The sequence below is a fragment of the Benincasa hispida genome, chromosome 7 (assembly GCF_027475165.1).
Source record: "Benincasa hispida cultivar pf3 chromosome 7, pf3_genome.v1.1, whole genome shotgun sequence".
Taxonomy (NCBI): domain Eukaryota; kingdom Viridiplantae; phylum Streptophyta; class Magnoliopsida; order Cucurbitales; family Cucurbitaceae; genus Benincasa; species Benincasa hispida.
Window position 1 is genome coordinate 44,062,347 of NC_143484.1, and position 72,089 is coordinate 44,134,435.

Consider the following 72,089-nt stretch of genomic DNA (forward strand, 5'->3'; position numbering starts at 1 on the left):
AAAAGTACTATGAAGTGCAATTTTAAATTAAATTTTAATAGTGAAATTTAATTAATTATAATTCTTATTATTTCAAACTAGTTATGTAGTGAAAATTAAAGTTAAAAGTCTAAATCTTGAAACCTACAGAGCAAATTGAATTAAAACTCAAACATCAAGGGTAAAGTTGTAACACATTGAAAATTAAGGACTAAATAGAAGTCGAGCTCAAAACTTAAAAACTAAGATCCCTTTAGTAACATTTTTTAAAAAAATAAAAATAAAAATAAGTTTATAAACACTCCTTCTACCTCCAACTTTCTTCATTTTCTATCCATATTTTATAATTGATTTAAAAAAATCAAGCCGAATTTTGAAAACTAAAAGAAGTAGTTTTAAAAACTAATTCTTGTATTTAAAATTTGGTTAGGAATTCAACTATTGTACTTACAAAAATGCAAGTCATTGTAAGAAATGAAAATGAAATATACCTAATTGTCAAAAACCAAAACAAAAAACGAAATGGTTTCCAAACGAGACTAAATGTATAACATTTTGAAATTTAGAAACTAAATAAAAAGTAAGTTGAAAACCTAGAGATCAAAAATATATTTTTCTCGGTTAAATATTAGTGTGCATTTCTTCTGCCATTTTACAAGCCACTACGAGAAATTTGGTTATTATCGATGAAATTTTTTCCAATGCCAGAAAAAGCATCGGACCATCTCATTCTCCTTGACGATATAGGCATCAGGAGCAAAACCCAATCTCGACAGAAAGTTCACTAGCGTTGGGATAATCAATTTCTACCGACGGTCCACAAACCAACCGTCGGGGTAATAGACATATCCCGACAATGCCCAAGATCATCGGGATATGTTTAATTTTTTTTAAAGAAAAATGAGAAAACTACACTTTAATGTTCTCTCAACGGACGAAGGAAAACTGTCAGGGAAAATTTAAAAATATTATGAAAAATTGTAAAACTATCCCGCTGGTAATCGAGCGACCGTCAGACATTCTTACCTATGCTAACGGTTGACAATCTACCATCGGGATATGACATTTAAATTAAAAAAATATATGAGAAATTGTAAAGTTTTCCTAGCGATGTATAAGAACACCGTCAGGATTAGTTTGAATTTGCCCGACGGTATTCGAGCGACCGTCGAGCGTTTGTAACTAAAGCCGACGGTGGACGATCCACCGTTAGGATATAGGTATTTAAATAAAAAAAAATTATGGAAAATTGTAAAGTTATCCTGACGGTGTATCAGAACACCGTCGGGAGTTCCTAATTAAGCCGACAGTTTTTGGTTGACCCGGATATAAGTTTGCCCGACGGTTTACCAAACAATTGTCAGGAAAAGTTCGTTAAAAACTCTCACACTGCCCACAATTTTCTTCTTCCTTCTTTCATTTTTTTTTTTCTCTTCGTTCTTTCTTCTCCACTTGCTATTCAATCTTAAAAACTCAACCACCCACAAAGTCGAGATTTTAACTGTTTAGTCGCCGTCTGTTCGCCGTCTGATTTTGGTACCATATTTTTTTCATTTTTTTTCTTTTTTAGTTTTTATTTTCCTCAATACCTTGTAGTACAAGTAAAGATGTTTGGCACATGGTTTCAATGTGGAGAATTGTTTAGGAGATGGAAGAAGTATTTCTTAGATTTGTATCATTTATATTTGGATTTAGAAAGAAAAAAAATGAGTGATACAAATTTGAAAATCATATTTGGGTTTGGAAAAATATGGGTTACTTAAGTTTAAACTCTTGTAATTTATGTTTGCCTAAGTAAGTTATAATTTAGTTTAAAAGTAAGTGCTATAAGTTAGATTTCATGAGCGATTTTTGAGTTTAGGATGTCAGGTGTGGGTTCGAATCCGTAGAGAGGCCATCAATTTATGTAATTTATGTTTGGCTAAGCAAGTTCTTTTTTGTTTTGATTTTGTTCTTTTCTTCCATTTTAATGATTGATTTATATCAATTGTTTTACGAAAGATTTAGTATGTTGATTTGATTTATGAATTTAAAATATTTTGTAGGAAGGATGTAGGTTTATGTTTTTTCTTCTTTAAGGAGGGATGTGGTTGATGGGTGGTTTATGTGAATGAATTTGAATGTGAATATTTTATGTCAATTATTTTACAAGATTTGAAGTGTAATTGAGGGATGAAAATGTGTGATAGAGTCTAATCTCTAGCTTGTGGCAGCACTAAATTCGATGGAGTGTTCGATTGGATTACAAGGGATTGTCAATCCCTTAAAGGAAAACTTTATTTTCAAGGATGGTATGGAAAATTCACCCAAAAAAACACGAATAATAAATAAATGAAATGAAATCAAAAGTTAGAAACTGGAACCATGTGTTCTAATATAACTAATTATCTAAATCATACAGATTTAACTTATCGCATATATTATTAAGAATGGATAAAGAGTGAATTAAGATTAGGAACAAGTTATTCTATTGAGCATGCAGAAGAAGTATATCGATTCCTTGAAGTTGCAAAACTTCATGTTAATAACTCGAGAAAAACAAGATGTCCATGCAGAAAATGTTTGAATGCAAGGTGGGAGCCAATAGATGGAGTTGAACGACATTTATTCATTAATGGAATTTTTCCATCGTATCATCAATGGGTACATCATGGAGACCCAGTCGACTTGTCTGGGAGATACGAGAGTCACACATCTCAATTGACACATGATGATTGATTAAGTACGACAAAGATGAATGTTAAAGATGAAGAAAATGAAAATTTGAATATTATAAATGATCTACAGTGTCCAATTGCCGATATAAATGAAGAAGAAAACGAGGATGAGATGCACATCAATTCCCAGGAAAGAGATAACAAGTCAAGCTTATTTGAAGACTTAATAAATGAAGCACGCAACCAGTTACCCTGGTTGTACAAATTTCTCTTCATTATTGTTCTTAGTGAAGTTCATGCATATTAAAGTTCTTAGCGATTGGACTAACAAGTCGTTTGATTTGTTACTTGAATTGTTAAAAGAAGCATTTTCTGTTGGAGCATCTATACCTAGTTCATTTTATGAAGCTAAAAGAAAATTACGTGACTTAGGACTAAGTTATGAGTTTATTTATACTTGCAAATACGATAGCATCCTATATTGGAAAGAATTGTCGATTTGCAACAGTGTCCAGTACGTGGTGAATCTCGCTATAAAGTTGAATCTGGAAAAAGTAAAAAGATCCCACATAAAATTTTACGACATTTTCCTTTGATACCAAGATTGAAGCGATTATTTTCATCTAAACATATTGCACCTGAAATGAGGTGGCATAAAGATAAATGTGTTGAAACTAGTGGAGTGTTGTGACATCCAGCTGATGTTGAAGGGTGGAAGCATTTTGATCGTGAGTTTCCTCAGTTTTCTTCAGACCCATGAAATGTTCGTTTAGGACTAGCTTCAGATGGCTTCAATCCATTCGGGAATATGAGTACTTCGTATAGTATGTGGCCAATTATGCACATTCCTTACAATTTGCCACCTTGGAAATGCATGAAAAAGACAAATTTCATTGTCTCCCTTACCCGGTCTAAAATATCTTGTTAAAGAAATTGATATTTACTTATAAGCATTAATTGAAGAGTTAAAGGAGTTATGGAATGATGGTGTGCACACTTATGATTGTGTTAGCAATGAATACTTTCAACTACGTGTGTGCTTATTGTGGACTATTAATGACTTCCCTACGTATGGTGACCTATCCGGATGGAGTACCAAAGATTACCAAGCATGCCCTATTTATAATGAGGATACATCATTATTGAGGCTAAGAGGAAAACAATGTTTTATGGGGCATCGACGTTATCTTCTAGATAATCACAATTGGCACAAGCGCAAACAATATGATTGAAAAGTGGAACGTAGACCTCCCCCAATTTTCATGGATGGGGAAGATATCTTACGAGAGGTGAATTTGTTAAACTTTCCCGTGCTTAGCAAACATCTAAAGAAATATGATAAAAAAACGGAAGCGAAGTTTAAATTGGAATAAAAAATATATTTTTCCAACTTTCATATTGGTCGAAACTTTTATTGAGACATAAATTGAATGTTATGCATATTGAAAAGAATATTTGTGATAATTTGGTAGGCATATTATTAAATATTGAGGGAAGAATAAGGATACAACTAATGCTTGTTTGGATTTAGAAGATCTAAATATACGAAAAGAACTACACCTACAAAAGGTAGGAGATAAAGTTGTAAAGCCACACGCTGCATATACATTGACTACTAATGACAAGGTTGCATTCTATAAGTATATGAAATTAGTCAAATTTCCTAATGAGTTTGTATCAAATATATCAAGATGTGTGAGTGAGAAAGATGGAAAGCTATGGGGGCTAAAAACTCATGACTCGCATGTTCTGCTTCAGAGGCTTCTTCCAATTAGTATTCGAACATACTTAAAAAAAGATGTGTCCACTGTTGTCGCTGAGTTATGCAAATTTTTCTATGATTTATGTGCAAAAATAATATCTATAGGGTATTTGGATCGATTACAAGAGACATTATAATCATGCTTTGTAAGTTAGAAAAATATTTCCACCAACATTTTTTGATGTAATGGTGCACCTAACAGTCTATTTGCCCTATGAAACAAAAGTTGCAGATCCAGTTAGTTATAGTTGGATGTACTCTCGAAAGAAGCTTACAGACATTGAAACAATATGTAAGAAACAAAGCACGTCCTGAGGGTTCTATAGCAGAAGCATATATAATGAATGAATTGTTGGTATTTTATTCTTTGTACATAACTGGAATTGAGACGAGGTTCAATGGAGATGAAGAAATGATGATACGCTACCAGAGGATGAGATATATAGTGAATTTTCAATGTTCAAACAAAATGCGCGATCATTAGGAACACCAAGAGTAAAGACATTATCGAGAGAAGAGATATGCAATGCACATTGGTACATCTTGAACAATTGCATGGAAATAAAATCTGATCGAAAGTATATTTTGAACATTCTATTGTAATTGATTATTTTGATACAACGTGTGAAAAATAAAATTGAGACATGTCTCTTACTTATAGGCAATATTTGAGACATGTCTCTTACTTATAGGCAGTATTTATGTATTTAATTTCTAAGAAAGTATTATTAATATCTTCTATATAAATTGTTTTACAAAAAGGACCCGACGGTCAAACAATGGACCTAGTGGATTTATTTAAGCAAACACATAGTAAGAGGGACCATTCATTTGTTAATCAGGCCGCTAATGATGCATATGTAAGTTTTTATTCCACAATGTAACTTTATTTATATACAATTGTCATACAATAATTAATCCTAATTATTGATGTAGAGTCAAATGGTCGAGCTGAGAGAAGCCTTCACCCAAGAAGGGGTCTGAACCAATATCAGAAGAAAAAATATCGGAGCAGGTGTTGGACACAGGAGTGAGCCTTGGTAGGACATCAAAGGGTAAAAAAATGAGAAAAAAAAGTAAATCATCGTCCAGTGCATCCTCATCAAAAGTTATAGAGGAGCAAAAATAAACATGTTTTAATTTACGAATAGTAATAGTAACTCGTGAAATTCAAACATGTTGTCTATATATTATTTACTATTGTAGACATTTACTTGATTGTGGCAATTTTTATATTAGTTTGAATGATATTTGTAAGATTCAAACAGGTAAGTTGGTTTGTTTAAGTAAATGTATATATAAGTTTAAGTAAATGTAAATATGTCTTGGTTTGTTTCAATTCTTATGAGTTGGTTGGGTTTAAGTTGAGTTTTAAGTTTTATATTAGGTTTGAAGTTAAAGTGTGTTTTATTTGAACAGGTATGACATTTGAAAAAAAATATTTAAATAAAGAATTAAAAAAAAAGTTAATTCTGATGGTTAAATATAATCCCGACGATACAAGCGGTCGGGAAAAACCATAATTTAATTTTTTTAATCTTTTTGCGACGCTAATAAACAAACTCCTATGGTCCTCGGGGCCAAAAAAAGTCACTAAATCCCAATGATGGAAACACACCGTCCGCATAAGTCATTTATCCGGACGATCCTAATTTTTGAAGACCGTCGGGATAAAAAAATTCGCCCGACGATGAGAAGACACTATCGGGATAATTGAATATCTCTCAATGGTGACATTAATTTGTCACCATTGGGATATAATTATTTATCCTGATGGTGTCTTCTCACCGACGGGCAAATTTTTTTATCCGACGGTCTTTATAAATTACGACCATCAGAACTTACGAATTATCCCGACGGTATTGTTTAGGGTTGGCATAAAAGCCCTATTCTCCATCCGTCGAGATTACTTTTTTTCCCTACGACACGACTGTTATACCGTCGGAAAAGGTTACGCCGACGAGACTTTGCCCACGGTCCGACCTCCATCGAAAAAAGTTTGGTCGACGCTGTTTTCGACTAATTCTGACTGTTTGCAGCATCGAAAAAGGTCTAAATTATTGTAGTGAGCCAACGTACACTGTACCATTGATTAATTTTTATAGAACAATAGACCACATACCTACGCCTAAAATCCATGAGTCATCTTTTGGAAATTTGAGATTTTTTTTTTAGTATACTTATTTGTATTAATTTATTAATTCATAAAGAGTAGTTTCCTTCCTATTCTTCTAGGAAATTTTGTTGTATTTTTCTTTTTCTTTTATACGTAAAATAATGTGATACATTCGGTGTCAATTTTTCATTGGCTGTTTTTGTTTGGTTAAAATATTGTTGATTTTTAAATAATTTAAAATAATTGAGATTTCCAACTTTATTTTTATAAATATTAGTGACGTATAGTTTTGAAATTGAAATTCTAATCAGATTTTATTGAAGTGTTCAACATTTGTTTCTCATCCTTACATTCTCACTAACTGTATGTTTTTTGTCCTTCAATTTCATTATTTACTATGTAAAATCAGGGGTTAATTAGATTAAATATTGTATAGTTTTAAGAAGAAATTAGAAAAAATCAGTTGTTGTGAAAATATTTTGGAAAACAAGTTATTTTTCTTTTGTCATTTATATGAGGGTGACATCTTTTCGAGATATACAATTCAATCAAACATACTATTCGTTCTTCTCAAATGTTTTTTACAACAACCTAACTTAATTTTTTAAATTACAATATTCATATAATTCATTCATAAAAATGGAAAGTATTCTTTGATTTAAGGAGAAATGTAAAAAAATAAATAAGATTTAGAAATCAGTTTCTCTATGTATAATTATTGATAGAGCCACAAAATCTACAAGTTCCTAACCAGATCAAAAGATCAAACTTTGTAGAATAAAAAAGATAAAATTTAAAAACGTCAAATTAACTGCAAAATTCTAACTAATATAAATAACGTTGAAGTATTAACCTAATTAAAACTATAGTAACTCATCAGCTCTCAAGCTTATGAGTTAAGTGACGATTTAGATTTGATACGTTAGATATTATATTAAATCTACCTTAACTAATTAGCTCAAAATTTTGAGTCAATCGATTATTTAAGATAGTATCAGAACATATTGGTTCAAGAGATCTTGTGTTTGGTCTCCTACATTGTTATTTCTTCCTTAATAATATATATTAGAATTAAATTTACCTCCATCACTAGTTTAAGTTAATATTATATGGATTAATTTTCCAATTTTTAAAAAATGAAAATATTTTTTAAATAAAAGTGAAGCTTTTAGTGGTAATAATTGTCCAATTATTAGTAATTAATTGAGTAGTACCCACTCGTGCATTTGTTTGTGATATTAATTCCAATGTTCCACTGAGATTATTATTTAAATATATATTTATAATCCGACCAAAATTGTTTGGTTTTGTCGTATTTAATTAATGTATTTAATATGCTGTTCCAATAACTTTTATTTTAATCTACAATAATCCATACTATCTACATAAAATCCATGCCATTCAATGGCATATTTGATTAGTGGACATAACACAAAATCATTATTTATTTTTTTAATCGAACATGGTTTTTTATTTAATTCTTTTTCTTTCTACTAGGTGAGAAATAAAAATCCAACCTCTAATTTTAAAATCATAGTATAAATTTTATATTAATCAAGTTATACTTGTATTAATATATACGTTTCTTTTCAATTGATTATCAAAACGTATAGTTAGAAAAATTAAATGAAGCTAACATCATATAATCCAATTGAGACATTACAGAATAGACTAAACTTCTCTTAATATCTTTTTGAACAAGAGCTAAAGTAGCTCCAAATAGTATTGTTATTATACCTATCAAAGCTATTAGATTCATGATGTAAGGTATTATTATAAAAAGCGGAAGAAGCCGAGCGACAAGAAAAATTCCCGCTGCTACCATCGTAGCAGCATGTATAAGAGCCGACATGGGGGTAGGACCCTCCATAGCATCAGGTAACCATACATAAAGAGAAAATTGAACAGATTTAGCAACCACACCTGCAAATAATAGGACAACGCACAAAGTAACAAATAATAAATTCACCTCATTATTATCAATCAAGTTATTGAAGATTTTAAATAAATCCCAAAATTCAAAACTCCCCATTGTCCAATAAAGACCTAAAATTCCTAATAATAAACCAAAAACGCGATTAGTTACAAATGTCTTTTGACAAGCATTCATCGCAGTAGGTTGAGTGAACCAAAAACCTATTAATAAATAAGAACACATTCCAACTCATTCCCAAAAAAGGTGTTAATATCATATTAATGTGTTTTAAAAAATATCAAACCTTTTTGTCTTTTTTAAATCATTAATATATATTAAAATATGCATGCACTCAATTTGATGTGAATGGTTGTGTTAGTTAGAAGTACTGCTTTAATTTTTAATTTTTTTAGCTTCCTTTTCTTTTTTTTTAATCTTCCTTTTTGTCCATCATAATAATTTAATAAATCATATCTTTCTTGTATTAAATATCTCCATGCTATTCTCTCTCGCATATTATTTTATAAATGGTAATTTTAATGTTGAATTACATTAAATTTTATTTATTTTCACTATTAGATAAGACATTTGTTAAAATTTCGTCAGTATAACATAATTTAACTACAATTAGTATGTATCTCTTTCTTTTGAAGTTGAAGGAGAAAATACATTAAATTTTAATATCAAATAGAAACAGAAACGATGACTTCAAATTAATTTGAAATAATATTTTTGGGAATCATTCAAAATTTAAAGTTTAGGTAGAAAACCTATTTGTTTATTCACAATTTACCCAATGTCTAACCCAAAAAATAAATAAAAATTTAATGTTATAAGTTATTAAAGACTAGTAATTGCATTTTGAAAAAGAGTAAAAGAAATGAGTATGATTGGTAGTATAATTCAAAATAAAACCAATTATAGTCCACTCTTCAATCGAAATAATGTTTTAAAATTTCTGAGAATTTTGAAATTTATCACAATTTAATCTCTATTATGGACTTTAAAAATTAACAATTAAACGTAACAATCTAATTTCTATCATGAAATAATCATCATAGGTAAGTGTTAATTAACTTTTATTATATAATAATTTTAGTCTTTATGATTTATAAATAAATTTAATATTCAGTTAGTTTAACGATTTACATGTCAAACAAATTTTATTAAATGTTAAAAGTATTTTTCATGATAAAAGCTTAATTATTACAAATTGTAAACTATAATGAACACTCAATCAATACTTACTAAATCTTAGAGACAAAATTGTTAATAATATATATATATATATTACTCAACTAAAATTTAAGGACTAATTTTTTAATTTTTAAGATGGACTATGTTTAACCTAAAATTTAAACTTAAATATAAAATTCTATAAATTTTTTATTAAAAAAGGGAAATTTTAGAGAGAGAAAGGGAGAGGCATGGTACATTTTCAATAATTAAAAAACTGCCCACCGACTTTTTGGCAATTGAATTGGCCATGCACATTTCTCTCTCTTTCACACACGCGTGACACTTTTATATATATATTACATTTTTTATTCATCACATAATCTGAATATTTTCATATATAGAAAAAAATATCATACTATTTATAAAAATAGTAAAAAAAATATTGACATTAATAAACTTTTATCGGTGTCTATCACATAGTATTAATGATAATCTTCTATCATTGATACACACTGATAGACTTCTATGAACCTCAATCAAAGAAGATTAAAATTTTACTTTTTTATGTAAATAGTTTTCCTATTTTTCTATTTTTGAAAATCCTTATTAAGAATATTAGGTTTAATGATTTAAAAAATATTTTTTCTCTAAACTTTTTTAAAGTATCACGTTAGTCCTTCAATTTTTTTTTTTTTTTTTTTTTTTTAAGAATGTAGTCTATATATTTTTTATTTTATAACAATTTAGTCCTTAAAATTTAGTATATAAATTTCTTAGCCATTGTATAATAAAATTTGTAATAATTGAGTCATAATATGAAAAGTATTACTAAGATTTGATAGATTTTTTATTTTTCTATATATGAAGATTATATTAAAAAATTGATTAGAGACCAAAATTATGTTATTATGAACTACAAACACTAGGTTGTTACATAAAAAGATAATTTTGATAGAAATTTTAGTGTAGAAATTGTTACCAAAACTTAAAAAATAAGAAATGAAGTACAAAGTGAGACTAAATTGTACATATTTCACAAGTGGCACAAACTAAAAACTTCAAGGATTTAGTAGGTTCCTTTTTTTCAAAAAAAAAAAAAAAACAAAATATTAAAAACTTGAAACCTAGAATTATTAAGAAATGAGAGACAGTAATATCCAATCAATTAGAACTATATTAGACTCAGAAATAATGATGATGATGATGATTAACTGTTTGATATGTTGGTATAAATTAACATAATATTTGGGAAGATGATTTGCCTAACCTATGCTTAGGTCATTAATTTAATTTAACATTCTCTCCCAAAAGCCTACCTCACCTCAACTAACCCCAATCACTTTTTAATTCATTTATCTTTTTTTATGTTTCTTTTACATTTTTATTTTTATTTATTTTTAAAGTTTTTTGTCATTTCATTGAATATAAAATTTATAGCTAAATTACCCCAAAAAATTGAACGATATCCTTTATTTTAGAATTAGTATCATTCTTGTAAAAGTTGTAATATTACATTTGACCTTTCATTAATGTTTAAAAATTGTTATTGGAATAAAAATATTTAAAAATGTTGAACGAAAATTAGAATTTAAAATAGAGTGTGACGACGACTTAGGACGTAAAAAACTGAAATATGAATACTGTCAAACAAATCCATTCAAGGCTTCAATTCTCATCTAAAACTTTGATGATTTTTTACTTCATTAATATAGTCTCGAAATAGTTATTTATGATATTATATCTTTTGAAAGAATAATTAAGGATATATAATTTTTTTAAATTAAGAGTTGTTTTTTTTCTAAAAAAATGATAATTTCCATTTTTACTTTTAGCCTAAATTCCATCTCTCTTGCCCAAAATAACTTCTTTTTAACTACAACAATATGAAAATATTAAAACTATATTAATTGTTTCAAACATGTCTTAGTAACAAAGCACTTTGGGAAAGAAAGAAAGCAAGCAATAATTACATACTTTTCAAACCTTTTTTTTCCCTTTATGAAATAACAGTACATTGAATAAATTGATACTAGCTACCATTAGTGCCTAGTTGCCTACACCACAAATATACTTTCATCAATCAATTAAGGCTCATATTTAATAATATAAAAAAAAAAACTACAAACATCACGACTAATTCTGACGGCTTAGAGGTTGTTCACTTCCTTAACGACAAGTTCCTTTTATATTGAGTGATTCAATGGGTAGTATTTTTAGGAATAATAACAAAGTGTATCACATCATTTAAAAAAATTGCAAATATACAAGTTCATCAACGATAGGCTTCTATCGTTGATAGACTCCCAAGTCTACCGGCGATAGACTTCTATCGTTGATAGACTCTTACCAGTGATATGATCTATTACCGATAGACTCCTATCAATAATATGGTCTATCACTGATAGACTATTTAAATTTGGTCATATTTGTAATTTTTTTTATATTATACTATATCTGCTAATACTTTGGATCTAATGTCTATATTTGCAACTGTCCCTTAAATCAATCTATGATGTTTGAGTTGGGATCAATCTGTAACTTTATGGTTCACTCCCTTGCGTTGCGAGAAAGAGGGTAGAAGAGCACACTTTCTCTTCTTTCTTTTTTTTTCTTACCTAGAGTGGTTTGTTTTATTAGTGTCTGTTGATGTAATTCTTTAAATTAATTGTGTTGTTAAAAGAAAAATAAGACTCACTCAATAGTCGAATTATGTTACAATAGAAAAAATTCCATTCAATAACTATTTTTTTTAGGATGATAAAATATGTATAGAAAAGGTCAAATTTTCAACTTTTATATGCATATTAATTTTTGTTAAGCTAAACTCGCTGACACACTATCTACTTAATATGATAGATAACTATTTATTTATCATGAGTTATTTAATAAAACAATTTACTTTTCAAAAAAACAAATGATTAATGAATGAGGTTAGCTGATATTTTCAGTGGACTAGCATCTGTAAAAGAACCAAGAGGCATTTGAATAATTTAATCACTATATAATTAATCACCTTTTATTTGAACATATACTACTCCTAAGTCATTGTCCTATTATGGTCTTATTTTAGAGAGAATGTGTGTGTATTGATTTATATTGTTAATTTTTTTTTTTCAAAAAAGCATATATTGTAAATTAAGTATCATAGAATTAGGTATTATTAGTTGCATTAATTTGTTAAATAAACTAAAGAAAGATAAGAAGAGAAAAGGCAAGATAAGATAAGGTTGGTTTTCTACCTATAATTCTCTTTAATTAATATGTGTAGTATCTTAACAATTTTTAGAAAATAGTTTTGTATTTTTTAGCATAAAAAACTATTGAAATATGTTTGAATCTTTAATTTTGGAAAAAATTCATTTGTGCATTAATATTCTTTTTTTAGTCTTAAGATTTTAATTGATATAATTGTTAGTATAGAGTTTTAATTCGCCTGATAATTTTTTTCCTACCGTCTTTTAAATTTGTTTCTCTTCTCCTTTATCTTATTATGAACAAATTTTTAAAAATAATTGTAATATTCAATTTTATTTGCTATTAGTTCTTTTAAGTCTTATATATTATAACACCTCGAGTTAGAGGAGAATTTGAATGGATCAATATCATACTTGAATGAGAGGAATCCTAAGAACATGAAATTATGATTACGAAAGGCTTAAAAAATTGAAAGTTACTATCTATACCAACAACGTGCACGTTCTTTTTCAGTGGCTCAATCATAGAACTTCATAGTTAAGCGTGCTTAGCTTGGAGCAATTATGTGTTGGGTGACCTCTCGAGAATCTTCCTAGGATATATGTAAGTGAGGACTGAGGACAAAGTATACTGATAGGACCCCTTGATACGAGCACAAACGCATGTGTTGAGTAATGCCGAGTATCGTCCTTAGTGAATTAGATTGATTATTCTTTTATCTATTCAAAGATTCTTCCAATTTTATTTAGGGTCTGACTCATGATGTAAGATAATGAAACTAACTAAGAAAGCAATAAAAGTGATTGAAGAATTATCAGTTAAGAGATATTTTAGAGAATAGATTTCATCAAAGACATTATTAAACACAATTAGTTGACTCTTGAAGTAATTAACACAACACCTAGATTTAGAAGTCTTTTATTTGGATTGCAACTTTTGAAAACAATCTTTTCTCTTACTTAAACCCTAATAACTAATTACTTGAAATTAGATGATTAAACAAAGCATTAAGACACTTCATCAATAATCTCTACCGTTATTCGAATACTTTCAGTGTGTTCAAACGATAGTCTAGCATGCATGATCTAATCTAAAATCTACTTGTTCAAGCAAGATTCAAATTATAAAATCATCGAATGTCGATTAAACATTCAAAAGCATTAAGAGCAATCATGCTAGAAAAAAAAATATAAATTAACATTCAAGAATCAAAGTGTTCAATAATTTAAACCTAATAATTCATCTCTCCCTAAAACTATGAGAAGTTTAGCCTAACATGACTTCCATAGACAGAACCAAATCAATAATGCTAGAATATAGAAAAGAATCCAATACATGAGAGGGAAAGAAGAAGTTATTCGGCTTCCAATTGCATTCTCGGGATGGATTTGGCTTTCGAACAATCTTTGATCTATCCGGCATCAAGAAAACTCAATACCCTGCTCTAAATCCTCTCTTTAGGCCTCAAACACTCCAAAATTTGATGTGTTAACGGGTCAAAAATCCTAAGTTAAATAGGAAAAGTTTTCCAAAAATGCAGATTTTTTTCCTAAAATAACCTAGTTTGCAACGCTAACCTGACTTTACCACAGCGTAAGGTTATGCCTTTCACCTTTTCATGATGCACAAGCAGATGACAGTGAGAATCTTTTAATGGCACACAAAAGATGATGGGCGGAAGAAATTTGCCTTTCAACATATAACTCAGGTTTGACTTCTTTCGAAACTTTTATCTCTTTTTGACTCGTTTTAACATTAATTCTTCATCTCAAACATAAACCCTAAAATTACTAGCATCAAATCTAGCAAAATTACATTAAAAAATTATCCTAAATAAAAGGTAAATAATAATTGTAGGTGTGTTTCACCCATGTTAATTTGTGGAGACAACTTTTGCTCTTAAAAGCATTTAAGACAAGTAAGGTCATAAAGATGGAAGAAAATACAAGGCCATTGAATGTCGAATCCTAGGCTTGAAATCCCACATATATATATATATTATGTTACTTTAATATTTATAGCAGGATTTTAATATCATTCTTTTCCCCTCTTTTAATTGAAAATATCAAAATGTGAAGATTTGGTTTCTTTTTTTTAATTATTTCAAATTTCTAACCTCTTTAACATATAATAAATTAAACATTATTTTTATATGAATGTTAAATTTAGATCAATTCAAGTAATTTCATTTAGTACATAATTAAGCTAATTAATATATATATATATATATATATCTGAAATAAATAAATAAATAAATTTGAATACATGATGAACTAAAAAAATAATGTAAGCTTCTAGATTATCTATTAAGTAATGATTTATTATTATTATCATTATTATTTATATAAATTTGACGTGTAATACTCCTTTTATACATGCTGACAAAAGGTAATTAAGTTTATTAATAAAACAAAAGTGATCATAATTTCAACAACCCATTGTTTTTTGTTTGATTGTTCTTTTATTTTTCTTTCTTTCTTTCTTTATTCTTTTTTTAGTGCAACGATCCATTACTTATATATATATATATATATGAAACTCCTATTATTTCTCCATTTTGTGTCAAAATCACTCGCTAAAAAAATTTGTATTAAAACCCACTTACATTTAGATTTACACTGCAGATTTAGGATCAAGCTTTAAAATGTCAGATGTCTACCAAAAAAAAAAAAAAACCAAGTCCAAAAAGTTCATAAGAAAATATCGATAAAATATCAATATTGATAAGTATTTTTGATATATATGCTTTTTAAACTAATTTAAATATTTATTATTTAAATTATATTCTTATTAATGACATTTTGTTTTCTCTTTTTTATATTTTATGGATTTTTTATCATAAAAATATTAATTCATTTTGCATGTTAATATGGAACCTATAAAAAATATAAAAATATTGATTGAAATATGAACATTATACTTAGAATTAAGAGGGATGAAATTAGTGTTTGAATAGTCATGTGGCATATCTGAGAACAAAAGTCAAGGTGTATGCCCATAGATACATATAGATTGAAGTGAAGAAAGGAAGGTCACCTTTCTGCCTAAATATCTTTTCATGCAAAGAAATATAGAAAAGTTGACACTTTATCTTTCTTCCTATTATATATATATACATAGGCTAATGTTACAAAAACGCACTTGGCCTAAAATCTCAAACAACAATACTTGAGTGCAAGGGCGTATTTAATATGATAAAAAATTCCCTTCAATTTTATGCTCTTTATATGTATATAATTGATGTAGTACCAATATCAATCTCTAGTCTAGTGATAAATCTAGCTTCAAGTTTTCTTTAGTTGGATGCAGTAGGGACTACACAAGAGATAGATACAACTCGTCTACATAAAAGATAGCATACTTAATTTGGATCTCAAATATAGACTACTACCTAAGAGGAAAAAAGAAAAAGAAGAAAACATTTAACCACAATCACCATCACATCCTAAAATACAAATAGAGCACAATCATATCTCTTGAAATGGAATACAATACAACAAACCCCACTCCCTTACTCTCTCACTTTCTCTCAAGGGAAGACAAATAAAGCAAATAATTGAAACAAACACAAGACAATTCCTCCTCAATTTCTCAATAAACTCCAAAACATTATTTCTCAAATAAATAAAAATAATAATAATAATTCAAAGGACCCTACCATTACTGAATTTACATTACATCTCCCTTTTTTCTATCTTTTCTTTTTTAATCTTACATCCTTTTTCTTTACATCTTTTTCAAAGCTTAACCCAAATAAATCCCCATATATTAATTTCTTCCATCTTATACCTCAAATAAAACCCAAATCCCCAACTTCTTCAAAGGTCCCATTCTTATTTTCCACCCCAAATAAATAAATAAAGAAATAAACCATGTTCCTTAAACAACCCTCTTCTCTTCTCTTTTTTCTCTTTTTTCTCTTCTTCTCCGCCGCCGCCGGTAGATCTTCTCCGACAAAGTTCCAATACCTTAATGTTAAAGCTACCAAATTGGACTTTAATGACGATCAGATTCTTCATACCCTTAATTTCTCCCACGCCCGCCGGCAAGTGTCCGGTCACAAATCCGACAATAATACATTTAAACTCAACCTTCTCCACCGGGATAAACTTTCCCACGTCCATGGCCATCGTCATGGCTTTAATGAACGCATCAAAAGAGACGCTATTAGAGTCGCCACCCTCGTCCGCCGCCTCTCTCACGGCGGCGGCGCCGTCCAAGATAACAAATACAAGGTGGCCGATTTTGCCACGGATGTCATTTCAGGCAAGGAAAATTTTGATTTTTTTTTTTAAATACCCTTTAAAATCCAATGATTGTATTCTTGAAATTTTTCTTATAACTGTTATTATTGTTTTGGGTCAAATGATTTGGATTTGGAATTAGGAATGGAAGAGGGGAGTGGAGAATATTTTGTTCGGATCGGAGTTGGGAGTCCGCCGAGGAGTCAGTATATGGTGATTGATTCCGGTAGTGATATTGTGTGGGTCCAATGTAAACCTTGTAGCCGATGCTACCAACAATCCGACCCGGTTTTCGACCCGGCCGACTCCTCCTCCTTCGCCGGTGTATCTTGCGACTCCATCGTTTGCGACCGTCTCGAGAACACCGGCTGTAATGCTGGACGATGTCGATATGAGGTGTCGTATGGAGACGGGTCTTACACCAAAGGCACTCTCGCTCTCGAAACTCTCACCGTCGGCGAAGTAAGCACTGCAACTCAAAAATTAAGTCGTTACAATAAATTTAATTATTTGTTCATATTTATATTTTTAACTTCATTCCTAATCTTAAAACTAAATTAGAATAACAATCGATTAATGTATTTCAAACATGTCGATAAGAGAAGTTATTATTAATTAACATCGATACTAATAATAAAATTAAATTGAAAATTTGGTCAAAATTAAAATTTAATCTCTATAATTTTAAAAGTGAGTTATTAATTCTTTAGTTTGATTAAAGAAGAAAAATATTTCATCAACAGTCCCTATATTTTAATAAAATCTTCATAAATTATATGTAAGGTATGAACTCTGACTAAATTCTAATTAAAAATTATAAGAATTGAATAAAGGTCACATTTCTAATTTAAGCAAATAATAATATTTTTGAAACTGTCTAATAAAATTTATAGATAATTAAGTTTGCACTAAATGAATGAATAAATATATATATTGATTCTGTGTTGAATATATTACTATAAACTATAGTATGTCTTCCACATAAAATATTTTTTGAAGTCTAAAAAGCTCTAAAATCCTTCTGGAAAAATGAAAATTAGAGGTCTAATTCAATCTTTGGTCTTTCTGACGTAATCAGAAAATTATACATAAAGTTGTTACATGTTTCTTTTAATCCAAACAGTAATTTCTATTCTCAATATTTTCACATACCCACAAATTTTGAGGGGAAGTTTAACCGTGAGAATTTTAAGTTTGTGCTTGAAAATCATTTAAATAAAGATTTGTGTTAAAAGAAGTACGTGAATTTATAAAGTTCTCGTAAATTCTAATCTTTTAATTTTGTATTTAATACGTCCTTTAATCTTTTTAAAATTAAAATGTAAGTCCTGGTTTTGTGTTTAATAAACCTCTAAAATATTTTTAAAATAAATTTATTATTTAAAAGTTCTCTAAACTCTTTAATTTTATGTCTAATAGATAAGTGAATTTTAAAAAATGTCAAATAGGTAAATGACTTATTAGATACAATTAGGGTTAAGCTTTGGTCGGTCAGAATCTGTTTTTTGACCAAACCGTCACCAACCGACTATGATCAGTTTAATAAATACTCCAACCAACCTTGACTGTTGAGGAATAAAAATTGGTCGGTCGGTTTCGTCGTTTTATTCTTTAAACTTTTTTAAACTTGTCGATTTGGAATTTTTCCAAACCAACACCAACCAACTTTGATTCAATCAATCAGCTCGATTTTTCGATCTATCATGCTCATCCCTAGATATAATAGTGAAAACCTAAGGCCGTATGGTAACCATTAGGACTATTGAATTCAAAAATGAAAGTTTAGTGATCACAAAATTGAACTTTAGATACTTCTATATTCAACACTTGTGAAAAAATAAATTAACATGACTCAACTGTCATAAATTCCTATTATCAACCTTGAAGTTAGATGTTTGATCTTCTATCCTACATGTTATAAAAATAAGAGTTGAAAACTAAATAGATACGAACTTAAAAGATTGTTGGATTAAGTACCAAGTAATTTAATCTTACATTTTTTTTTATTTAATATTTTATAATTCATTCATATTCTCTCAATAAGGTGATGATTCGTGACGTGGCAATCGGATGCGGTCATACAAACCAAGGCATGTTTATAGGGGCTGCCGGGTTACTCGGACTCGGTGGCGGCTCAATGTCATTCATCGGCCAACTCGGTGGTCAAACCGGCGGCGCATTCAGCTACTGTTTAGTGAGCCGAGGCACCGGCTCGACCGGAACATTGGAATTCGGCCGTGGAGCATTGCCAGTTGGCGCCACGTGGATCTCCCTAATTCGAAACCCACGCGCCCCAAGCTTTTACTACATTGGACTCGCCGGAATCGGAGTTGGCGGCGTCCGAGTTTCGGTACCGGAAGAAACTTTTCAACTCACCGAGTACGGTACAAACGGCGTCGTAATGGACACTGGCACCGCCGTGACGCGTCTACCAACGGCAGCCTACGTGGCGTTGCGTGATTCGTTCACAGCTCAAACTAGCAACCTCCCACGAGCGCCTGGTGTTTCGATCTTCGACACGTGTTACGATCTCAACGGGTTCGAATCCGTACGAGTGCCAACGGTGTCGTTTTACTTCTCCGATGGACCGGTACTGACGTTGCCAGCGAAGAATTTTTTGATTCCGGTGGACGGCGGCGGAACTTTTTGCCTGGCTTTTGCTCCTTCGCCGTCGGGACTTTCCATAATCGGAAACATCCAGCAAGAAGGAATTCAAATTTCATTCGATGGGGCCAATGGGTTTGTTGGATTCGGCCCAAATGTTTGCTAAATGTGCAAATAAATCTCAATTAATCACATTATCATTTTTGTTTCAAAGCTATTAGATAAATCAGATGTAAATAAAAATAATGTTTATTTTACATTAGTATATACTATATAGTTTCTATGTGGCTAAACCAAAAAAAAAAAAACCAAGTATAGTTTCTAAGATTGTAGTATTTTTCTTATTTCCAATGTATTAGAAAGTACGGTACTTGATCAATAAGTTATTATCGTCTCTTTTAAGTTCTATATACAGTTGTAGATGATCGCCTTTCATCAAATTTGATTTATATTTATCTTTATTTAATGGTATTGAATCACTAGATAAAGATACATCAAACTAAGTTTTGCCACTGAAGTCGGAAGTTCGATTCTCATGTTATAATTGTTGTATAAAAATTAAGTATTTAACAAAAGTTAGACAAAGATACCTATATAAAAAAAATATAGATATACCATCGATAAAATATTGATATTTTTTTAGATAAAAAAGATGTTTAAATTAATAGTTAAGTTGTTTTTACTTCATAAGTGTCACTTATGAAATTTCACTATTAATATTTATATTCATATTAAAATTAATGGATGAGTTTTTTTTTATATATAAATTTTATGAGCAATTATAAAATATTTATCGAAAGATATTGATTAATTTTATGCATCAATGTCGAACGGTGTAATTTACGATTGATATATAGACGATGAATATTTTAAATTTTTTATTAGAAATAAATATTATGTGATTGTATGTGTGATGTTATGGTAGATGTGTTTGGTAGTGTCACAAGAGCTACAGTGGCCCATTTGAATGATGAGATATATTGAAGCACAATTATAGGATGGACATGTGAAGGAATCACGAGGCTGAAATTTTATATTTTGGTTCACTATTTGTATTAACGACAAGAAATTTAAAATTTAAACAAAAACAAAAAACAAATGTATACATATCTTACTTGTTTACCAATAAATTTGTTATGAATGACGACACTATTCATGTTTTTATGTCGTTTTGTTGTAAATTTACATATACTTTTATGTATGAGATATTTTCTTTTTAAGACTTAAAAGGGTAGTTTAGTTAGTTTTCTGCTTTTTGTTTTTTTAAAATTAAGTCTATACATTTTTCTATTTGCTTTCTACTTTTAGTTTTTACAAATGATTTTAAAAAATCAAGTCAAATTTTAAAAATTCAAAAAAGTAGTTTTTAAAAATTCAATTTTGTTTTTAAAATTGGGTTAAGAATTCAACTATTGAACTTAAGAAAAATGTAAATCATTATAAAAAAAAAAAAAAGGGAGGAAATAGGTTTAACTTTTAAAAATAAAAATAAAAAAACCAAATGGTTACTAAAAGGGTCTTAGTGATCAAGTTCTACTATTGTAGATGTCAAGCACAAACACGCTTCATATTTGTTAGGAGAGAGAGATCCATGACATATAAGTGATAACAATAATCTCTATCGATATATGAATGATTCCAAAAGTAAAGCTATAAAAGGGATTAACTTGAACCGACAAGCGGTTTTAGTCGATTTAAGCGATTTTTTTTCCTACACCTCTAAGAGAAGCAAATAAGAAAGAGAGAAATAAGAGGCATAGAAACAATAGACAGAGGAATTTTAGGTTTTGTCAATTGACAAATGTATTTGTCCCAAAGGACAAACAATGTTTGAGAAGGGTTCTTGGGTGGTGTGTTGTATTTAATAACTCTGTGAGTTTCTTTTTTTATCTTTTTGACTTTGTGTGTGTGATAATTTTAAAAGCTTCCAAATTCATAATATGCACATTCAAATTTCAACTAATGTGCCCTAGGGTTGGCAACGGGGTCGGGGCGGGGCGGGGGGCGTCTCCAGTCCCGACCCCGTAGGGGAAATTGTCCCCCATCCTCGCCCCCGTCCCTGCCATTTGAAGGCGGGGACGGGAGCGGGGATTCCCCATCGGGGAAACGGGGTCCCCTCAGGGCCCCATTCATGACAGACTTCAACGGAGGGAAGGGATGAGCGAGGGCGAAGGCAAGGGCGAGAGCGCGAGCGCGAGGGATGGCGGGAGCGAGAGCGAGAGCGATGCAGAGAGCGAGAGAAGAGGGATGTAGAGAGCGAGAGGAAAGGGATGTTTTGTTGCAGATTGCAGAGAGCGAGAGGGGATAGGGGAGCGGATAAAAATATATATATAAATTCGGGGTCGGGGTCGGGGCGGGAATACTGTCCCCATCCCGCCCCGTCCCCAGACGGGGCCCCGAATAAATTCTCCGGTTTAACCCCATCCCCGATCAAATCGGAGAATCCCTGCCTTATCGGATTTTTTTGCCAACCCTAATGTACCCTCAATTTGAAAGCCAAAAAAAGAGACTTTTTCATATATACTTCAACTTTTTGTTTTTATTTTTATTTTATTTTTTCATCATAGAAACTAACTGCAAGAAAATTTTAAAGGTCTCCCTCATCAGAGAATGTGAATGAGAAATGAGAATATATATATATATATATATAATTATAAATATTACTTTTACCCATTTAGTTTTTTTTTTTTTTTCTAGTTTGTGATACACTTTTTACTAATATTATCAAGATTCATGTAACATTCTAAAACTTTAAAGAAAAAAGATATTTTACTTAAAATTTGATGGGGAATTCAAATATTTCCTTAAGGAACATGGAAATCATTGTATGCCCAAAATTAAAGTTGCAAATCTCAATAATTTTAGATTATTTAAATTTTATCCCTATATCTAATTTAACCAACCAACAAATGAATAAAATGACACTGGATCTATATTTATTTAGATGTTAATTGCATTATATTATAGTTAATGAAAAATTCAATAGGATGACTTGTCACTCAAAATACAGATGTTAAACGAAAAACACTCATAAGCACTATAACGACAAAATACCAACAATAAGAAAACAAGTAAAAGCACACAGGAATTGGTTCCCGATTCGACGATAAACTATCTACGTCTGGGGCAGTGTGCCTGAGAAAGATAATTTACATATATTAAAGAGTTAAGTAATTACAACATATTACTTATCTATAATAGTTCAACTACCATAGTGACTCACGTAGAGCCCAACTCATAAGTCACTTAAGCTACTCAAGATGTGAGACTCCCCCTCAAAAGAACTTAGGCTCCCCCAAAGTATGATAATATTAGTGTTGAACACTTCAACTTTCGACAGTATGTGAGACTTTTCTCACTTGATTATCTTCCTTGTAACTTAGTGAACTCCCTTCACTGAGGAATTTTAAGTCCTTCCTAAGGTGGAGAAATGCTTCTCGAGTATGAAGTCTTAGGCTCCCCTTAAAACAGAGGATCCCTTCTCTTCAACAATGCCTTAGGCTCCCCCTAAGGCAAGTAGAATCTTCACATTCTTCAAATGACTTATCCAAATGATACGCACAACATATTAAAGTGGGTAAAGATCAACAAAATCCACGATACAGAAAATGACCATAAAGAACAAACCGGTTGCCAGGACAATTCACAATGATGCACTATTTGATCACAAAGAATTACACCATATATATATATATATATATATATATATATATATATATATATATATATATAATTAACAAATGTGACAACCCTCAAAGAAGATCAAAATTCGCCTTAAAAAGACCATGGCCAATAAGGAAAGAATGTCCAGAAAATATCCTTTTTAAAAGATAAGATGCGCCATAAAAGGGAAATACTGACCAATATAATTCTGTAGAGATTTCCAAAATTAGGAAATAGAAATATTCTGCATATAAATTCAAGTTTAGGAAAATAAAAAAAAAAAAATTCTACAATAATTAGACATGTTTGAGGAAGATGAAATATAGAGACAATCAGCAAATCTTCAATAGTTAATAACGTGTATTAATTTACGTAATTATAATTAATCTTTCAATAATGTATGCCATAACCAATTAACGTATGATCATTTACAAATTAAAGATTGTCTTTAGAAGAGAGGTGTGAAACTTTTGCATACGCATATAAGCTTGTTTAGTCCATCAATTGTATGTCTATTTGGTTCCAGATCTTAAAAAACTAATATGTCCTTGAATCTCCAACTTTACATCCAATAGTTATCGACCTATATGATAGATTTATAATCCATGGCATATTAGATATAAAATTGAAAGCTTAAAGAATCTCATCAAACATAAAATTCAATTTGATATCTATTAGATCAATTAATTTTTTTAAAATTTTGTATGTCATATACTGAGCAAAAATTGGAATATTTATATACTTATTAAATATTTTTAAAATTATGAGACTTATTAAAAAAAAATTAAAAAATCAAAGTCCTAGCAAACATTTTTTAAAGTTCAAATACTAAATGAATACAAATATGAGAGTTTATAGACTAAACTTATAGTTTAATCTTATGTTATGGACTTCTATATCATTCAAATATCACAATGTACTTATAAAACTTAATTTTCTATTGTAAATGACTACGTCCAATCAATATTTATATATATCTGAAAATTGCAGAGTAAAAAATTTTAATTAGTGACTTATCATTTAAACTATGCTTGATGAAATCTTATTTATTCAAAATCAATGAAACTATTCTTTTGGCAAATATTATAAATTGAACTAAAAAGGATGGTATGACTTTCAATGAACACCCATTTTCAAAAGTGTTTAATTTTAATTAGGAGTGTACATGAGTTAAGTTGGATTGAATTGAAAATATTTTTAAAACCGACCCTAAAATTCGGGTTAGTTGGATTGACAATCCAAATGATCCAAATAAAGTCTCCAACCCAACCCTTAAAATTCGAGTTGGGTTGGATTGTCCGGTTATAACTTATTTTTCTTTTTAATTAGAAATATGTAAATTTATATAAAACACATGACTAATAATTAAAATCTCATAAAATTCAAATGCTAATTACCAAATATCTATGATATTTGTTACAAACTTTAAACAAAGACAAATATCATAACAATTTTAAAAGAAAAACATTAACAATTCACAAATTGATCAATACAAAGTAATCAAACTTTAAATATATTATTAATATATATAAAATTCGGATAGGAATGGGTTAACCCATTTTTTTTAGCCAACTCGATCCAACACAACCTAACAAAAATAGAAAAAAGTTGAACCCAACTCAAAGTCCAGATTGATCGAGTTGTCGAGTTATTTGAACACCTCTAATTTTAACTCCAAATGTGTATGTATACTTAAAAAAATAAAAATTTCCATTAAAGATAAAGATTGTGTATGAATAATTATATTTTACAAAAGATGGAAATAACACACTAGGTCATAGATCTCTCACTTTATTCCATGCTATTCTATGTCAAAAAGTTCAATTAAACTCACCCTTGAATTGAATTTGATTGAAGAATTAAAATATTTTTTATTCAAATAAAAGAGAACGCTTTTGTTGGATTTCCCTTGAATTAAAGAAAGTTCACTCGAAAAGAAAGATGAGAAAAATAAATAATTGAGAAGCAATTTTTCTATAAAATCAATTTTTTTTTAACTACTCTAAATATCTACAACATATTCCCAAATGAATGGAAAAAAAAATTAAAAAATTGACAAATGCCTTTCCAACCCATGAAAACTGATTCTAAGCTAAGACCAAAACAAAACAAAACTAAATGAACGATAAACAAGTAATCAAGGTCCCATTTGATAATCATTTTGTTTTTTATTTTTGTTTTTTAAAATTAAGCTTATGGACACTACTTTCATCTCCAGATTTCTTCCTTTGTTATCTACTTTTCACCAATGGTATAAAAAACCAAGCCAAATTTTTAAAACTAAATAAAATAGTTTTCAAAAAGTTGTTTTTATTTTTGAAATTTGGCTAATAATTCAACTATTGTACTTGAGAGAGATACAAATCATGGTAAAAAAATATAGATGAAGTGGACTTAAATTTAAAAAACAAAAACTAAAAACCAAATGATTACCAAACGAGACCCAAATTATCTATAACTAACCAAGTCCCGGTTTGGTAGCCATTTGGTTTTTTATCTTTTGTTTTTAATTTTTAAAAATAAGTTTATAAACACCAATTACACTAATAAATTTCTTACTTTGTTATCCATTTTTTACCAATATTTTCAAAAACTAAATTAAGTTTTGAAAACCAGAAAACATAGTTTTTTTTGGAAACTTGTTTTTGGAATAGGTTTAATTTATAAAAATCAAATGGTTAACAAACGGGACCCAACAAATTAAAACGGACTCTGAGCTAGGACTAAAACAAAACTAGGCTACAAACGAATGATAGACAAGCAAGCAAATCACCTCTAACTAATATTTTCTAAATAAAAATGTCTTGATAACCGCCGAGCTTTCTCAACGTCGTTTCGTCGTCACATATTATGTTATCTTTAGATAACCTGCAAGCCAAGAAAGAAATTGTGAATCATCAACAAAAGAATGTGAAGAAGATGAAAGATGTAAAGATTACCACTAAATTTCATGGTTGTTCTTACAGTATCCATCTAACGAAATTCATCATGGTACGGATAATAATCCATCTCATCTTCACTAAAAACAGAGCTGTAGAACACAAATGGGTTGTCGATCATGTCGTTCAAAGTCAGGAGTCCATCATTATCACTATCTGCCTGCAATTCATGACATCAATAATCCGTTCAAGGCCTTCAAAATGATTGAAATCATTCATCGCGTGATCCTAAGAATCTAGAATGTGTGAAGATTAATAGAAGATGATAATCCTATCGAGCCTTCCATGGATATATTTCCCGATCCCTCGTTAAGTTACGCCGGTGATATATCTCGATTGGTTGAATGTAAATTAAGAACACCTTACATTGAAGCATTACTAGAAACCAAACTTTTGTCATGTACAATTTCCATCCATCCCAAACTATGCAATCTAGTAAAAGATCAACTCATTCACACGATGACACAAGTCCAATAACAAGTTGAGAGTAATCCAGCAGAATTCTTTCTTATTCCCAAAAATATAAACACTCTTTCGGTGGAAAACAGCGCAATCATAGAAAATTTTGTGAATTGTTTAACCCTTATGGACTGTAAGACATTTAAGACACAACAATGAAAGCAGCAGCCATGTTTTATCAACCAAAAGTACCAGAGAGATGATGTATTCTGCTTGTTGTTTTGCATAGTAAGCCTCTGGTGGATGGATTTTTCCAATTATAGGCAACAGTTCTGTTGTTGAAAGGTATCTGTAATGAAGCAGAACAATATAATGTTTAGAGAATGAATCATTTACAGTAAAAAGGCATACATGGGAACAATGTTTTACTTTTACCCATCAGAGTTTTTGTCAAGATTGGAGAACATCTTTTTTGCCCGTGCCTCCAGTTCATCGTCATCCCAATTCAATGAACTGTAATCTTCATCGACTCTTCTTACTAAGTCAAAAATTCTAGGGAAAAACTCACTGAAGTTGAGCTTTCCATCTTTGTCGTTATCTCTTTCCCTGATAGATAAGATTATAAAGTGGTGAGCAGAATGATCTAGTAAGTTATAAGACTATCAATTCTAAGTTGAAATACAACATAAGGTTTTGAGACCGAGAAGATTGGAACAAGCATTAGAATCTTGTACATTTAAGGCCTTTTTTGCTGTTTTTTCTTCACATAACACCTTCCTTATGTTTAATTTAACCATCTTGGTAATAAGCTTTTTTTTAGTTGAATTACACAACAGTTGAGTACAAATACAAACTGCACAAAGCCAAATTCAAGCATGAACCAAAGGCTTTTGAAACTGCACAAAGCCATAAAGGTATCTATCTACCTTACTACATCTGCACATAACCATAGAAGCAGCTTTGGGCTCTTGCTGTCAGCAGGATGCAAGAAGCTGAAAACAAGTAGATCACAGAATGGTATAAGTATCGACAATCGAGTAATGGAAATTGACAAAAGATGAACTCTTTATCTTAGCATTGTCAAACGATGAGTGAGGTTAGGACAAAAGAGAGATGGTGAAACATTTGAAGCTTACTCATTAAATTCATTTATGTCCAAAACCCCATCCCCATCTGCATCTGATGCATTGAAGTGCTCCTCATTCCACCAGCCAATATCGTAGCCGAAAGAGTCATTACCTGATGAACAGTTTGGAAACTATCAGAAGAATATGTAACATAAACAACACCGCTGGAATCTTTAGAAACTTTCTACGAGAAGAAGCCATTTAGGGGTGTTTACAAAACCAAGCCTATAATAAGCATGGATTGCTTGTTCTAAACTACGAAATTGTTATATTCTTATAGTCAACATAATCAAAGTAACGAAAGTTTAAGCTTATGAATCCTATCTTTATCTTATATGGTAAAGTTTTAGACGTCATAAACTCACAAATCAAATACAGGGTATGCACTTTATGAACCCACATCAAAATACTATAACTTAAGTCATCAACTCATCAATCAAACAAATTTTATTACATTTTCTCAAAAAAAAAAAAAAAAAAAAAAAAAAATACCAACCATATGAAACACACAAACCATAAACTACACGATCTCAGGTTTAAGCTATTTCTTTGTAAAATACTACACAAACTCAAATGTATCAACTCCAAACTTCATAAACTGTCTTAGCCAAAAGTTCCTTTAGGAGTTACGTAAGAGAGCTCATAAATTATGTCATAAAAGCATATATACAAAGAATAACTATATTTCTCTTAGCCAAAAAGGTAATTTCCTGCTTCAAAAACTGGTGAAGTAAATCATTAATATCATTGTCAACCTGCACATAACTCAACAGATTACTTGCCCACGATCAAAAGATCAGACGATGCCAATTACTTGAGCTAAGCTCACTTTGGCCACTACCCACTTGATGTTGAACTAAAAGAAATCATAAATGCCATTGGGAAACAAACATATCATATCAGATAGAATAGTATAAAGTACAAAAGATACTAAAATACAAACTCATTAAACAAGAACGCATTAATTTGCAGAGGTCCCCTAAGTCAAAGTGAAATCAAATTGACAAGTGGGTAGAAAGAAGAAAATGATTTACCGGCAGCTAGAACCCAAGTGGGGGGTTCGTACTCGGCAAAGGAAACAAACCCATCACGATTGTCATCATGAGATTGAAATTCCTTTTCAGTCCGATGCAGAGCTTCGTTCATGGCCTGCTGCAAGTTCCAGCGAGTCAATTCCTCCGCAGAAACAAACCCATCAGAAGGATCGACATCGATTTTGGGGAAAAGCCAGAACAATCTTTCGGTGACGTTGAACCTGTCCTCGTCGTTAATGAACTCTTCCCACTCGGGATGGGAATCGGCGGCGGCGGAATGTTGGAGGGAATGCTTCTGCCATTCGTCGTCCTCGCGGCGGAGCTGGATGTCGGCGATGAGAGGGTCAAAGGGGATGTAGTGGTCGTGTTGCTGGCGGTGGAGGAGGGGATTGAAGGTGAAATTGGAGCGGAGGCGGAGGCGGCGGTGGCGGAGGCGGAGGCGTCTTGTTGGGGTGTGAGAGATTAGGATTAGAAGAAGGGAAAAGATTGATATGTAGATTAAAATTGCGAGTTTCCCCATTTTTGGGAAAATTCAGAGTTTGGAGTTTGATCAACGAAGGTTATGGGATGAGTGTGATTTTGATAATAGTTTTGAGTTTGAATTTAATTAAAGATAAGAAGAGATTATTAACTTAAAATCATTTGATCAGTTAATCTAAAACCATAATGGGAGATGATAAACCAGGAATTATCACTATGAGCCTATTTTTATTTATTTATTATCATTATTATTTTGTTAAATTACAAATTTAGTTCACAACTCTATTTTTCACATTTTCACATCATCCAAAATTGACATTTCTCTATCACACCCATAATAAACATGTTAACTTATTTAAGATTTTTAAAACGGGACTTTGATTCGAAAATTGACATTTCTATTATATTTTTAATTTTTTTTAAAATTTTTTAAAATTGTCATCGATATCAACGTTTCTAAAAAATTAAGATCTCAACATTTTCACGAGATCGATATTTTAGACTATTAATCATTAAATTAAGTTTATTTATTTTTCTAATTACTAAAAATAATCTATTTTTCCACTCTCGAGAGTGTTTGAAGTGAGATTGAGCAAGTAGTTGTAGTCCAACTCTTATTCCTCTTTTCGTCATTTTTTATTATTATAATTATTGATTTGTTCTCGTTTATTTTCGTCGTTTTCTTCTTCTTAATTATAGTTAACATTAAAACTATATATCTTTTTAAAATAACTATTAAAACTATATATTACGATAAGCAACACCATTTAAAAACGAATAATTTAAAATAAATGTTTTAGTGAAAATAACTATTCAATTAGAAATTTTCCAAATTAATTAATTAATTTTTTTAAAAAATAAGTAAACAAAAGTGATTTTTTTTTAAGAATACAATCGTGGTGAAATTTTCGGGAGAATTTTCACCTTAATCTTAAAGAGTAAAATATTCGTCATTGCTTTTAAAATTATTTTATTTTGTCAACTTCAACATGACTCAACTAGTATAAGATTATACTCTCGACTATAATCTCTCTTTCTCTAATCATTGTGAAACTTTGGCCATTTTTTTTATACACTTTTAAGTTTAACTTTTATTTGGTCTCTAAATTTTTAAACTTCTTTACTTTTACCTTTGAGTATATAAGACTTGTTTTTAGTCCTTAGTGTTAATCTTCAATTGATTAGTTTAAAATAACTCTGGTATGGAATTTTCAATTAGTTTTACTAATATTAGAAAATTAATAAAAATCAATTCAATTGTTTTAAATTAATTAAATAAAAAATTAACACAAAATGCTACCATCAAACACATTATTATAAATTTAAAGATAAAAGTATAAAATGTCCAAATTAGATACAGAAATATAATGTTTTGAAACTTTAGGAACTTAATTGGAGGTAAAAATGTAACATTTACAAATCTAAAAACCAAACAAATTTTTAAAAAGAAAAAAAACAATACCCTCTTAAAATCTATATTATCCAATACGAAAATCCCGATTATTCCTAAACAAAACCCAATCATCTTGATTTTCTACCACAATTTCTCTTAATTGATTTTTATTTTTATTTTTTTTTGCTAAAAAATAAAACATTACCCATTTTTTGTAATCTCGTTTTTATGAATTTGGCAAGATTAATTCACATCACGAACGCCACAATGAGTAGAATTTGGATTTGGGTTTGGTCCTCTCTCGTTTTCTGCTATGCAACTGCTTTACAGTTCCCCATTTCCCCGCTTTCATCACCATTCGCAGTTATTTGGTTTACAAATAAAGAAATCAAGAGAAACCCATCAAATTCCATTTTCCCCACTTCCTTTCTGCTGCTTCTTTCATGGATTTCTTGTTCATCTGGTCATAAAGATTTGCAGATTCTGTGTCTTTTTGAGACCGATAAAAGGTTTCTCTGAAGTTCCTGTCTTTCTCAGCTGTCTTATTTACCGTAAGTAGTTGTTGCGCATGGGACCTAAGACCCCATCAGAGTCCCTTTTTTGAAAGTTTAGTACAACCCATCATCGTTGCTTATTATTTCTCCACCTACCTTGTGAAATTCTACTAAATCAGGGCCCCATTTCAATCCTATCTTTGTTATTTTGCATTTGAATCCCTCCCTTTTCTTATTTGAATTCGTCCTACTTTTAGGAATCAACTTGCTTCATTTTTTCTTCAACTTTCTCTGGGTATGTTTCTAAGGCTGATAGGAAGTAGAAAAACTAAGTGAAAGTTTTGATCCTCACCCATTTAGGGTCTCTTTGTAATTCTGCGACTAGATTTGGCCTTTTTGATTTTTAATTGTTTGTGGCTGTGGATTATGGTGGTGAAAACTGTGCAGGGTTGGTAATAATTCAGCATTTTCGTGTAACATGTGTTTACTATAATTGATATTTGAAAAGTAAGGAGGGAGGACTTTGAGGGTTTTTTCATCAATCAATGGGTTGAAAAACCAGGCGCCTCTCTCTATCGTTTCTGATTATTCTTCATTGATGGAGTTGTTAGGGTAGTTTTACTTGGCTCTTCTTTTAATTCGAAAGTTGTAAAAGCACATGGGTTTCATTTTCCTTTTCTTTTTGATACCTAGAATCTATGCTCTGAAGGATTGAAACTTTTCATCTCAACTTTGCATCTTTTTCTCTTTCTACTGATTCCAAATCTTATCTCACAATGAAATATAAGTAAAGATTTTACTATCTGAGCAGTAGAAGAAGACAGAGCATAAGGAGGTAGTTGGCTTTTGGCTGCTGTTGTTTTAGGTTCATAGAAGTAGAAATCATTTTTGTAGAGGTGTGAATTTTATGGTTTGGACTGGTATAAGCTGTTCTTGTCAATGGTACGATGATAATTGAGTTTTTGTTTGCTCGTTAGTTTAGTATTGGAATTGGTAACGTAGGTATTCTTCTATCCTGCGAGGAATTATGGATTCATCTTTGTTTGGTATTTGTTGTCCTTTTCAGATTTCACCATCAGGGGATGAAATTCTCATTCGCATTGATTTGCCCTCCCATTATATCTTTTGCTTTCTTTTGAAAATTGATGTGTTCTCTCCCTTTACAATGGATTTTCAGAATTTTCTCATGCAGGCAGTCATTCTCCAGTTAACTCTGATGTTCTTTTTATTCATTGATAGGTCATCTTCACCTGAATCTAACTTTTGAGCTGTGGAGCAAATCGCTTTGGAAATCTTCACATGTTTTATCTGAGTTCCATCATTATTATTATAGGTGAATCCGGATTCAACTGAACAGCATTTTATTTATCCATTTTTAAAGCCCTATTTCCTAAAGCATTCTCTCTTGCCATGGATTTTAGATCATAGAAGACCTTCATAGATTTGCTTGTTCTTTCTTTTGAAAAATAAACACAAGGCTAGATGACAGTGGATGAAAAGAGTAAGAGCTCGATTTGGAGTCGAGAACAAGACAAAGCATTTGAGAATGCTCTAGCTACTTATCCAGAGGATGCTTCAGATCGTTGGGAGAAAATTGTGGCTGCCATACCTGGAAAAACTCTGAAAGAGATTAAAGATCATTACGAGCTGTTGGTTGATGATGTTAATCAAATTGAATCTGGATTCGTTCCTTTGCCCTCCTATAGTTTTTCTTCTTATGGGTCTACAAGTCATGCTAGTGAAGAGGGAACTGGAAAGAAGGGAGACTACCATGGGATTGACAATAGTGAATCTCATAACGGAAGTAAAGCTTCAAGATCAGACCAAGAGCGTAGAAAGGGAACCGCATGGACAGAGGATGAGCACAGGTAAACTTGTGATCTTTGAGTGTATTTTCTAACCCCTATTGACAAATGGATTTTCTCTAGTGTCTAAGGCGAGGTAAGTAAACTTTTTCTTAATTAATGATAAAAAATAGTCATCGTTTTGGTTTTATACATAGCATGCCTGAATATGCTGTTAATTCAGCTCTCTCATTCTTCATTATCCTATATGTGTTGATGTAATCTCAAATCATGAATCACCATTTATTGCTTCCATTTATTCTTTTTACATACCTTTTGTAAAGTTAGTCAACAATTTTGGTAAATCTGTACTCTGCTCTGAGTTGTGACTGGCTTTCCTTTTATGGGTGCACATTAGCTTTTTGTCATCAGAACTGATTAATAGCTATAATCTTAATCTCTCTGTAGTCAACAAATGAGAACTGTTTCCCTCTTTGGACATTGTTATAGTGCTTACTGACATCATTATGGGAATCCATTGTGTCTGATGTTTAGGAGGTCATATTCTCTTTTACCATTAAATAGAGGTGACAATTCTGGTTTGTAACCTCTTATTATCATATTTCAGTTTCAAAGACATGAATTTCTGCTCAAATGTTGAGTTACTCTCCTGTTCTATTACATTTTTTACAATTACTTATTGCATTAAAATAATCATTTTAATGTCTTGCTGATTGTTACCCTTTTTTTGATATGGCAATATTAGAGTTATGGTTTCTTATTAAAAAGAAAAAAAAACTGAACAATTCTTTGTTGATAAAGGTAGTCGTTTAAGCGATGAATATGGTTAATATAGGTATGTGCTCAATAAAAGGACAATCACACGACTGATTTTTAACATTCTATTACTGTGTTGATTTATTTTTTCTGACAGAGAAAATTTTCTGATGAACAAATCTTTACTAGCTGCAAATAGGCCATGTAATATGTATTGGAAAAAGATATGCTAAGCTCATTGAAACCACAATGGAAATGGGGAAGAGAGAAGTTTCCATCTCTTTCCTCAATTCTACTTAAAAAAGAAAAAGGAAAAAAAAAAAGCCTGAAACCCGCCTGACCCTATACATTTGGGTGTCAAGAAAACTTTTATGATATTAAATCTTAGGTAGGTGGCCAACATGAATTGAACCCATGACCTTTTAGTCTTTTATCAAGGTCATGCCGTCCTATTTACCACTAGGCTAAACTATGATGGTTTCTCTTTCCTCAATTCTCATCCTAAGTTTGACATTCCTTGAATTGGATCAGTGGTACAATTGTGTCCTTGAGTTCAAAGATGAGATACAATAACTGGTCAGATTAATAGCTGCCATCAAGGATTTTTTTTTTAATTATATATATTTTTTTAAAATTTAAAATTTTTATTTTTAATTTTTTTTTTTAAAAAAATCGTTTTAGACGCATCACAAGTGGTTCCGAGATACCTTTTCAGCCTTTGATCATCAACCTTTTGGTTATCTGTATGAAACAGAGTTTTATTAGAAGAGGTTTATTAGAATAACATTGGACTGATGGTGTGATTCTAAGCTGGAAAACTGATATCTACTCGATGCATGCACAAGGGCAATTGTGGTGATATCTTAATCATGAGTTGTAGGGAGGGACTTATGTCATCACAACTAGAGGCTACAGAAAGTGTTTGATCCGAAGTTGGTATTGAAGATTATAATTGACGTGTTATACTCTTGGATATGATATTTTAGCAGCATTTCGAGAAACTCCTTAATTGAGAGTTTCACTCGAGGAAGCAGGGGGGTTGTAGTTGCTGAATCTTCTACCATCTCATCATGATACTTCATTTGCTTGTGTTATTTTGCTTCATCGGAGGCCCTTTCTTTAGCTTGCCTCCTTTTATGGGCTCTTTTCTCATATGCTCTTGAATTCTTTTATTTTTTTCTCAATTAAAGTTCGATTTTTCATTTCCTATTGAGCTTTATACCTTCAAGGATGGATATGTCATATACATTTGTTTTTCTTCCCTATTAGAACCTGGAGATAGTCCATGTATGGTTTGCTGGAGTACAAGATGGGCCAAAGTAGTGTTGCTAGAGTAAATATCACATGCATAACATGTTTTTTGTTGGGATGAGGAGATGCGCCTCAAGAATGGGGAACATGAATCACAAGTCACTTAGTTTAGACTTTTCTTGTTTTTTTAGATACTAATACAAAGTTGTTAGACTACAGTGAGATAGAATTGTGCAGACCTCCACCCCAAGAAATTCTATAGCATTCATTCATAAAGGGAATATAATTACAAAAGTACCAGAAAAATAATCTTTCTTAAGGTGACAATTTTATGTGCCCTTATATAAAGGTTGAAAACACTCTTATTCCATTTTAGCCAAACATTGCAGTTTGCAGTTTGCACAAGATGTTAGGCTTATGTTTGTTCAATAGCTTATCGTGTGCATGTATGTCTGTTAGGCTTATGTTTGTTCGATTGTTTTCTCACAATTGGTATATTTGCATGGTTTATGATATACTGTTCTTACCATAAATCTCATGATTAACTATAATTACCAGTACATAAATTCATTTTGGGATCATACCAAGGCTTTACCTTTAGCATTTATTGCCAAGCAGGCTATTTCTTCTTGGTTTGGACAAATATGGGAAAGGAGATTGGCGAAGTATCTCCCGAAACTTTGTGGTGACGAGGACACCCACTCAAGTGGCAAGCCATGCACAAAAGTACTTCATTCGTCTGAACTCAATGAACAAAGATAGAAGGCGGTCGAGCATCCATGATATCACCAGTGTTGATAATGGAGATTTATCCGCACCTCAAGGTCCAATTACTGGTGAAGCAAATAGTTGTGGAGGAGGATCTACCAACAAATCAACCAAACAGCCTTCTCGACCACCTACTGGATCATCAGGTGTCGGGATATACAGTGCTCCAACCGTAGGGCAGCCAGTAGGATGGCCCTTTGTTTCGGCCATTGGCACTCCAGTTAATACTCCTCCACCAGCACATGTGGCATATGCGGTGAGCTCACTGGTTACTAAACCACCAGTAAATATGAGCCCCATAACATATTAAATCTCTCAAGCATCTGGTGAAAGGTAATGTTCTGTTTTGGCATAGTTTGTCTGAAGAGTGGTGTTATGCTATTGTTTGGTCTCACAGGACATTTGCTAAAGAATATACAACTTATTATGATGATGATGCTCTGTTGAGTTCAATTGGTTGGATGCTTTAATTCTTTAATTGAGGTCATAAGGATTACAAAATTTGTGAAGGGTTCCCCGGGGGGTGGGGAAACGAAGGAAATGGGAAAGAGAGCATCGCCTTTCCCTTCTGTCTGTTTGTAATTACTTGTTATGATGAAGTTCAGTTGTTCTTAAGAAAAGCACCTTCATGAATGATGTATGGGATTCTTAACCTTTTTCAATATTGCTTCTGGTTTCTTCTACATATTAGTTCAATGTTGTTCTTTTCCAACACATTTAAACTTTAAAGTTTGATTTGATTTTTCCTTTGAAATATTTTTTCAACAATTTTAAGTTTCAATGAATGGTTACCGGTAAAATTGAGAAAGTGTCGTTAGGAACTGTCTATTTGTAGGGTAGGGTGTCCTTGAAAATGCCTTAAAGCTTGAATTGTGAATCCAGCTATGTTGGGGAAAAAGTAGAAGAATTTGAGATGGTAAAGGTGAGCATATGTATGATCTCAAAAAAGAGGGAGGAATTAAAAAACAACCAAATTGAAATAATGACTTTTTACATGTGATATGTTTCTTTATATTTGCTTTTGCTCATTTTAATCTTGGTGGAAAAAAGTGCTTGGTGACATCTTAAAGCTAACCATTTTCCTTTTTCTTTCCTTGGTTTATCTGTTTGTAATCTCTCTCAGAGATTTTACTACATATGAAAACTAGTAATGATATTGCATACGTCTCTTAACCCGTCTTTACTCTTAATTTGCTTGTTTGATCGTAATGATCGGTTAATGATTTGAAACTTATGTCCCTCGATCCTTCTGCCTCTACATTATATGCAGTTCTAGGCATTGGAAGAGATGGTTCAAACCAGAGTGGTGAAACAGATGCAAAAGCATCTCCAGCCACCCCTGTTTTATCTACTTCATTGCCATAGAATCAGACCGCGAGCAGTTCAATTCCGCTTCTTTCGAGTGGCGACACTCGCAGAAGTTCATTTCATGACCCTCAATTTCAACAATGTAGCAATATCATTGCTCACAGATTACCTAATGGAGTTGATACAGACAAAAGATGACATTCTAGGGGTGCTTGTTCTTCGTAGTAGTCTACTGACAAAGCTTTCTTTGATATTCTTGTTTATGGAAAAATTTGCAAAGGATAGGTTGTACTTGTAGATATATCCATTTCAATTACCAAATTTCAGTCTCAATTGTAATCAATACCGTAACTTCATTCTATGGTGAAAATTAATTAGTTATCAAACGAGGATTAAATATTTTAATTTGGCTTCAATATGTGTTAACCTTAAATTCTAGTGAAGGAAATGGGCACACTTAAAAGTTAAAAAGGATTAAATTTTAAGTAATTTTAAATGGTAGTAATTCGATTTAATATTTTAATATTCTAATATTATAGAGATCAACTTGGAAATATGCTTAGCTTAGAGATCAAATTTGTAATTTATTTAAAAAATATTTAATTTTGCATAATGATATAATAAATTATTGGATTTCTAATCTCAAACATCAACTAATAAAATCTTGTGAGGTTGAAATGCCATTTCTAATAAATAGACTATGGTTAAAATATCGATATACTTCGACTTTTATTCTATTTTTATTTTTATAATGTCAACTTTAGTTTATATACTTTCAATAAATCTTAAACACTTTAGGATAATTATTTTAAATGATAAAATTTACAAAAATATTTTTAAATATAACAAAATATTATTGTCTATTAGTGTCTATCACTATATCTACTGTCTATTAGGGATAAATTAGTGATATTTTATTAAATTTATAAATAAGTTGACTCCTTTTTTTTTTTTCATATTTGAAAATAACCCTAAAATTGTACTAAGAAAACCCCCAAAATTAAATCCATATAGTTAGTTTATTGTTGATCTCCAAAAAGAAAGTTTCTATTAGCATTCTTTTGTGATGATATATTGGGTGCTATAATTGTATGAAAATTATCATTATTATTTAACTAAATTCGATTAAAAAAAAAAAATCTTTGACTCAGTAAAGTTAAGATTTATTGACAGTATATCAACTTTAAAATTAGATAATTAAAAACATATCAATTCAAATAGTATGAACCTTAAGAGCAAACGTTTAAAATGTGATGAAAATATCAAAGTGATAAAAAAAATTCGATGGATATTTCTAGAAAATTTATAAAAACAAAAAAATTCAAAAAATAAATTTAAATTAGTAAATAAATATTTTATATCTTTTTAACCATTCAAGATGTCTATTATTTATCTTATATTTACATTAGTGACATTTTGCTACTTGTTTTTTTATATTTCACAAAATTTTCTACGATACAATGAAAAAATTGATTCACCTCTCGTGTAAATGTCGAACCTATGAAAATGTAGAAATATTAATAGAAATATTGACAGACATAAATTAATATTAAAATGATTTTAAACCTAAAATAATAAAACGATAGATGTAAGACATGGCGTAACTGGTGATGAAATATCAAATTTGCCATTCATAGTTGGATTGGAATGGGAAGAATGGGAAGTAAAACTATTCCTCTGCTCAAAGGAGCTTCATCATTCCCATTGTTTAAGCACCAATTCTTCATTTACTTCTGGTTTTTCAATAATTTTTAATTTTTTGAGTCAAGAGGCATCAATTATCATTGGTCGATCAATATAAAAGTATGTAATGAACCAACAATACAGGTGTATTTGTAAAGATATTCATTCTTTTTCGTAAGAGGTTAAAATTCTTACCCTTCATATTCCTAACTTCTCACGATTTTAGATATATACCCTGCATATCCTACATATCATTGAACTCAACAATACAAAAATAATCGATAAAATTTGTAATTTGCTTTATTGACAAATGAACCAAGGAGAACCAAATTCTTGATAATGGATCACAAGCTTACATATTTTCCTTCTCAGGGTCCATTATAAGAAAATTCTTGTGAGATTAAGGCAGTTAGTTCGAGCAGGCAGATAGCTTAACACTATACAATAACTTCTCCATTCTTATAGCCTTAAAGCTGTTGCACAAGGTCTTAAGCTAACCAATTTAAGAACTCTTGGATGCATGATGATTTCCCGGTCCTTGGGTTTGGTTGGTCTGTAGCAGCCATGATGGTAAAAGAGATGGGATGATGAATGCCAATATCAAGCAGAATATAACCAAGCCTCCAACCCCCCAAGCTTTGTGTGGGATACCGATTAGTAGTTCGTCACAAGCTGCAACAAAGCCAGAAAGTATCATACTAACGAATGAGACGTTAGGCAAGCAAACGACATTATGACTGACATACCAAAGGAGCAAAAAGTAACAGGTTTGGATGTTAACAATGAAACAACATTTAAGTACACACCCCTGTCATTATCATTATAGAGCGAGACATTGTTCGACAGCAACAAATGAAATTCTATACAACTCCTCTTCTTTTTGGTACATGTTTTACCTAGGTAAGAATAACTACAGAGTTCTTTTTCTCAAGCTGGTTTTACCAGGAGCTCTCTTCAGCAATAAGGAGATTAGATATTTGATGATCAAGTCATGGGAAACAACCGTTTCCTTCTTAAATCATGTATAGAATCAATTTTTTTGCGGTTCAGTTGCTAATTCGAGTTATTCTTTCCACTCTCGTGTCAGGACAATTCATCATACCATTTTTTGAATTGACACCAGAAGCATTACTAGCTAATGCCCAGGAATTCATCATACCAACAATAGTTCGATTAGAAAATTTTAGTTGGTCTAAAGTTTTAAAAATGGAACAAAAAGAATTAAAAAAAAAAAAACTACAATTATTTAACAAGTCAATCAGAATAACAATGATTTGAAACTAGAACATATATGAAGCCTGGCCACATAGTGGTGGATCCACAAATTTTATTGACAGTGGACTTTATATAATTTAGTAAAAATAAATGTAATGAGTAAGGGTTGGACCTGAGTCTATGGGGTTAGCTAGCGGTTTTGATACTATGCCAATTATATATATACACGCATTATATAAAGAGCATATAATTGAGAGGGGGCTGTCCATAACAAATCTGCCCCTATGGCCACATGATAGTGGGAAAAAAATATGAGATACCTATATTGAAGATGATCGACTCCCTTTCCTGTACCGATGGTATGGCAACAACTCCCTCGGATTTCACAGTTACCAATACATGCGTATCAACCTGTATCAGGACTGTAAGTTTGAAAATTTAACGATTTTATCAATCAAAGTCTACAATCGTTTCCCTAAATTAGAGGAGAAGGCAACCTGATCTCCCAACAAGTTCATGCCTTCTGTTTTAAAAAGAAGCTTTTCAGTATCGAGTAGCTTTCTGCTCTGCTTCTCAACAAGGCTTGTTAAGTCTCTCTTTAGCTCTAATGAGAAGCTGGCAGGTATCTGTTGTTTTCCTTGAATGAGACACTTAGGAGAGTTTTAAAAAATCAACTTTCAGAGGACAGAAAAAACATACAGAGCCAGGATATGATATCTTCACTTCATACCACATATCAGGTTTGAGTCCTTGAAGATGGTATAGGCGAGAACCCAATTGTAATGGTAATGTTTCCCTCCACAGCTCCTCTCCGACATTTAGAATTTTACTCTCAACCCTAGAAAATCATATACAAGCCAATACAATAACTAAAATGAAAGGACATGTATGTTTGAATATGTAACTAATGACCTGTTTGGGAGTGATTCTAAAAATTACTAAAACTACTTTTGTCATTTTTAAAATGAACAATGAATTGATTATGAATGATTAAAAATGTGTTTGAAAGTGATTTTAAATATGACAAAAATAATTTTATCCGTTTCAAAATCACACCCAAACATATGCTAAGAAAGGAAGAGAGTTTTGGTAATGCTCACATACTACTAAGGCAGAAAGTCGGCCATTTCATAATGAAGACGAGTACGTGAAAGATAACAAATAGATAGCACTGGAGTGAATGAGGCATTTGGTTAATACGCCACTAACTTCGACTTCCGTAGCCTGCTACAGTACAACTTTCTGTTTATACGGGTTGGTGAAGGAGAATCAGATCATTTACAGTTTAGCCACAAACAAAACATAATTGGATACTCTTAAGGCACTTCCAATATGGATCCTTCCCAACATCAATCCTGTTAATGTGCTGATTCTATTTATTAGGATATACTTTCCTTTTTATGTTAATTCTGTGTATAATTATCCATTTATTATCGTTGTAATCAACACAATATACGAAATACAATAAATATTGATATGGTATCAGAGCCATACACATTTAGGGTCTAGCTCTGGCTGTCTGCTGTCCAAATCAGTACCGCCGTCGACCAGTTCCCCTGTCGATTAGATCCACGCCGCTGCCATTTAAATCAGTCCTGACCAGTTCAAGCCGTCGACCAGATCCACGCCACTGCCTTCCAAATCAGTCTCGTCTGACGTCGATCCGGCGGAGTAGTACTGTCCGTTTGCAGATCCGTTCACCACTGGTCACGACCGTTTAGATCTGCCCAGATCAGATCTCGTCCAGATCTGAAAGATCAGTTCACGCCCGTTCACGCTAGATCTGAAAGTTCCGTGCCGCCGCTCAGATCTGCCCGTTTGTAGATCAAAACAGATCTGTTCGCCGCCGCCCTGAGTAATGCAGATCCGTCCGTTCGTCCGTTTGCAGATCAGTCAACCAAGCGCCGCCGCCCAGATCTCTGTTTCCTGTACAAGCCTCTTTCAGACCCACCCATGTTGAAGAAACTCCCTCCTCCTTGGTAAGAGTGAGCCAATATTAATTTTTTTTTACACAAAATTTGAATCGAATTCAAAACGAGAGAAGAAAAGTCTAACCCACGGTAGTAAAATAAAATACCAAAAGTATCTTCAGCCCACAAGGATAATCAGTCGATTAATTACGATTGATCAGATTATCCATCAACCGACCCGATATTCACACTCACGCTCGATACCCATCCTCTTCTTATGACTTATTCTTCATCAAATAGTGCACGATAACCATTTATCATTTCTATATCGTAAACACTAATACCCGTTTTTATTGTTTCTATATGGTTTACGCTCTATATCTGGTTCTATATAGTAAACACTAATATTTGTTTTTGTTTTAATAATGCTTATTTAATAATGTACTTGTATGTCAATTATCTATCTTAAGAACTTTATAAAAAAAACTTTAACATCAATACATCTATTATTGATACATTTGAATTAAGATAGACGGAGATAGAACATTATCTCTATCTATCTGAGATAGACAATGATAGGTAAACACTAATATTTGTTTCTACAGTTTCGATGTCGTTTGCACTCTATATTTTTATATTTGTTTAGTCAAGTGGATGTGTTATCGAGATAGTATACTATCTCTGTCTATCTCAGATAGACGGTGATAGACTTCAATGATAAACACTAATATCTACTCTATATTTCTATATTTATTTAGTTGAATGGATCTATTATTGATAACTTTAAATTGAGGACAAAATGGTTGCAATTAGGTCCTTTTATTTAATTTAATAAAAGCACCTAATTGCAACCATTTTGAAACTACAAGAGGGTAATTGATAAAAATGAAAGTTCAGGGGTGTGATTGTAACCAATTTCCTATTTTAGGGGTGATTTTTACAATTTTCCTTTAATTTCTGTCTTTTGTCCCATGAAGTTACTTCACGAGACAAACAAACTGACAACATTATGAAAAAATAAACACGTCTCGTGAAGATGAATAGTTTGTCCCGTGAAGTTAATTCATGAGACATCCCGTGAAGTAACTTTATGAGACAAACTTACAACATTATGAAAATAAATAAATACATCTCGTGAAGATGAATAGATTGTCCCATGAAGTTACTTCATGAGACGTCCCGTGAAATAACTTCACGATACAAACTTACAATATTATGAAAAAATAAAATACGTCTCGTGAAGATGAATAGGTTGTCCTGTGAAGTTACTTCACGAGACAAACTTATAACTTTATGAGACAAACGAAGTTTGTCGTTTATAATGTTGTAAGTTTGTCTTGTGAAGTTAGTTCATGAGACAAAAGACTTACTTAGGAACTCAATGTTGTGAGACAAACGACTACTTTTCAACATAAAAAAATAATAATAATAAAAGACCACTTTTCAACATACTTACCTCTTTTGGAACTTCCAAGTGAAGATCAATCAAAGATAGAATTTTATCTATGTCTATCCTTAATAAACAAAGATAAGTGTTTATCTCTGTCTATCACATATAGTTCTATCTTTGTCTATTACAGATAGACAAAGATATGCACCTATATTTGTCTATCTAAGATAGACAGAGATAAAGTACTATCTCTGTCTATTTGAGATAGACAAGTAATAAAGTAATAATAGTATACATCATCAATCATTTACGTACTTTCAGTTGAATAAGATGTTGATCGTGTTCAAAATTTTAAGAATATGATGTTCCAACCATATAAGCTATTATAAATCGAGTGAAGATCAATTAGGGATAAAGTTTTATCTTTCTCTATCCTTGATAGACAAGGATAGACGTTTATCTCTATCTATTTGAGATAGACAGAGATAGAGCTTTATCTCTATCTATATCGACCCATTTCGATCTAATCCTCCCTAAGATGAACAACAGTACTAATTTCGAATTTTCGACCAAATGGCTTCCAAAATAGCTTCACAGTGTTGTATACAACAACTTGTTGGAATTGTAGAGGAAAAATTCAATAACTGGATTTATGAGCTGGGGCATACAAGAACAGTTGTTGTTCTCTGAGTTTTTTTTTAAATGTATATTTTTTTTCAGAATAAAACATTAGAGTGAAGAGAATACTGTGAAATTCGAAGAAGAGGGATTGTTCTTCACTCGGTAACAAAATGTGTGACATTACAAGGCAACGAAAGAAGGAGAAGAAGAATTATACTTGTGTAAGAATTGTAAAAGTAAATCTTAAGGATTGAACTTGAAGCTTGGATTAAATAATAAAAATTTGATTGAATATTGGAGCATGTGGCCAACCATTAACCAAAGTCATGATGCATGGGAAATGGCTAGAAGGACATAAGGACTATATTGTATGCTGGTCGTAGTTGGCCAAGTTGGTTAGGAATGGAAGCCAGAAGCGACCATACGTTAAGCTTGTAAGGACGCATGTGTGGGATGGCACGAAATGCGTGAGCAAGCAGCAAGAAAGACCATCGGGGGATGGGACAGATGCAAGCAAGAATGCACGCAGTTGGAGTGATGCGCGCGGACGATCGTGTAGCTACATACAGCGCTAGACGATAACGCTAAACGATGAAGCTTGAATGCACTAGACGATAAGCGTAAACGCTAGACAATGCATTAGACGTGGGCGTTGGGCGAAAGCTACACGATGGCGCTACATGATAGGCGAAGCACTAGACAATGGAGCGTTGCACGACAGACACGGGTGCTAGATGATAGGTGTCAGCGTTACGTGATGAGCGAAAGCTACGCAATAGCGAGATTGTTAGCAACGAGAGATTGCTAAGCGATGAAGCTATGAGATGGGGCGTAAGTACTATGCGATAGACGCAGGCGCTGTGTGATGGGTAATGCGTTAGACGATAAGCGACAGCGAGAGGGCTGGATGTTAGGCGACAATGAGAGATTAACTAAACGATAGAGCTAGGCGATGAGCGGAAAAGCTGCACAATGAGCTAGACTATGGTGGGCCAAGCCATGGTGGACGCATGGTGAAGGTTCTATGCGTTGCAAAGGCTTGCGGTACATAAGGCTGGACAGGTTAGATTGCGTTAGTCTTGGGCAAGAGACTAAGGACGTTGGTAAGCAACAAGGACGTACTAGCGTTAGTTATGAGGTATGCTTTAATAAGAGGCTAGGCGATAATAAAACAAACCATGAGGCGTTGAGCTGAAATCTAGCTTGACTCAAGGGTTGGTATGCGTTGGTGATATGCTATGCACTAAAGACACTCGAGGGCCTGTGAGTGCATAGGATCAGGCTGGAGCAAGCGGTATGCATTGGAAGATTATGATGGTCATAGGCCTAGTAGAGTGCATATGCCGAGAGTAAGCCATACGAAAGAAGAAAGTTATGCGGCCAAGAAAGGACTTGCGATGTCTTGAGAGTTAGTACGGCGTAGGTGATGCGTTGGTAAGAGACCTATGGGATGATAAGGGTTAAAGCCGTGCGGCCAAGCAAGCATGCGACTAAGTTGAGAGGTGATGCGTTGATGAAGTAGAACTTGGAGGACAAGTTAGACAGGGAGCTGCCTAAAAGAATTCTTACAGGAGGAACTGTGAGTGGTTATTCCGTTGTTTGTATAATTGATTTCTATATATATACATATGAATGATATATATATATATATATGTTATATTTAAAATGTTGGCATGATTAGAAAATGTATTTTGTCTGGATTTGTTGTTGTTGTGTTGTTATTATAATGGATGAGTAGTTGTATTGGGAATTGGATTTGTACTCGGGATATTGTTAACATGCTTTGTGGTCGCTTGGCTGGGATTATCAGCGTACCCAACATGTTTAACAGGAAATGCAGACATGTGCACATTTGACGGGTTATATGGTGCTGAGATTGATTCCATATCGGTCATTACGGGTTATTCGTGGAGAATACCTGGGGGTTGGGATTACATGATCATGCCAGGAATATCCAGCTGATAGGCTGGGGAGGTTACATTTATTATTATATGATTTACGTTTGTTTCTGGAATTGTATTTCCCAAAAATGAATTTCTAAAGTTAAAGTTTGATTCCTTATAAAGGCACCACTCACTGGGCTTATAGCTCACATTTTCCATGTTTTGTTTTCTTTCTCCTCCCCAGGTTGCGGAAGTAGATCAGTTGGAAAAACCACCAGAGGTTTGAATTAATTTTATCTCACAAGGCGGGACTTGGATCATGTTAATTGGAAATCTTTAGGATAGTTAGGTAAAGCACATAAAACAATATGTTTAATTATTTATATTCATTATCAAGTTATAATAACCTAGCTTTCAAGTTGATAAGGTCGGGCAGTTGATGTCACAAAAAGGTGATGTTAGCTGGCTTCACATCCTCTTCCAATTTGGGTGATAAGGCTCGGGAGGGGGTGTGATACAATATTAATCCTTCCCAACATCAATCCAAAATGAAACGTGCTCAACAAATATAACTGGCGTACGAATGTACTACAGATTGAGAGGTTTGTGATACATTTTTCCCAAAATATGTTTATAGACGCATTTGTTTGATTAACCACGCCTACAAAATGTTTCATCAAATGACAAATTTACACTTAATAATTTCAATTTTTTATTTAAAATACTATGATTGCTCGACTACTAGTATTTGGTAAGCGGCGGTGGAATTTGATGGTTGATATTTGCTGTTACCCATGGTTGTCAACTACCATGGAAAAATGAAGGTAACATGATGATATTTTGGTAATTTACTTGCATCATAAAAATTTACAAGATATGCTCAATTGAACACTTATAAACATTTTTCTTATAATTAGAATTCAAAAAGTATCTACATCAATTGAAAGGTAATTCATCAATGATAATGTAAAAAGTGAGTTCAATTGATTACTTTTGTTGTTGTTTACCTGCTTTCCATAATTGTGATGAGATGTAAAGTCTATTTTGAAATTTGAAATCAAATTGTGTAATCTAATTGAGGAATGAAGTGTGCTCGATTTGATTGTAGTTGAAAATTATGTGGGATCCACTACTTTTACCGTTACCGTTAGAGACATTGTAATTGTAACAGTATTAAAATTATGAATTTATTACATTTATTGTTACTTTTACTATTAATGTTAGGGTCAAGCAGTAACACTAACGATAACGATAAAAGTAAAATGTGACAGAATCATAATTCTGGATAAACACAATCGAAAGCAATCCAATTATGTTTGCGATTCAAGCCTAATACGATTAATTCATCAATGAAATCACATTTTGATTACTCCAATTTTCATTACAGTTTGGTAAACATTGCCTTATTTCTCAAATTTATAATAAATCGTTTTGTGTGGTGCTCAAACATTACCAACCTTACGAAAACAATTCTCTTTTCAAAATTAAACAATTGAAAAGGCAATTCAAACACAACCTAAGTAATTTACAACTAGGACTTCTTGTAGATTTGATAAAATAAGTTTAAAAGATTAGGCACATAACCCAAACTTCTTACTTTTGCAAAAATGGCAAAAAAAGCTCAACTCACGTAATACACTTGATACCCTTGATACACTTGACACACTACTGATATACATTTGATATACTTGATATTTTTAATATATTTGTTACACTACTAGTATATGCCTAATATACCGATACACTATCGATAAACACTTGATACACTTGATACACTCAATATACTATTGATACACGGTTGAAAATGACTAGTTATTTAAGTGTTTTTAAAAAAATCACAAAAATGCTCTTTTTTTTAAAAAAAAAAAAAAAAAAAAAACTTTTTTCTCTAGTTATTCCAAACACATTCAAATTGTCAAATCAAGTGTTAATGAGTTTTAGGTTGAACCTCCACAGCCTATTGTACATTTATACTTAAAAATGAAGGAAACATCATTTAAAAAGGAAAAAAACTACACAAGACATAAGAAAAAATGAAACAAATATAAAAATTAAAGTGAACTAATATTGCTGCAAACAAAAATTACAAAAAGTATATAAATCAAACGAAAAAAATATACAACTGATATACTTTAAATATGATATGTTAGTTGACTGATATACCAGAAAAATATAGGTTTGTTAAAAGGGCAAAATTGGAATACGAAATGAAAATTTAAATTTGAAAATTTTGACATATCTACAACTTTCCATATGTTGAAGATACGCCTCTAATTATACATTTTGGAATTGACACCCACCGCAAATTTCCTTATAACTATCACTTAATTCCACTCAAGATCACTTGAACAAAATCATTCTTCTATCAAAATCCTATCAAAGTAAAAATAAATGTTACTCCACAATTTTATTTATTATTTTTAAAAATAGAGGTATTTGAGAAGATGAAAACCAATTAGAATACAATTTTATTGCCATTTTTTATATCAATTCCTATGCTTAAAGATGTAAGAATGATGAAAATATTAAAACATGTAACAATGTTAAAGTAAGAGGTTCTGATCCCCTATCCCATATTGTAAATATATATATATATATATTAAAAATATAATTATAATAAAGAGTCTAAATTGATTTTTTTTAGACACTAAAAAAATTGATTTTAGATATGCAATCAAAGTATCAACTTTGTCAAAGTAACTCAGTGGTATTGACATATGCTCTGATTCAAAAGGTCGAAGATTCAATCCCCCACCCTCGTAATCATTGTACTAAAAAAGTATCAACTTTACAATAGGTTCTAATTAATTTACAATAAGCATCGTTCTATTGATGCGATGACAATGATTGTTTCAATCTTTACACGAGTTGTTAAGTATGCAATGAGTTTGTTTTTATTCTATCGCTAAAATAAATGATGGTGGATGTAATGGTAATCACAATTGTAAGCAAAACAACCTATGTGATGAGATTTCGATTTCCAATAAATAAAAGTAGGGTTGAGAAAAATATTCACTAACAATTCCTAAGTAATTGCATAAATCACGCGTTCAAGCAAATCACACAAAAGATATCTTTATTTTTAAAGGTAATCTCTTCTTGTTTTATGAGGTCTAAATTTTTTACTCTTTTAAGCACAGATTCATTCTATTTAGAATAATCTTTCGACTTAATCAAATAGTTTATAAAGTATACATAAAACAAGTTGAAACAATGATTAAGCTTTACTTGGTTCATGTTAGTTGCAATATTTCTCAACCCATTAAGAAATTAGTTGCTCATGGTAGAAGGTGAAGAGATGGATATGTATGCCTTCATATTAATGAAATAAGTTTCTCAACATTTTACACAATATATATGACAACAAAGAAAAATAGATAGAGATAGATATCAAGCCGTGGTATGCAATTCCTTTCTCCCTTTGACGATGTGGATGACTGCTTTGCTAGATTGTGCTGAAGGTGAAGTCTCCCCTTTGTCTTCTGGAAGAAATCTTGAGCTTTTACTCAATATTCCACGAGGACTTGAAGGGATGTGTTTATGAAGTGAGAAATTGTGCAGAGTTTTCTCTAATGTCTTGCTATCTTCGGTTCTCCTTTTGTATGGAAATCTCGTGCGTATTTATAGGCATCAAAGGGCACTTCTTCTTCTCTCATTAATGACCAAACTGATAAGGTGCATTAATTTCCATACCTTGATGTGCCACCTGCTTCGCGTCAAATGTTCATTGACTCTAACGTTAAGCTTTCTTGTTAGCTACCAACTCTGCTTTGACCTCTACCGTCCTATGCATCATGTAACATTCTATTGCATGAAGCTATGCATTCCCACCATGCGAATCCAATTTTGGCATCAAGAATTTTCTTCTGCGGTGATATCTTATGATCGCATGAATAGATTTTGTATTCACAAAGCACGATTTTTATAACTTTGGATTATGAGATTGTGTTCATATACGATCGCATAATAGAATTAATTCCATGATTTTCTTATCAAGCTATTACATTTTCCATGATTTTTCCTAATTGTTTGGATAAGAGACATAATAACTTGTATTTCTACAAGTTATTAAGATCATTTAGGATCTTGATGAAAAAAAGGGTTTTTTTTCCTGTTAAAAGCGCTTATTTTCTTGGTTTAAAAATTGCTAATTTGTATTATGCTAGTTCGTCCTTTAGGAATGCTTCTAGGTTTATGTGCCAATCCTGTGGAACACTGAGACTCTTCTAAGGCTAAAATTTGTTGTTGGAAAATAATTCAAGACATATTCCCAAATAAAATTAATCTTTTAAAGAAAAGTGTTCAAATTGATCTATTATGTGGGTTTTGTAGGTGTCAAGAGAAATCTGCAACACACTTTCTGTGGAAGTTTCAAGTTACAGGGAAATTTGATCTCAGTTTCTGTCAACTAATGTGAGCATTCTTTGTAATGGCAATTGTATCTGGAGCTACCAAGACCATTGGCATTGGATTTTCGATCGTCTTTATGCATCCAAGTTGGAGAAGGTCGTGATTATTACTTGGGTAGATCTGGGAGGCAAGAAAAAAATTATTGTTCCTGATGAAGTCGGCTGATGTCGATTCCATTAACTTAGTGGAGATGCATTTCATTGAGTCTGATCATGTTAGTGTTGGGATTGGTGTCCTAAATCTCTTATATTCTCGTAGTTTGTAAACTTGTGTAAACAAATTGTTATTAATAAAATAATAATTATTTTATATGTGCATTAACTCAATTCAATAAACTAAAGATCCTAGGCTATTTTATGTAACTTAAACATGTATGTGGAGACATACAGGTGGATTATGTTTAATTAGTAACCTGAACGGTCTGTAGTAAATAGATAAGACTGGGTACCTTATCCTGGTGACGTTACGAATACAACTTGTTTTGTAATAGTTACAATTATTGTAGAGTGTTACAAATGATCTTATCCTGATCATTCATGTGGAGACATGTGAGCGGGGGTATTATATACAAAGAGTTTGTATAAGATTGGACCATGAAATTATTAGTCTCTCTTTATGATGTCGTTACTTGAAGAGACTTACATTTCACTAGGATGACCATAGGTGACCTAATCTCAACCTTGAGTGAGTTGTGAACTCCTGCCTATGAGAGTAGTCCTTTGATTTGCATGGGTAGGAGTCTTCAGATTCATCGACTCAATATGCCTACCATTTTGAGGCTTCGTTTGACTGGAGAAGTGGGAACTCAATTGCACAAGATGAAATTACTCATTCCCTTTGGGTAAGTAGATAAATTGCTCCCTTAAGGGCTGATTTCGAGTCTTAAACAATAAGAGCCCTCATCTTCTCACTGGCCAGAGAGGGGTCTAGTTATAGTGGAACTATGACTAATTATTCATTAGAGGGATCAGTTGTACTTAAGGTGTTAGATGTAATTACAAGGGTAAAATGATAATTTTGACCTAGTTGTACTTATGAGCAATTTGTGAAGGGTCTACGCACTGTTGATTAGTTATATCTAATGGACATGGAAATATATCTATAGTGCGAAGATTACAACTATCGATCTTTAGTGAAGTAACCGACAGTTAATGAATGTTGATTAATTTGACTAAAGAGTTTAATCAATTAATCACGTATCATTGGAGCTTCAATCTATAAGTCCATCAGGTCCCCTTGTTAGCTCAATAAGGATTAATGAGAATCAAATTAATTTTCGATTAATTTAAATTATTTAAATTAATTAAAGAGATTTAATTGTATGAGATACAATTAATATAATGTATGTTGAAACATTATATTATAAAGTATAATATATGTGATACATTATGATATAAAGTTTTAATGAGATAAATATTTATTTGAATATAATTCGAATATAATAATTATATGAATATGATCATATAGAAACTATAGGTTAAAACTAATATGTATATGATTCATATTAAAATTATATAGTTTGATAAGAGAGGTTGTTATTTGAATATGATTCAAATATTGATTATATGAATATGATTTATACAATAAACTATAAGTTACATATTATATGGAATATAATATATAGTTTAATTATATTATTTAGTTCACATAATTAAATTAAATTGATTTTTAAATTTTGAATTCAAAATCAACAACTCCTTAGAGAGTTAATTTTGTAACTATATGGGCATTATCCCTCCAGCTCTCTAAAATTATGTTTTGGACAAAAGGGGAGTAGAGATTCGTTTAAAAAAAAAAAAAAGAAGAAGAAGAAGAAGAAGAAATTCTACAGAAGAGTTCTACCCTTCCATCTCCTCTTCATCCTTTTTGTCAAATTCTCTCAAAGAAAACAAAAATTTCCTAAATTCTCTCAAAGAAAACAAAACTATCATAATACCATAATTAATCATAGGAAGCCCACTCCTCTCTTGTGATTCTCTCCTTGAGGATAACAAGGAAGACTCCTTGTGGCGATGTTCAAGAGACCAAGGTGTTCGTGTGGCTATATCCATGGTATTCAGGATCAACAAATAGTAGTCTTGATCATGATCTCATTGGAGAGAGGAAGTGAGAAGATTAGATCTTCAAGGGCTACTCTAATTTCTTCCCTTTTCTTCATTGTATTTATTTGCATGCTAAGGGTGAATGTTTATCCAGTAGTTTCCGTTTGCTCTATTTCTTAAGTTTTGTAAAATGAGTTTCAAAGACACAAGCGACCATTTGCTTCCACTGTGCAGGAATTCCAAATCCTTTCAATTGGTATCAGAGATATATCATCTTTGAATTTCCTTCTGACTTCATTATAGAGTTTTGGTAGGATTTTGTATACTACATTGTGAATATATCTTTATTGCACGTGGATGTTTCAAAATTGGCATAGTTTTACTGCTTTAAAGTGTTTAAAATTGTAATTGCTCGGTTTTTTGGGCATTTAAATTTCGCTATCGAGTCTGTAAGTCCATGTCACTCGTTGTGTTTGAGTTGCCGAAGTGTTCGGTGGCCATTGGAGCAAGAACAGGCTGGAAATCAAAGCAGAAAAATGCTTCTATGTTAGAGCGTAACAGGCAGTGTAATTACACTGCTTTTTACGCTGGAGCACAGAAGCCTCAGTAATAACTTGTAGAAATACAAGTTATTGTCCTCTTAAAGTTGGAATAATTAGGGTTAAATGATGAGAAATGTAGTCATTACAGTAGAAAAGTGTATGAAATTGTATGTATACGATCAATGCATACAAAAGCATTCTTTGGATAAAATTGCACCACTAACATCAAACGTAGGAATTAAAGGAAAACTTACCAAGTATTGTAAAGAAACCGACACATGGGTCATACGTCGAACATTATCCAATGCTAGATACATTACGCTTATGCATTAACTGTCAAATCACAAGTTGCAAGTATGACGCCTGAACCAATCAGAGCAAAGACGACTAAAGCAGGGTATGGAATTTAATGTTGTCAAATCACAAGTTGCCAAGCCACATGCCTATAAAAAGAGAAGCTGATGACCAACATAGGGGTTAGACACCCTCATAGTACATACATACTTAGAGACCCTATACAAAGTAGTTCCTCAGCCATCTTCAAGAGAGAAAGAGATTGACGACCACCATTACCACTGTTGATCAAGGAGGTGTTGCCAGAGATAGCTCAAGAGAACTTCCAGCACGTCTTCATCTCAGTCACCAATAACAAGCACCAAAACAAGCCAAAGGGAGCAAGATATTAAGCCTTTGCGGCTTGAATTTTCTTTATCTCTTACACTTTCTTTTTCCATTGTTAAACTTGATTGAACTAGGATTCTGTAAAGAAAACTTCATTATCTATCAATTCAATCATGATTTCATCCATTTTCACATCCCTATACATGATTTGATCTGAAAGAAATCGTGCACGAGGATTTCCATGAGCAGCGGAAAGATCATTCCAAATTACAATCATATATGAACTTTATAAATTACAGTCGAAAACAGAAACATAAGGTTATGCATTCATTACATAAATTACAGCATGATAGTACAAATAATCAAGGAGAAATCTACATACATTTGTAGACTCATCGCCAAGGTCCTTGATCACGAACACTCGAACACAGCAACCTCAAACGCTCGTCCAACACGACCGCTACACTGCACGAACATCGCGCACTCGAACTCAGCGTTCGCTTCAGTCACGAACACCTCAACAGCACGAACGGCCTCCACAGAACCTCGACGGTGTCGAGTTGAGTATGACACCACCAAGGAGGCTACGTTGGTATTTTCGGTGTGAGAATCGAGCGGGTGGGCTCTATGTAGACTTGGCTTGAGGTAGAAGACGGAGGAAACAACAATCGTGTAAACGATTGAGCAAGTGGGAGAAGGCTAAGCCTATCGTATAGGTCGATGTCAAATTGTTTAGCAAAAGCTAAGCGATCGTTTAGCTCATCACTTAGCTGCGTGTCTGTCGCCTACAAACACTACACGATCATTTACCTTTGTCAAACTATTGCTTAGTAAATCCTATTTACTTGACAACGTCCGTGAGATTATTTTCCGAGAGAGAAAATCTCAAGCTTACAAAAAAAACTTACTAAAATTAGGAAAACAATTTCCCTTTTATCTCACGGTTACCATGAAACCACCAATAACCTCCCACTCAATTGGTTATTAGAGAAAAATATTTAATTATCCAATAATTAATATTATTATAAATATAAATGATAACCAACTTATCATATTATATTTATAACCTATAGTTTTAATATTTCATCTCATGAAACATATAAACCATAGCTCTTTTTCTATTCCATGGTACTTAATGTAAATCTCATTTACATTAATCCTCCACTAGATGTATCTCATACATCATATCGATCATATCATATATAAATGAATTACCTCTTGTCAATTTGAACATTTCAAATCAATATCTAGAGCTGATCCTCAACTGAATCCATTGAGCTACCAAGGGGACCTTATGGACCTGTAGCTCAAAGCTCTAACGGTATGTGAATAACTAACTAAACTCTTTAGTCACGAGATCCACCATCCGTTAACTGCCAGGCAGTCTACTAAAGACTGACAGTTGAACTTTCCTTACCATAGATATATTATGTGTCTATCTTATCCAATCCGTAGTGCGACAACCCTTTATAGATCGCTCGTAAGTAGAACTAAGCCAATAACCGTTATACCCCTGTAGTTACATCTAACTCCTTAAGTACCACTGATTCCTCTAATGAACATAAGTCATAGTCCTACTATGACTGAGTCATCTCTTCCAAAAAGAAGTTGTGGCCACTATGTTCAAGCCCTAGAATCAGCCCTTAAGGGAGCAATCTCTCTACTTATCCCTGCTTCGGGAAAGAAGTGAATTCCATCTTATGGATTGAGTTCCCAGCTCCTAAACCAGACAAGTTCCCAAAAAGGTAGGCATGTTGAGTTGGTAATTTGGCCACTCTCAACTATACTAATCAAAGGACCGCCCCAAAGGCAGGAGTTCCCAAAACACACAGGATTGAGGTTGTGTCACCTATGGTCATTTAGGTGAAATGTAAGTCTCTAGTATCAACGGCGTTATACATAGAATCTAGTCATCTCGTGGTTCAGTCTTATACAAACTCTTTGTATAGGATACCCCCGCTTGCATGTCTCCACATAAATGGTCAGGATCTACCATCTGTAGTAGTTTACAACACTTGCAAACCTCTATAAAGTGGGTCGTATCCGTAATATCACCAGGATCAGGTATCTCACCTTAATCCTTATACTACAGATCTATTTAGGTTATCACTTAAGACATGATCCACTTGTATATCACATATACATACTTAAGTTCACATAAGATAACCAAGGAGCTTTGTTTATTGAATATGAGTAAATGTCAGATTGAAATAACAATTATTTTATTCATCAAACAATGTGTATCATTATAAACAACGAGACTCTAGGAGAATTAGGAAACCAATCCTAACATCATCAACCATGAGTAACTAATTCTACTGTGGGTTGGGATGGGTTTAAAGGCTAATCCATTAAGTGCATGTGTAAGAAGTTCAACTTGCTTAATGTATGCTTAATTTTTATTGCTTGAGTCCATCTGATCAATCGATTTTAGTAGAAATAGTTAACTGCTTGAGAAAGTAAGTGAGTGACTTGTGGAAATCATTAAGTAAGGGTAATGGGTAGCTTTAGAGATAAAGTTAACCATACTATTCAATTGATAAGATTACTAGTAAGCATGCATCTTAGAGATAAGACATATGTGGCGACTGTTGGGTTTTATGCCCTAAAACTCGTAGATAGTAAACGTTATTAATTGAACATCATCAATAAAGAGTTATAGATGTTAATTCAATAAATGTTCTTGTTTGTGTCGTTTGTCTATTTTGTCTTAATAACCCTAAATCTAATAAACTAACTTGAAAGTTGCCTTATGAGTCTTGAACTGTATATGGAGACATACAGGGATAAATATGTTGAGGTTGATGCCTTAAACTCTCGTAGGGTCCTGTAGTTTGTAAACACCTGTATGAACAAACGCTTGTAATGTAATAATATGAGATATTTTCTTCACTATTGTCTATGAAACATGAGATATTTTATTTGCATTTACTACAAACCAATAAACTAAGATCTCTAGTTGTCATTGTAACTTAGGCATGTATGTGGATACATACAAGTGGATCATGCCTTAAGTGATAACTAAAATGGTCTGTAGTATTTGGATATATGAGGGAAACCTTATCATAGGGACACTACGGATACGGCCTGCTTTGTAGATAGTTACAAGTGTTGTGACGTTCTACAGATGGTTTGATCCTGATCATTCATATAGAGATATGTGAGCAGGGTGTCCTATAAAAAGGAGTTTGTATAAGACTGGACCACGAAATGTTTAGTCTCGTTATATAACACCGTTCAGGACAGAGACTTCATTTCACTAGGATGACCATAGGTAACATGACCTTAATCTTGAGTGAGTTGGGAACTTCTGCTTTTGAGGGTGGTCCTTTGATTTTCATGGGTGCGAGTGGCCAGATTGCCAACTCAAATTTACCACTTTGGGGATTCGTCTGATTGGGGAGCTGAGAACTCAGCTACACAAGATGGAATTCACTCATTCCTTGAAGTAGGGGTAAGTAGATAGATTACTCCCTTAAAGGCTGATTCCGGGGCTTAAACGATGTGGCTTCACACACCTTCTTAAGGCCCGAGAGGTGTTCACTCATAGTAGGACTATGATGTGTTGTTCATTAGAAGAATCACTGATAATTAAGGAGTTAGATGTAACTATAGGGACAAAAGGTAAATTGGCCTAGCTGCACTTGCGAGCATCTATGAAGGGTTATCGTACTGTTGACTGGTTATATCCGATGGACACAGAAATATATTAGTAGTGAGAAGAGTGCAGTTGTCTTTAGTGGAGTGCCCGACAGTTAATAGATGGTGGATCTCGTGACTAAAGAGTATAGTCAGCTACCCACGTACCGTTGGAGCTCCAAGCTATAGGTCCATAAGGTCCCTTTGGTAGTTCAATGGATTCAAGTTGAGAATCAGTTTTTGGGTCAGTTTGAAGTGTTTAAATTAACAAGAGGGAGTTTGGTTATATATAATATGATTAAACTGGCTCAGTTATATATGATATAATTGATATGATGTATGAGATACATTAATTGGAGGAAAATGATATAAAAATTATTTATATCAAGTAAAAGAGAAAAGGATCGGACTATGGTTTAAATGTTACATATGATGTGATATTAAAACTATATGTTATATATATAATATGATAAGTTAGTTATTGTATCTATTTATAATCAAAAGAATTATGTGATAATTGTGGGTGGTTTCTCCTTAACCATGCGTGAAAGTGGGAGGTTTTATTCAGTTTTCATAACTGAAGGATAAAATGGAAATTGTTTTCATTTTGTAAAGGATCGTTTCATTAAGTACACTGTCAATCGTTTAACTCACGAGAGACTACACGACAACCTTCAAGTGTTTGTCTAAACGATCATGTACACGTGCCATTATCTAAACGATCGTGTAAAGTTTTACTAAACGATCGCGCGCCTTAGCGGGATTCTCTAAGCGAGCGTGTAAACGATCAAGCTACTTTTTTCTAAACGATATGTACTTGCTGAATTTTACTAAACGATCAAGCATAAAGTCTATGCGATAAACACTATACTCTCCCACTTACTTGGTCGTTGAGTTTGATCATTGTTTCCTCCAAACCTCTACCAAATCCAACAGAGCCCACACCTCATGGATTCTCACTCCGAGAATACCAAGGTTATTGAGTGGTGGTGTCCAAGAGGTTACTTGTTCGTGGAGAAATTTGTTCGTGACTACTGGACGACTGGGTAGACGATTTGGGCGAGAGCGAGATTTTGCTGTCCAGAGTCTTCACGAGAGCGAGAGGCCTATGAAAGAAGATTTCTTTAAAGTTAAGTCTCCCTCCCACTCCTTTTGTATTTAATTTCTAAAGCTTGTCGTAATTTTGTTAAAGATGCATAACTAGTTTGTATGTTTGTGAATATCTATAATTCTGTCACAATGAATTTGGATTGATCATGCTTCCGCTCATGGGGTCTCTTTGATAAGAGTTCCTTCAAAATATTCAAGATACAGCCTAAAGGGTACCTTATCCTGGTATCACTATGGATACAACCCACTTTATATTTTGATATAAACGCAATGATCCAACGGGTTCATGTACTTGACATACGAGTAGAGGTATCCTATGCAATGAGTTTGCATAAGACTAGACTGCAAAATAGTAACCATTAGATAGAACATGGTTATATAGTTAGGTTCCTATTTTGATAGAATGACTTAGGCAACTTAGTCTTAATCCTGAGTAATTTATGAACTCCTGTTCACGATGGATTGTCTTTTGATTTGTATGGGTGAGGGTGGCCAGTTCGCTGACCCAATATGCCTATCATTTTAGGACAAGACCAAGTGGGAAGCAGGAACCATAATAATATAAGACAAAATTCACTTATTTTCGTCTTAAGGGTAAGTAGATGAGTGTTCTCTTAAGTGGTGTCTCTGAGACTTGAACAAAGAGCCCTACCCTCTCATTGGCCCGAGAGGGGTTTATGTTTATTGGTTGGACCACAAACAGATTGTTCATTAGAGGAGCACCAGTACTTAAGGAGTCAGAGGTAACCTAAGGGTAAATTGTAATTTAACTCAGTTGGAGTTACGCACACTCATGAAGGACTAACTTGTTGTTATTGGTCTATATTCGTGGACAAAGAAATATATTTGTAGTGAGAAGAGTGCAACTGTGGGTCTTTAGCGGAGTGTACCCATAGTTAACGAATATTGATTAACTTGGTTAATAAATTTAGCCAATTAATCTCATATGATTGGAGCTTCTGAGCTACAGATCCACTTGTTAGCTCACCAAAGGATATTTAAGAGGGATGATTTGAATTGTTCAAATTAATTTGAGAAAACCATATATTAATGTGATTAATATATAATTGATTGCGGATATGATCTATAATTCAAATTAAATGGGAAAGTAATATTTGAATAGATTCAATTAATTAATTTAAGTGAATTAGATTCACAAAGAATTACTTAATAGAGAGGTATTGCACATATACATACGATGTTTATGATAATTAAATATATATACATTAAATTGGATTTAATGATAAATAGTTATTTAATTAATATACAAATTAAATTAAATAAGTGTTATTTAATTGTGCTAATTAATTAAATAAGTGATTTAATTAATTAATTGTGAAAAAGAGAAGTAGGAAAAGGATTAAGAAAATGGTTTGATCCTTCTCTATATAAAGACCTCCCTATGACCCTCTTGGGAGACCCAGACGCATATATTAACAATACACAACACACAAGTGTTATTGTGCAAAATTTTCCGTAAGCCACAAAGAGAATCCTTTTTACTCTCCAAAACCCTTGTCTCTTCTCCCTCTCCCAATAGTTGTATACCACTTATCCCTTTATTGGAATCCTAGAGAATAACGAGGTTACTCTCATGTAATGTTTGAGAAATTTCAAGAAACCGTTCGTGATCAAGATCATTTGAGGAGTCGTTTGTTGGAACTTAAAGAGGATTGTTCATGAAGCTTGGGAATTTACAAAGGTAAGAATAGTTCTAACATTTTTTCCTAAAACATGCTATCTTACATGTCTATATTCTGTTTTAGTATACTGAATTTTTATTATGTAAAAATCGAATTGCGGGACGCAAGGCATTCACAACGCTTCTGCTGCGGAATTTGATCCTTTCAGCGATAGCATCGAGAGACGCTAAAATTAGACTAAGTAAGAAAAGAACCTGAACACATCACACATGTACAAAGATTAGCAGATATTCGTTCCAACCCTGTTTTAATTCACTAATTTCGCAAAGGCTTGCTAGTTGTAGTTGAGGAAGTGAACACATATCACTCTAATGCATACTTCATCCTATCAACACAACCATCTACTCCAGTCTCTTATTTCTTGCATGCATGTTTGGGTTAGTGTAGTTTATAGCCCACATCTTCTCTCATTTAGGAAAACCACTGCAAAGACTCATTTAACCTTCTCACGTTAGTTACTACTAAATTCCTTGCGTTCGACCCTGGTTTACTAGGAAACTTGCGTTGGATTTATACTTGGGTCTTTCTCAAGAAAATTTTTACTCAAATAGGGATAAATTGATGCATGAATCATTGAATTTTATGCTACTTGCATCATTTCATATCATAACCGAAGCACAAGAAAAGAAGTCGAAATGAAGTAAAAATTATCCTTAACACTCAACGTCATTACGCTGCCTCAAGTGTAAGGCTACGCTATGGCAAAATTTAGCCCAATGTAACTATGCTCCCAATAGTGTAACGATATGCTACGACAACATAAAATCTAGTGTAATGATGCTGCTGGAGAGCATCATTATGCTTTGAATTTCAGCCATGTGCATCCCTGACGATTGAGGTCGTGGGTTAGAGCCTTCCTGTTGCAGTTTTTGGAGCAATTTATGTTATTTCGAATTTATTTGAATTTATTTATTTATATTTTAATTAATTAAATTAATATAAAAGTTATATTAATTTTAATTATTTAGGATACCAATTTTAGTCTATTGTTGATATTTATTATTTTATACATGTGATGTATGATTTAATTATTTATATAGCATATTATATGCCATATAGATTAAAATCTCACTATAGGATAAACATAAAATCATGCATCATATTTAATATAAGAGTTAGTATATAGTTGCATGATTTAGTTAAGCATGCTCATCATATTTAATATAAGAGTTATATTATATGACTGCATGACTAGTAACATGTCCATGCATCATACTTTATTATAAAAGTTATATTTGTATGATATATAATATAAGCATTATATTACATGGTGGATGTTTTACTTATTTTCATTTGTTGATAATACAAATGTTATATTGTGTAATAAAAATGAGAATGCATGAAGCATGACACAATTATATTTCTATGTATGTCATTAGATGCATGGCTTAGGTTTTAATTATTTCATTAATCCTTATAAGTGTTATAGGTTAATGAAGTTATAATTAAAATCTATAATCCAGAGTTGCATGCAAACATAGGTTAAATTAATTTTAAATGGTTACACCTAGACCTATGTTAATAATATTTCTAATATGATTAGAAATAGGTTTAATTTTTATTTTCCTTTTAATAGGATTAAATTGAATCAATAGAAGATTAAATTTACAACATAATTGTCTATAAGGGACCTTTGTAAAGGAAGGTTCTGTCTAGGCTGGGGTATTTAAGCTGACGGAAAAGGAATACCCCTACTTGGGAATCAACCTAGAAGGTAAATTAGACAGTTATCTTACAAGCATGCAATGAATGATTAAGGTTTTATTATTCAATAAACAAGAATCATTATTGTTAAACTATCCAATATAAGAGTTTTATTGAGACAATTTAACAATTCACTTAGATAAATTTATGAGCCAGATTTACCTAAGTAATAAGCCCTAGTTTTTAAAATAGTTAGTAGAAGGAAAAAGATGTATATGCTATGTCAATTTTCCACTAACTTTCTCTCTAAAGTTCACACTGTGAGACTCATGCTTGGCCTTAAGGTGCCCTGCAAGCGTCCTCCTTCAGATGGTGTTCGCATGGGTCAATATCAAGGTGAATGGAAAGAGTATACCGTGTGTCAATATGTCCTATGGTCAACTTCATTGGTTTTCATGGTGAGATCTTTTTGTTAGGAATGTCCTAGAACACGCAGTTCATGTTAAACATTCTATTTATCAATAAAATATTATTGAGTAATTTATTCAATAAAGTTGTTGATTTTGCATTCTATTATGAAAATCCAATAAACATATCCATGACTATAGTGTGAATACTTTAACTTCATGTGGTGACATAAACATGATCAAGTTAATAGTATATAGTCTAAATGGTCTACTAAGTTTATGGATGAAATTAGGCATCTCATCCTGGTAACATTATTGGATGCGGTCCATTTTGTAGGTAATACAAATGATGTGATCCACAGATCATTCATGTAGAGACATGTGAGTGGGAGCATCTTATGCAATGAGTTTTCATATAGACTGGACCACAAAATAGTCACTTTTCTTTATAACGACCGTTTACTGTTAAAACTGACTATTTCTTTTTAAATAACCTAGGATAACTTGATCTTAATTCTGAGCTAGATATGAACTCCTATTTGTTCGGGATTATCCTTTGATCTACATGGGTGAGAGTAGTCCAACAGCACTACTCAATAAGCCTTCCATTTTGGGGATAAGACTGGATGGATAGCTGGGGATATAGCCCTGCAAGATGGAATTCACTCCTACTCGATTTAGGGTTAGCAAATAAGTTGTTCTCTTAAGTACTGATTCTAGGTCTTGAACAATCGAGGCCCCACCTTCTCATGATAGAGAAAGGACTTTATTCATAAGTATTATGAATCAAATTGTTCATTAGAGGGTCAGAAGAAACTTAAGGAACGAGATGTATTCATAGGGGTAAAACGGTGATCTTGACCTAGTTGTGATTACGAACGACCTGTGAAGGATCGACTTACTGATCATGGTTATATCAAGTGGACATAATATATCTACAGTGAGGGGAGTTCAAGGGCTTTAGTGGAGTGACCCATTAGTTAATGAATGGGGTTTAATTCGATGTAATGAGTTTAGCCAATTAATCTCAGATCGTTGGAGCCCATGATCTATAGGTCCGCGAGGTCCCCCTACTAGCTTGTAAATGGATTAGCTTTAAAGTAGCGTGATTAGTTAATTTGAAACGTTCAAATTAGAATTAAAGGAATTAGTAATTATATGAGATATAATTACACGTTTAAAAATTAAATGGAATAGGAGAATTCATATTTAAATATTATTTAAATATATGAAGGTAGATTTGTGTAAAATTAATTTAATTTTTGATATTAAATTAATTAGAATTAATTAAATTATTTAAATAATTATTTAATAATTAATTTTACAAAATTAATAATATTTTCAATTTTTTGAAATCAAATTGATTCTTGAAATCATTTATGAAATTGAAAAGTTGGAAAAACAACACAAAATGGAAATATGGTTTCTTCCATTAAACCTTCAACTAGCTCACACCAAACCCACTTATTTTGGCTTCAATAACTCCAAGCATGAGCTGCATCTCATGTAACTATTTTCTTTGCATGAAAGACCTGCAATAAATAAGAAGATTAGAGTGGAATTGAGGCATGCATCTAAAGAGTTTTTGCTGAAAAATTCGGGCTGAAGAAGTTGTTCTTCAAGTGGGTTGTAGCAGTGAGCTCTCCTCCAAGTTTCCTTTTATTCAAGCTGATTTTGAGTCCCACAACTCATTTTAAAACTCCAAGAAAATAGTGGGGAAGATCTTGAGGTGGTTCACAACAAGTTTCAGAGAAGATTACAGCTGAGAATCAAGATTTCAAGTAGTTCTATAAAGGTATGGCTTCAAACCCTCTTGTGATTGATAAGCATGCTTTAGTTACTACCAAAATTAATAAATTAGAGTGCTTATTGATCCTTGTTGTTTTCGCTGCATGCTGATATACTCTAACACTTTTTGCACGACCTCAAGGCGCTTTGAGAGCATCCCCCTTCAGATGGTTTGTGCATTATATCAATATCAGGACGAACTCTAAAAATGGATAAGATCGCTTTAGCTTTTGCCCCAATCAGTTTTTCTCTTCGATTGGCTCATTGGGGCAGAGCTCTATGGTCTAAAATGGAGAGTCACACTTATAGGAAATTGTTAAGCAAGTTAATGATTTCTTGACTAAATCAATGGTGACTAATTATTATAGAAATAAGAATTATTCTGGTGTAATTGAGAGTGTCTTAGTTTAGTGAGGGGGTCACTGACTACTCTTTGGTGGACTTTATCCTAAATCACCAAGTATCATTGCAAAATTATATGTAAAATGGGGTTTATTAATTTTTTGCTAAACTTGATTGGATTTACTAGAGTTATGCTAAAATCTAATGTAGATCAATTTATTTTATTTCAACAATACGTCAAGTTTAGTTCTTTCAATGTTAGCCTCTATTATTTTGACCAAAACTAATTATACAACATGGAAAGATATACTTAAAACTATTTTCGTGATTGACGACCTAAATTTTGTCCTGACTGAGGAGTGTCCTGTAGTCCCAACCCCTGATGCAATATGAAGTGTTCATGATGTAAATGAAAAATGGATAAAGGCCAATGATAAGGCCCGAGTTTACATTTTGGTGAGCATACCTGATGTTTTAGCTAAAAGTTTTTAGATCATGGTCACTGCACTTCAAATCATGCCATCATTACAAGAATTGTTAGAGTGAGAGTTCTCACAATTCAAGTAGAATGAGGTTGATTTTGACAAAACCAGTAATGTCAACTCCTTAAATGAACTCCAGTCTGTATTGAATCTCAAGGAACTAACAGGGGAAGCAAATGTTGCCAACTCTAATGAAGTTTATTAAATGGGCTTGACCTCTAAGATAAAGCTTGGAGTTTATGGTAAGGGGTTTGAAGCTGATCCCACTACTCTCTTTAAAAGGAAAAAATCCATTGATAGTGAATACGATTTTCTTATCTTGGAAACATGTTCAGTGAAAAATGATGATTCTGTTTGGATAATTGATTCAGGGGCCATTAATCATCCGTGCTTTAATTCTTGGAGATAATTGGAAGCTTGGGATATGACTCTTTGAGTTAGTACTAAAGAGGTTGTTTCAATTGTTGTCATAGGCTGACTCAAGTTAATTTTAAACAAGAAACAATATATGTTATTAGATAACGTATATGTTGATCTTAATATCAAGAGGAATTTAATTTCTGTTCCTTGTTTGATTGAACAAAAGTATTCTCTTTCCTTCTCTGAAAATAAAGTATATATTTTTAAGAATGGAATGGAGATAGGTTTGACTTCAATGGAAAGTAACTTGTATGTACTAAGGCCATTAGTTACTAAGGCTGTCCTAAATACTGAAATGATCAGAACGAACGACAATTATTAAAAGACCAAAGATTTCTTCTAAAGAAAACGGCCACCTTTGGCATATAAGATTAGGTCACATTAATCTCAATAGGATTGAGAGATTGGTTAAAAGTGGACTTCTAAATAGTTTAGAAGAAAATTTTTACCTGTATGTGAGTCGTGTTTTGAAGACAAAATGACAAAATGACCTTTTATTGGAAAATGTTATAGATCCAAAGAAACCTTGGAGCTAATACATTCAGATCTTTGTAGTCCAATGAATGTAAAAGTAAGGAGAGGGTATGAATATTTCATCTCTTTCATAAATGACTATTCTAGATATGGGTATCTTTACCTAATGCAACACAAGTCTGAACCACTTGAAAAGTTCAAGGAGTATAAAATTGAGGTTGAAAACTTGTTAGGTAAAAAGATAAAAACACTTCGATCTTATCGTGGTAGAGAATTTATGGACTTAAGATTCCAGGACTATATGATAGAACATGGAATAACGTCCCAACTCTCTGCCCTTGTACACCTCAACAAAATGGTGTATCGGAAAGGAGAGATAAAACTCTGTTGGACTTGGTTCGGTCTATGATGAGTTATGCTCAACTTCTTAACTTGTTTTGGGGACAAACAGTGGAGACTACTATTTATATCTTGAATAATGTTCCCTCAAAGAGTGTTTCAAGAACACCTTTTGAGCTTTGGAAAGGTCGCAAAGGTAGTTTATGCCACTTCAAAATTTGAGGATGTCCGACACATGTGATAATGATAAATCCCAAAAAGTTGGAACCTTGTTCAAGAGTATGCCTATTTGTAGGCTACCACAAGGAAACGAGAGGTGGGTACTTCTTTGATCCTAATGAGAATAAAGTATTTGTGTCGACAAATGCTACCTTTTTGGAAGAAGTGAGGGACCACAAACCACAAAGAAAAATAGTATTAAGTGAAATTTTTAATGAAACTATTGAGACTTCAACAAGGGTTATTGAAGAGGCTAGTACATCAACAAAGGTTGTTGATGTCGGTTCATTTAGCCAAGCACAACCATCTCAAGAGTTGAGATTGTTTCAACATAGTGGGAGGGTTAGGAACCCACCTATTCGCTATATGGCTTTAACAGAAGCCCAAGACATCATATCTGATGATGGTGTTGAGGATCCATCTGTCTTACAAGCAAGCAATGGAAGATGTTGACAATGATGAATGGATTAAAGTCATGAATTAAGAAAGGGAGTCTATGTACTTCAATTCTATCTAAGAGCTTGTAGATCAACTTAATAGGGTAAAACTTATAGGTTGCAAGTGGATCTACAAGAGAAAAAAGGGTGTAGATGGAACGGTACATACCTTTAAAGCTAAACTAGTGACAAATGGTTGTACTCAGGTTGGAGGAGTGCACTATGAAGAAACTTTCCCACCTGTTGTGATGTTGAAATTTATTCGAATTCTCTTATCCATAGCCACATATTATGAATATGAGATATGGTAAATGGACATCAAGATTGTCTTTTTGAATGGTAATCTTGAAGAGACCATCTACATGAATCAATCAAAGGAATTCGTTGAGCAAGGTCAAGAGAAAAAGGTTTGCAAGCTTAATCAGATCATTTATGGATTGAAACAAGCATCTCGATCTTGGAATATAATATTTGATACTGTAATCAAATCTTATGACTTTGATCAAAATGTTGATGTGCCTTGTGTTTACAAGAAAATCCTCAATAGTTTAGTAGCTTTTCTTGTGTTGTATGTGGATGATATCCTACTCATTGGGAATGATATAGGATTATTGACGGATGTGAAGAAATAGCTAGCCATCCAATTTCAGATGAAAGATTTGGGACGCAGTTTGTTCTAGGGATCCAAATCATCAGGGATCGTAAGAACAAAACGTTGGCCCTTTCCCAGGCATTGTATATTGACAAGATGCTTGTCAGATATTTAATACATAATTCCAAGAAGGGTTGATTACCTTTCTAACATGGAATTGTCTTGTCTAAGAAATAGTGTCCTAAGACTCCTCAAGAGGTTGAGGAAATGAGGAAATTTCCTTATGCATCGACTATTGATAACCTTATGTATGCAATGTTATGTATCAGACCTGACATTTGCTATGCAGTAGGGATTATCAGTAGAAATTAATCTAATCCAAGATTAGATCACTGAACATCGATCAAAACAATTCTCAAGTATCTATGGAGAACGAGAGACTATATGTTTGTGTATGGAGTTATAGATTTGATCGTTATAGGATACAAGTGAAGGAACTCTTATCAAAGAGAACCTATGAGCGGAAGCAAGATCGTTCTAGATTCATTGTGAGAGAATTACAAGCATTCAAAAACATACAAACAAGTTATGCATTTCAGAATAAATTATGACATGATTTCATAAATTAAATACAAAGGAACGAGAAACTTACCTTTGAAGAACTCTTCTTCTGTTTTTCTCTCGCTCTCGTGAAGATCTGGGACCAGCAACCTCTCGTTGTTGCTGTAATCGTCTACCTAAATCTCTCGCTGTCACTTAGCACACGAACAATCTTCTCCACGAACAAGCAGCCTCTCGAACACCACCACTCAGTGACCCTGGTATTTCGGAGTGAGAATCCAAGAGGTGTGGGCTCTGTTGGATTTAGTAGAGGGAAAGAGGAAACAACAATCACACTATATGACCAAGCAAGTGGGAGAGTATAGAGTCTATCGTATAGACTTTGTGCTTGATTATTTAGTAAAAGACAGCAGGTACACTATCGTTTAGGAAAAACAACTTGATCGTTTACACGATTGTTTAGAGAATATCGCTTAGGCATGCGATCGTTTAGTAGAAGATTAAACGATTGTTTAGATAAATGCGCATGTACACGATCGTTTGGACAAACACTTGAAGCTGTTATATAGTCTCTCATGAGCTAAACGATAGGCAGTGTACTCAAATGAAGCAATCCTCCCAAAATGAAAACATTTTTCATCTTATCCTTTAGTTATGAAAACTGAATACAACCTCCCATTTCACGCACGGTTAAAAGAGAAACCGCCTATAATTATCTCATAATTGTTTTTATTATAAATAAATATAACAACTAACTTATCATATTATATTTATAACTTATAGTTTTAATATCACACCATATGCAACATTTAAACTATAGTCTTTTTCTCCTTTACTTGATATAAATCATATTTATATCATTTTCTCCAATTAATATATCTCATACATCATGTCAACTATATCATATATAATTGAACCAATTTAATCATATCATATATAATCAAACTTCCTCTTGTCAATTTGAACACTTCAAACTGACCCAAAAACTGATTCTCAACTTGAATCCATTGAGCTACCAAGAGGACCCTATGGACCTGTTGCTTGAAGCTCCAACGGTACGTGAATAGCTGACTAAACTTTTTAGCCACGAGATCCACCATTCGTTAACTGTTGGGCACTCCACTAAGACTGACAGCTGCACTCTTCTCACCACAGATATATTTCTGTGTCCATCGGATATAACCAGTCAACAGTACGATAACCCTTCATAGATGCTCGTAAGCACAGCTGGGTCAATTTACTATTTTACCCTTGTAGTTACATCTAAATCCTTAAGTACCATCGATCCCTCTAATGAACAATACATCATAGTCCTACTATGAGTGGACACCTCTCGAGCCATGCGAAGGTGTATGGCACCACCTTATTCAAGCCCCGAAATCAGCCCTTAAGGGAGTAATCTATCTACTTACCCCTATTTCGGGGAAAGAGTGAATTTCATCTTGTGTAGCTGAGTTCCTAGCTCCCCAATCAGAAAAATTCCCAAAGTAGTAGGTTTGAGTCGGTAATCTGGCCACTCACACCCATGCAGGAGTTCCCAACTCACTCAGGATTAAGGTCATGTTACCTATGGCCATCTTAGTGAAGTGAAGTCTCTGTCATGAATGGCGTTATATAACGGACTAAACATTTCGTGGTCTGTCTTATACAAACTCCTTTGTATAGGATACCCCCGCTCACATGTCTTCACATGAATAATCAGGATTAGACCATTTGTAGCACGTCACAACACTTGTAACTATCTACAAAGCGGGCCGCATCCGTAGTGTCACCAGAATAAGGTTTCCCTCCTATATCTATATACTACAGACCATTTTGGTTATCACTTAAAGCATGATCCACTTGTATGTCTCCACATACATGCTGAAGTTACAACGACAACAAAGGAACTTAGTTTATTGGTTTGTGGTAAAGCAAATAAAACATCTCATGTTTCATAGACAACAGTGAAGAAAATATCTCATATTATTACATCACAAGCATTTGTTCAATATAGGTGTTTACAAACAACAGGACCCAACGAGAGTTTAGGGCATCAACCCCAACAACAAGGACTCTGACTTTTAGATTGATTAGGATTCTAGAAAATCTACATCAGATTCTGTGTTTACTCTTAATAAAGGAGCTATAGTGTGGCGAAGCATCAAGCAAGAATGTATCGTGGACTCCACCATGGAAGCTGAATGTGTAGCTTCTTGTGAAGCGGCTAAAGAAGCTATTTGGCGTTGGATTACAGAAACATGCAGCAGAAGAAAACAGGATCATTAAACATTATAATTCCTTAATTTTGACATCAAAATAAGCATATTCATAGGGTATTAAGAGGGTTTCAACAGATGCTTTTGAAGATCCTCTTCAAAAACGAATTTGAGTTGCAATCTTCTCTAATTGAAGTCGTGGACCACCAAGAGGTCTTTTATACTATTCTCATCCTTGAATTTGAGTGGTGAACTCACAATTGGGCTGAATTTGTGAAGGTTTTGGTGTGGATTTGAAGAGAGGGAAAAACAATTTCTGCAGAAACTAATTTTCAACTTTTAATTTCTTTCCATCTCAAAATTGAAGAGTTTTATCATTCCCTTACATGCAGGCACTCAAGAGACCAGCTGATATCACTTCAAATGCATGGAATTAATGGGAAATGTGTGTGAATTTAGGAGAAACACCTTCTTACTTCACCAAAATGTGGAAAAGTCCATTACCAAGTTTCAAAATTCCAATTTCTATTTTCAAGCTTTAATTTTAATTAATTCAAAATTAATTAAAATCAAAACCAATTTTTCAATTTCTGAAATTGAAATAAAAATAAAAATTTATTTTTATTTTTAATTAATTAAATAGTAATTTAATATCAAATATTAAATTAATCATATACCTAATTTTAAATATGAAACCAATTCATGTAATTAATATTTAAATGTTATAAACTCTCTAATTTCCTTTAATTTCGATAAATTAAATATTAATTAATTATATCAAATATAATTATGCAAACCCTAATTTGAATTTGAACTATTCAAATTGAAATCCTAAATTAAATTTGAACATTTCAAATTGAAATTAAATTTGAACACTTCAAAATGATATCATTCCAAATTCACTCAATTTACTAATTCAAGATGTTCAGAGTTTACGACCTAGTAGATGAACCTTATGGACCTACAGATCATGAACTCCAACGATTTGAGATTAATTGGCTCAAACTCTTTACACCAAATTAATCAATATTCGTTAACTATCGAGTCACACCACTATAGCTTGATAGTTGCACTCTTCTTACTGTAGATCTATTTGTGTCCACTTGATTTAACCATAATCAGTAATTCGACCATTCACAGGTTGTTCGTAACAACGGTTGGGACAAATGTTGTTTTACTCCCGAAATTACGTTTGCTCTTTAAGTTCCACTGATTCTCTAATGAACGATTGGTTTTTCATCCAATCACTAAACCAGATCCCTCTCAGGCCAATGAGAGGGTGGGGTCCCTTGTTCAATATCTAAATCCAGCACTTAAGAGAACATCCTTCCTCCTATCCTTAAATTGGGTAGGCGTAAATTCCATCTTACACCTTATGTCCCCAGCTATCTACCCGGTCTTACTCCTGAAATATGAGGCTTATTAAGCCGGCGCTGTTGAGCCAACCCTCACCTATGCAAATCTAAGGATAATCTCGAATAAATAGAAGTTCATAGTTAACTCAGGATTAAGATCGAGTTACCTAGATCATTTAAGCGAAATAGTTAGTCTTAACCAGTAAACAACGTTATAAAGTACAAGTGACTTATTTCTTGGTTCGATCGTATGGAAACTCATTGTATAGGATACCCCCACTCCTCATGTCACCACATGAACGAATCAAGATCACTTCGTTTGTAGCACTTTACAACTTTTTATAACAACTACAAAGTGGGTCGCATCCGATAGTGTTACTAGAATAAGGCACCAAACCTTATTCGTATACTATAGATCATTTTGACTATTTATTCGAACCTGATCCACTATTATGTCTCCATATAAAGTTCAAGTACTCATGTAATAGTCATGGATCTTTTAGTTTATTGGATTTATTTCTAAAATGAATTAAGCAATTCATATATTCAATAACAACTTTATCGATTAACAGAATGAGTTTATTGTTTACAAACCACGAGTTTTAGGACATAAAACCCAACATTTGGCTGAGGAAGATCTTTACTGATTTGGAAGTAGTTCCAAATATGTCTTCGCCCATCACACTTTATTGTGATAATAGTAGTGTTGTGGCAAATTCAAATGAACCTAGAAGTCATAAAAGAGACAAATACATTGAGAGAAAATATCACTTGATTTGGGAAATTGTGCAACAAGGTGACATGATAGTCATGAATATTGGTTCAGAGCAAAATATTGTTGGTCCATTTACAAAAGCTCTCAAGGTTAAAGTATTCAAGGGTCATCTAAAAAGTTTGGGACTACAGGATATGTGGTATATTATCTAAGGCAAGTGGGAGATGTCACCGAGGTTTGTTGAGATTGGTGTTCTAAATCTTGTATAATCTTGTAGTT

The 72,089-nt window shown here is 32.5% G+C and overlaps 4 protein-coding genes across 24 annotated transcripts; 2 read left to right on the forward strand and 2 right to left on the reverse strand.

The window, feature by feature from the left end:
- Positions 1 to 16,514: 16,514 nt before the first annotated feature.
- On the forward strand, positions 16,515 to 20,059 carry LOC120081954 (protein ASPARTIC PROTEASE IN GUARD CELL 2-like). Its single transcript, XM_039037143.2, has 3 exons — positions 16,515 to 17,069; positions 17,190 to 17,509; positions 19,092 to 20,059. The coding sequence occupies exons 1-3, from the start codon at positions 16,676 to 16,678 to the stop codon at positions 19,815 to 19,817; spliced, it is 1,440 nt and encodes a 479-aa protein (XP_038893071.1). The 5' UTR covers positions 16,515 to 16,675; the 3' UTR covers positions 19,818 to 20,059.
- Positions 20,060 to 25,265: 5,206 nt separating this feature from the next.
- On the reverse strand, positions 25,266 to 29,502 carry LOC120081575 (uncharacterized). 2 transcript variants are annotated; one of them, XM_039036581.2, is made up of 7 exons: positions 28,814 to 29,502; positions 27,789 to 27,891; positions 27,579 to 27,644; positions 27,088 to 27,258; positions 26,905 to 27,001; positions 26,279 to 26,413; positions 25,266 to 26,182 (listed from the first exon to the last, which is right to left on the reverse strand). In XM_039036581.2, exons 1-6 carry the CDS (start codon positions 29,331 to 29,333, stop codon positions 26,288 to 26,290), a joined length of 1,083 nt encoding a protein of 360 aa, XP_038892509.1. In that variant the 5' UTR covers positions 29,334 to 29,502; the 3' UTR covers positions 25,266 to 26,182; positions 26,279 to 26,287. The 2 variants fall into 2 exon arrangements, with proteins under 2 accessions (XP_038892509.1, XP_038892510.1); XM_039036582.2 differs by having other exon boundaries at positions 26,044 to 26,182; positions 26,254 to 26,413.
- A 1,414-nt stretch (positions 29,503 to 30,916) lies between these two features.
- LOC120081576 (transcription factor SRM1-like) lies at positions 30,917 to 37,473 on the forward strand. 18 transcript variants are annotated; one of them, XM_039036583.2, is made up of 5 exons: positions 30,926 to 31,237; positions 32,420 to 32,513; positions 32,602 to 33,048; positions 35,611 to 36,093; positions 37,031 to 37,473. In XM_039036583.2, exons 3-4 carry the CDS (start codon positions 32,663 to 32,665, stop codon positions 36,068 to 36,070), a joined length of 846 nt encoding a protein of 281 aa, XP_038892511.1. In that variant the 5' UTR covers positions 30,926 to 31,237; positions 32,420 to 32,513; positions 32,602 to 32,662; the 3' UTR covers positions 36,071 to 36,093; positions 37,031 to 37,473. The 18 variants fall into 18 exon arrangements, with proteins under 18 accessions (XP_090171791.1, XP_038892511.1, XP_038892515.1 ...); XM_039036587.2 differs by having other exon boundaries at positions 30,951 to 31,195; XM_039036584.2 differs by having other exon boundaries at positions 30,960 to 31,792.
- Positions 37,474 to 39,026: 1,553 nt separating this feature from the next.
- On the reverse strand, positions 39,027 to 42,142 carry LOC120081684 (uncharacterized). Of its 3 annotated transcripts, none has more exons than XM_039036758.2 (6): positions 41,461 to 42,142; positions 41,067 to 41,208; positions 40,666 to 40,804; positions 40,464 to 40,592; positions 40,287 to 40,377; positions 39,027 to 39,423 (listed from the first exon to the last, which is right to left on the reverse strand). In XM_039036758.2, exons 2-6 carry the CDS (start codon positions 41,153 to 41,155, stop codon positions 39,254 to 39,256), a joined length of 618 nt encoding a protein of 205 aa, XP_038892686.1. In that variant the 5' UTR covers positions 41,156 to 41,208; positions 41,461 to 42,142; the 3' UTR covers positions 39,027 to 39,253. The 3 variants fall into 3 exon arrangements, with proteins under 3 accessions (XP_038892686.1, XP_038892688.1, XP_038892687.1); XM_039036760.2 differs by having other exon boundaries at positions 41,067 to 41,193; positions 41,461 to 42,056; XM_039036759.2 differs by having other exon boundaries at positions 41,067 to 41,190; positions 41,461 to 42,007.
- Between the last annotated feature and the right edge of the window lie 29,947 nt (positions 42,143 to 72,089).

What these genes read in the sequence shown, in the direction of transcription:
- LOC120081576 (XM_090315665.1), top strand. Translation starts at nt 32,663, where the DNA reads ATGACAGTGGATGAAAAGAGTAAGAGCTCGATTTGGAGTCGAGAACAA. An exon ending in TGGACAGAGGATGAGCACAG is followed by an intron (nt 33,049 to 35,610) that starts GTAAACTTGTGA and finishes ATTGCCAAGCAG; the next exon opens with GCTATTTCTTCTTGGTTTGG.
- LOC120081575 (XM_039036581.2), bottom strand. Translation starts at nt 29,333, where the DNA reads ATGGGGAAACTCGCAATTTTAATCTACATATCAATCTTTTCCCTTCTT. An exon ending in CACTTGGGTTCTAGCTGCCG is followed by an intron (nt 27,892 to 28,813) that starts GTAAATCATTTT and finishes ACTGTTCATCAG; the next exon opens with GTAATGACTCTTTCGGCTAC. An exon ending in TTATGTGCAGATGTAGTAAG is followed by an intron (nt 27,259 to 27,578) that starts GTAGATAGATAC and finishes CTTATCTATCAG; the next exon opens with GGAAAGAGATAACGACAAAG.
- LOC120081684 (XM_039036758.2), bottom strand. Translation starts at nt 41,155, where the DNA reads ATGCCTCATTCACTCCAGTGCTATCTATTTGTTATCTTTCACGTACTC. An exon ending in ACTTTCTGCCTTAGTAGTAT is followed by an intron (nt 40,805 to 41,066) that starts GTGAGCATTACC and finishes ATGATTTTCTAG; the next exon opens with GGTTGAGAGTAAAATTCTAA. An exon ending in GTCGATCATCTTCAATATAG is followed by an intron (nt 39,424 to 40,286) that starts GTATCTCATATT and finishes GCTTTGTTGCAG; the next exon opens with CTTGTGACGAACTACTAATC.
- LOC120081954 (XM_039037143.2), top strand. Translation starts at nt 16,676, where the DNA reads ATGTTCCTTAAACAACCCTCTTCTCTTCTCTTTTTTCTCTTTTTTCTC. An exon ending in TGCCACGGATGTCATTTCAG is followed by an intron (nt 17,070 to 17,189) that starts GCAAGGAAAATT and finishes ATTTGGAATTAG; the next exon opens with GAATGGAAGAGGGGAGTGGA. An exon ending in AAACTCTCACCGTCGGCGAA is followed by an intron (nt 17,510 to 19,091) that starts GTAAGCACTGCA and finishes TCTCTCAATAAG; the next exon opens with GTGATGATTCGTGACGTGGC.